Source organism: Argiope bruennichi, chromosome 5 (genome assembly GCF_947563725.1).
Source record: "Argiope bruennichi chromosome 5, qqArgBrue1.1, whole genome shotgun sequence".
NCBI classification, from domain to species: Eukaryota; Metazoa; Arthropoda; class Arachnida; order Araneae; family Araneidae; genus Argiope; species Argiope bruennichi.
In genome coordinates, this window is record NC_079155.1 from 102,828,014 (window position 1) to 102,900,102 (window position 72,089).

The following is a 72,089-nucleotide window of genomic DNA, read 5'->3' on the forward strand; positions in this document are numbered from 1 at the left end:
AATCCATTGGCATACATTTCATCGGTAGTTACCGAGTGTGTAGTTACTTAAGTCAAATTGTAAGGAAGATGAATTAAATTTTTAACAAATTATTTGATTTTTCATAGAAATAACTAGGAATGATTGATATATCGTAAGCTGATTCGATTCTTAGATCAATTTTTAAACCTAAATGTTTTAACTCCAAAGGAAATTCAAATAATACCCAAGTTTTGGAATTCGAATTCTGTAAATCAACCGGATAAATTAAGTACACTGATAGATCGCGAATTTGTTTTATGACTTGGAAAATATTCTCAAAGTTAAAATAAGCGGTATACATTCTCAGGTTCACCTTATTACTTTTTTGTTGTATATAGTGTAGAGAACATGAAATAAATTGCAAGGATATGCGATTTAGTATAGGTCATGGTGGGATGCGACTTATGAAAGGAAGCAATTCCAGAATAGCTTTATAGGTTAATTTGATTCTTTCATACATCAAATAAGTTTAATTTTCAACGACTTAAAACTAATTTTTATTTTGTCTTTTGCAATTCTTGCTCTATCGAAAGAATTAAAAAAATTATAAAATGGTTTGTTCGTTGAGCAATCTACACTTAATTTTAAGCTTATTGCTTCTTTAAAATATACACTTGGAAATAATCGGAAATCCAAAGTGTTCTATTTAAAAGCGTGATATTGATAGAGTAATCCGAGGCTTTGATAATTTTTCTTGATCAACCTTGTAGTCTTGCAAGAATATATTTAAAGTAAATTCAGTGAATATAGATCTATATAATTTTTAAATAAACTCGTATTATTCAGGGGTTTAAAGGACTCAGTTTTGAATTGATAATTTTTCTGTGTGATGTGAAAGTAAAAATATTGCCTCGCATTTAAAAGCATTTTTCTATCAATTGTTTTATTTAAAGCACTCGAGGGATTCGTTAAATTGTTCAGTGGTAAGAATCTACGCTATATATAAACATCGGTTGATTGAAATGTCGGAAGTTACAGTAGTCGCAACTTGAAGTTTTTAAGGGAATGTTATGTGATTCTAGAATTTTCGACACAATAGTATGAGTGTCGATTATAAATGTGTCGTTTTATCCGGGTTTTACGGAACTATAACAGGCAAATTTAGGGAAAAACTATCCCAATAGATGATTTATTAATTTTACCTGCTGTTGATAATCGTAAAACTGAGATGCAAGCAAAGTTAAATGGTCATAAAAATGGAAAGCCGTGGAACAGAAATGGGTATTTTTGAAAAGGGTCTTTCAAGAACTGCGAGATTCAGACATGAGAAATTTTGAAGGATCTGATAGTTAACAAATGAAGAAAACTAAACTATATAGATTATTATTAGGACTCATAATGTGGGTAATGAATATATTAAACAGTTGTAGCAAATCAGATTCGGGAAATGAGTGAATTAAGAATCTCGGGTACATTTGGAAAACGGATGGTGAAAGGAGGGAAATGAGTTGATAGGATTGAAGGAATATGGGTTGTGATACATAATAGAACCTGTTTTGAAAATGACTGAAGAATTCGTATCGATTTATAAAGGAATAGATGGGCAGTGAATAGCGAAATGGTGAGTTTTGTGCATGAGAGAAGATATGCCCTGTATGGGAAAAGAAAGTTGGTAATGAGGGAGCAAAGTGCGTTACGTAGTCTCATGTGCGGGGGAAATAAAGGACAATCGTATTCATATGGATGAGTATGGAGGATGAGTCTTGTGTATGGTTTAAGTTTTAGAGAATAGGGCTGAACAACGTAGTTCTCTAAGTGAAATGTGAGAACTAGATGAACATTGTGGGTTAGTCGTGTGGGTGTAATGAGGATGGATAGATGAATGCAAATCGTGTGCTTTTAGAGATATGAGATGCGCGGGGATAGAACCTGGAACCTTGTGGTTCGCAGTCCAGTAACATAACCATTATGCAAAAGCAATTGCTCGTGCACCATAGTTTTTAACTGGCTTATATGCTATTCACCACATGTTAAATGGTTGAATCTTGTGACATATAGGAAGAAATGCGCATGAGAAATAGAAGTTTAGCTATATTAAGAAGGGACTGAATACAAGGTGAATGTTGGATGTTGAGGAGTTATCTGAAAAATGGTGTAGAATGCAAGTCATATTGAGAGATGGTATACATGTCTGAAAAATAAGAAATATGAATTTTCAGGGAGTGTTGTGTATGGATTTTGAAAAGTTGTGCTTTTTGTAGGAGTAAGATGTAAATTTTGGATGATTGCGTGTGGGAATGAGTGAGGGGTGCGGAACATTTTTGAAGGGTTGAGTATGGGAAATGAGTGTAGAAGTGTGGAATCGTCATTGAAAGGTTGTTTGTGTGTGGGAAATGAGTGAGGAAAGGGTGCGGATATTTTCGAAAGGTTGTTTGTGTGTGGGAAATGAGTGAGGAAAGGGTGCGGATATTTTCGGAAGATTGTTTGTGTGTGGGAAATGAGTGAGGAAAGGGTGCGGATATTTTCGGAAGATTGTTTGTGTGTGGGAAATGAGTGAGGAAAGGGTGCGGATATTTTCGGAAGATTGTTTGTGTAGGAAATGAGTGAGGAAAGGGTGCGGATATTTTCGGAAGATTGTTTGTGTAGGAAATGAGTGAGGAAAGGGTGCGGATATTTTCGAAAGGTTGTTTGTGTGTGGGAAATGAGTGAGGAAAGGGTGCGGATATTTTCGAAAGGTTGTTTGTGTGTGGGAAATGAGTGAGGAAAGGGTGCGGATATTTTCGAAAGGTTGTTTGTGTGTGGGAAATGAGTGAGGAAAGGGTGCGGATATTTTCGAAAGGTTGTTTGTGTGTGGGAAATGAGTGAGGAAAGGGTGCGGATATTTTCGAAAGGTTGTTTGTGTGTGGGAAATGAGTGAGGAAAGGGTGCGGATATTTTCGAAAGGTTGTTTGTGTGTGGGAAATGAGTGAGGAAAGGGTGCGGATATTTTCGGAAGATTGTTTGTGTGAGAAATGAGTGAGGAAAGGGTGCGGATATTTTCGGAAGATTGTTTGTGTGGGAAATGAGTGAGGAAAGGGTGCGGATATTTTCGGAAGATTGTTTGTGTGGGAAATGAGTGAGGAAAGGGTGCGGATATTTTCGGAAGGTTGTTTGTGTGTGGGAAATGAGTGAGGAAAGGGTGCGGATATTTTCGGAAGGTTGTTTGTGTGTGGGAAATGAGTGAGGAAAGGGTGCGGATATTTTCGGAAGATTGTTTGTGTGTGGGAAATGAGTGAGGAAAGGGTGCGGATATTTTCGGAAGATTGTTTGTGTGTGGGAAATGAGTGAGGAAAGGGTGCGGATATTTTCGGAAGATTGTTTGTGTGTGGGAAATGAGTGAGGAAAGGGTGCGGATATTTTCGGAAGATTGTTTGTGTGTGGGAAATGAGTGAGGAAAGGGTGCGGATATTTTCGGAAGATTGTTTGTGTGTGGGAAATGAGTGAGGAAAGGGTGCGGATATTTTCGGAAGATTGTTTGTGTGTGGGAAATGAGTGAGGAAAGGGTGCGGATCGGTTTTTGAAGGAGTGTGTGTGTGTGTGGGTAATGAGTGAAGGGTGCGGATCGGGTTTTGAAGGATTGTGTGTGTGTGTGTGTGTGTGTGCGTGGGTAATGAGTGAAGGGTGCGGATCGGGTTTTGAAGGATTGTGTGTGTGTGTGTGTGTGTGTGTGTGTGTGGGTAATGAGTGAAGGGTGCGGATCGGGTTTTGAAGGATTGTGTGTGTGTGTGTGGATAATGAGTGAAGGGTGCGGATCGGGTTTTGAAGGATTGTGTGTGTGTGGGTAATGAGTGAAGGGTGCTGATCGGTTTTTGAAGGATTGTGTGTGTGTGTGTGTGTGTGAGAGAGAGGAGTTATCAGTCTTTTTGGTAGGTACTTTATGCGAAATTGCCTTGAGCAAATGTATGAAATGAGAATACGTCATAGTTGAAAGTGCTGCTTGAAGAATGAATAAGGATTGTGTATTGCAATAGAATGTGGTATATGGGAAGAGTGAATATCTTACTGGAGAATGAGATAAATAATATAAATCATTATGAAAAGTGTAACAATGAGAAATCTGAGATGTCGCTGTGAGTAATTTGTGAGAGATGGTTGGGAAGATTGTAGGTCAATAATAATGTGGGTCGTTGTGGAAAATGTGTGGGAAAAGAGGAACCAGTTTGTCAATTTGAAAGGTAATAACACAACATTTTGTAAAGGAGTTATAAATTTTTAATTTTCTTGTGTTAGCAATGTTATTTTCGCTTCATTATTAAAGGAAGAATGCTGGTGTTACGGGCCATTTAGTAAAATAACTGAATTAACTTACTCGAGCCGTGAATGAAAATCGGGGAATTTTGCATGAATTAAAAGATTATCTGTCTTGTATTGTATACTGGAATGGTTTTCATGTGGGGTTTTCATTCCAAGTCGTGGATCCGCAATTTATAAATTTATCAATAGCTTATTCCAGATAATAAAATGACTTCTTTGTAATATATGAAAGGCATTTAATTTCTTCATGGTAATGCCGGCCTTTTTTTTCGTAATTAAACACTTAAAAACAGTGTATAGAAAATATTTGGGTGATATCTGATTGTGTGAAAGAAAATAGATCAAGATACTATTCATAAACGAATCTATTTTGAATAATCTTTTGTTCGTATTAATTTTGTTTATGCTCTTTACTATGTTTGAGAACATTTAAGTATTTAGTAAGAAAATGTTTGCCTGCAGGCAACAAGTATATTTAAAATAAAATGGAATTGCATGAAAGTTAACAATTAATAAATCTCTTAGTGTCCGTTTCATATTTTTTAATTTTGCAATAGATTAGATTTTCAACAGAATAAGATAGCTTGTCTTGTTATGGAACTGTGCGAGATCATTTCTCAATTATCGAGCTTAAATATTCCAGTATCGCATAGAAAGGTCAATTTTTAACATTGAGTTGAGCATTACTAAAAAAGACATTAGAATTATCGTTATTATACAGATAAATTTTAATTTTCCAGGCTGGAGTGCATCAGATCCCAGAAGATGGTAAATTTACAAAACATCAAACAATCGCACTTTTGTTACTGTTCTAAAATTCTCAATGATAACGGTGTTGTGAGAAATTGTCGATGTCTAACCAAATGAAATAAATTTTAATCGGTCTTTTAACGAAGTCGCTTCGAACCTTGTAGATACCATTAGAAGTTCTCTAACAATGCTTTGTCATTTTAAGATTCAACGTAAGCTTCTCGTGGATTTAAACATCAAAGCGAAGCGATTAGACATTCATATTGCTTGTAATTCAGTGTTTTAAAACCCTTGATCATGCAATTTTTTTAATTTTCATAAATCTTGTCAAACAGAATAAAGGATAATCAGTGTTCACAATTTAATGTATAGCTTTGATAATTTTAGCCTTCGGTGCTTTCCAAACTGTTCTTAATCATGCGTGTGCGAACTTCATATCGTACTTTTAATCTTAAATCTCATCTAATTATCAAACTTTAATAGTATATCAAACTTCTGTGAAAGAAAAAAACTTTTAACTCGAGTTTAAAAAACTTTCTTAGATTATGATTGGTGTCATATTTGCATTGAAATTACCTTTTATTTAAATGTCATGCAGTTTTCAAAGTAAATGCTATGTCTTTTTAGTAGAAGTATATTTTTAGGGCAGTAAAAAATTATTTAATGTTAATATTACAATACTGCAGTCTGTAAACAATGGGTCATTTATTTTCCTTCTTAAACTTTAGAGAAATCAGAAACTTGGAGAATATTAGGTATTGGCACTGAAAACTCCTAGTAAGTAAAAGAAATTAGAAAGTAAAGTCAACATATTTCTAGATTTTTAACATGTTACATTTCTAAAGAGAAACTGCTTAAGTATTTATTGCGTCGTAAATAAAATTAATAAATTATATACTTTAACGAGTATTTACTTTACCCATCCGCATTCTGATACACATAGTCTAAGATTTTAAAACATGAGAAATGAAATTCGGATGCTTTCAGAGTTTTAATAAGTTTTCGGTATCTTTGAAATTTTTCTTAAATTAATTGTATTGCTAAAACAATTTATGTGACGATATATCGGCAGTAACCCTGAAACGTTACATAACATGGGAGTGACTTCAATGAATAATTCAACATTCGGAGTTGAATCAGTTTGAAGAGTAGCGAATTCATTGAAATGAAGTTTGAATTAAATTATGGGTTGATATTAAAATTCCACACCAAAAGCCTTACTAGATAGAAATGAGTCTTGCGCTGGATGTCAAACGAGAAAGCAATTTTTCTGATGAATAGCATAAAAGTAAATTGAAAGGATGAATCTGAAGAAAAATATAAATTGAATAACTTATTAGTTTTTGCGTGTTAGAATGACAGCCTTTTGATACTTTCTAGGATTCAATTAAAATTATTGTTAGTTAAAATAATTAATGTAAGCCCTGAATGCTTTTGAATTTGTAACGTTAATATTTTTTACCCGAGTAAAAGATTGACATGTGATTTATTTGTATCTTTAACGGATATATTTGTTCATCTATAAGATCTTATATTCTACTATAATTCTAAAGTTTTGATTAATTTTCAATTTGTTACAATATTTCTTAATTTTGAATATTCGAAAAAATATCAATTTTTTTTTAATTAGACGTATATTTAAATTCCTTAAATAAACCTTTTAAAATAACCCTTTTAAATGGTTATTTATCTAAATACTATGACTCTCGTTTTTAGCCATAATTCCAGTCACTGTATCGAATTTGTAATTCTTTGGCCATCCTATAGTCTTCCTTTGTGGGCTGAGTTACGTTAAATCCGCTAACACTACTTTTAAATATATTCCAAACACCTACCATAAGGTAATAAAAGTAGGAAGTATATCTTCGACAATACGAAATAATTCTGTTTTTAATATATCTCCTGGAAGGCAGGCAGATCATGGTAACATCTAATTAGTTTTTTAAAGTGTTTTTGTCTATACCTTAACTATAGTGATTTGCATTCATTAAGATTAACTAATTTTTGATAGGATTACCTGAATTAAAATTTTTTTCAAAAATCGGTGCTTAAATCCTCTAAGTCAACTGACAAAAGGCTAGATTTTCAGAAACTTATTTAATAAATTATAATTTATAAAATTACTTTCTATTTACCTTTGTTTTAATATGCTGAAACTGATCTTTATACCCTTAAATTTCATAAAGCATCCCATGCAAAAATACTAGACACTCATGGATATTTCTTTTGGTTCAGTTTTAATAATATTCATAAACAGCGTGTAAATATAAGTAAACATTTTATTTTTAAAAACTTTAGATTTTCAGACGATTCAGTAATCAATAGGATAGAAATCTTCAAGTTTTAATAAATTATTTCTCCAAATGATCCGTACAACGGTTTTTGAGCAGTGAATTCTACGTCCATATACTTTTGTTCATTAAAATCGAAGAACTGGCATGCGATGTGTTTGTACTGTTGATGCTGACAAGTGAGCAAAATGCTGCAGACTGGATTCTGGTACTCTGACTTCATTTTCTTGGCTAACTAGTGTGCGGCTTCATATGTTAGATGGGACTGCTATATTACCACAATATCTTCTGAGATTTCTGCGACTGGAGCGGGCCTCGGTACGAAAGATGGCATAATTCTCAGAAATGGAATCAAACCGTACACAGTAAGTAGCAAATTCATTAAAATAGCAAAAATAAATTTTAGTTTGAAAATGTAACTTCGTATTACATACTCGAGTTCAATCTAAATTTTTTTAGGCTTTCCCGAGAGCTCTATGCATGTCCACTAAGAGGGAGGAAACATTCATGAATGAAAATTGAGAATCTAGCAGCACTTTGTTTCAAAGTTCATGGAATTCGTATTTGTATCTTTGGGCTCTATCTATCTGATTCGAGACTGAAGATCTGTGCGATTCTCCACATAATGCATGTTTACACTATGATTTATGAATAGAAACTATTTATCGATTATTTCAAAATAAGAAACGGGTTCTATATTCTACCATTAAATAAAATAAAATAAATTAAATCCATACATCACTGAACATATTACCTCACTTATTCGACTGATATAGCAGATGAAATTTTTTTCTACTTGTATGAGAGATGCAAACTATTGGTCATTTTGCATTGATAATAGCACTCAAAGCTACAACCAATTTGTTCAAAATTTGATCATGTGATGGCTATCAGCGTTGGTCCGAGTTGCTTCAAAGCGGTACTTCTGTTATCGAACTTTTATCACTTTTGGATGACATGGTACTAAATACCCAATAGCATCAAGTGCTTTGGAAATTCTTGATTTTATATCGCGACGCATGCAGAATTGGATATTTTAGAGTCTAAATTCCAGTAACTCTTTCATAAGTTCTAGTTGATATTTTTGCAAAAAGATTCATCTAATAATTAAAGATCTTTTTATCTAATTTTAAACTTAACATTTCACTTAAATTAGACTATAAATGTGACGTGCACAGACAATCTGTTCTTGGTAGCCTTGAATGAATTATTTAACATATCTTTAGTATTTTATCACTGTCATGATTCTAGGCAAGAAACTTCTGTTCAACAAAAGTTGCTTTGTTTCATTATGTTTAAATATTAGACAATTTATAGACACGCTGCGTTGTCAACAGGAGCTCAAAATGCTCTGCTCAAATGCCTTCTACTTGTGGCGTTGGCAACATCAGCAAAAATATAATTATTTAAAATAACTGGCTGATGGAACATTGTAAATGTCGTCATTTTCTATTCGATTTTGCCGAAGTTCAAACGTTGAATTTAGTTGATCATAGATATGTATGGCATATTATTTCACCAAGTATTTAAAGTGCTTTAAGAATTATTTTAAATTTGATTTATTCATAGATGAAGTTATGTGTTCATTCTCCACTTCAAAGGCAGTCTATAAATTATTTCTGTTAAGTCATATGCAAAGATTTAAACGAGAAAAACAAACTGGATTTGTTTTTCGCAGTCCACTTGAGCTCGAAATAACGTTTTCCCCTATAAGACAGATTTATTTCAAAAATGTAGTGCAAGAAAAAGCGTATCGGTAATGTCTATTTTCACCTTCACAGGTAACATCTTACCACGTGTAACAGTGAAGCGTATTTCATAAACTTGACAATTGTTTCAAAGTAGGATTTCGGAAGAAAAGCGGCACTTTTGGATTGAGAACTTATTTCCGTTTAGACAACCGAGAAGCATTTTGCCAAGCAAATTCAAACAAGAAATTAGCCTCACTTGCATATTGTCAAGCATTATCAAAACTTAGATGGTAAATATTGAATATTAAAAATTTGTTCCAGTTTGAATTCAAATTAAATTGATAAAATGCAATCACACCTTGATTTGCTTATTAGTATGTACCAACATTATAATATCAATCGCATTTTTTTAATTTATTATATTCCGATAAATTTGTTTTGAATTTAGTTCCCAAACTAATTTGATTTTAGAAATTTATTAGTTGAACTAATAGAACTTCAAATTTATATATATGAAGTATTAGTTAACTTAAAATCGAAATATTATTGTTTTTACTATAAATTATTAGACAATAGATTAATATAGCATTTGGATAAATAACCATTTAGTTTTAAGTAAATAACAAATACAATCATGCATTTTTAACGAGATAGTTTTCTGTATAAAATGTGAGATAATTAAATGCTGTAACCGCTGCTCTGATTGCATCTATTTATCCTACATGTATGCGAGAAAAAGTGGAATACGTATATCGTAGTCTTTATATAAAATATTCGTAATTTGTGTAAGTTATATTAACCTGAATCCTCATCAATTATTTCTGTAAGGAATCTAGATTAAAATCTTTCAGTGTCAGCTTTTGGCACTTATATGTAAAATTTAGAGTACCATCTCTAGAATCTGGCTGCAGGAGAAATGTGGCGTTTCTAAGTTTATTTCGGCCTTTTTAAGAGATTAAGTTTTAATTTAAAAGATTAACAACTTCAGGATAAGATAATTTAAAGATCTTTTTCCTCAGATAAGTTTCTTCTTTAAAGGAGTACTGATAAGATCTTTAAAAAAATGCTATGCTAAAGACAAGAAAATCAATATAAGCCGGAACTCAATAATTGACAAGTGCTTTGTTAAAAACTATTTTTTTGCAGGGAAATTTCGACAAACTATTTTAATTTGTGATTAAATTCATGCTTGTTCCTCAGGTTGTCTCAGAGTTGAATATTTCACAGTTCGAGAAAATGTGACGAACGTGCCTTTTTTTTTTTTTTTTTTTTTTTTTGTTGCAGGAATGTCAGTCAAGGTTGTCATCTAGTTCAAATTTAATAAAGGCGGAGTAATAACCATCTAGGTAATTATACTTGTTATTACGTCCTTTTATTCAATCAGATTAAAGGATAAATGAAATAAACATCTTAGTTTTTTGGTACTTGCTATTTGATTTTGGTACTTATTTTAAAGCCAAACTTTATGTCGATATGTGATATCTTCCTCTGCAATTTTTTTTGGAATACTGGTTCGATTCTGACCATTTATTGGAGGAATCTACGATTTCAAAGAAATATTAAATACCCTGGAGTTTAAATCGATACGAATGTTTTTACTTAGTTTTGCTCTCATTATTAGATATTCTATGAATAACTCTAAGTGATATGAAAATTAATCTTTCCAAAGTTTAACCCTTTGCCCTTGAAAAGTGACTCGCACTCAACACATGATTTAAAGCCTCAACTCGAGAGGTGACTAGCTCACCACTTTGTTTGGCGCGAAAGTTTGATACGTGGCAAATAACTATTGCTTCTTTAAAAAAAAAAAAAAAAAAAAAAAAAAACTCGCGATACATTTGAAATATCGCGTGTAGGTTTAAAGATTATTAAGTGTGTGAATATAAGTTTTATACGCAAAATTGTGTATGTAACCATTTTAAGTTCGAGGTAAGAAATTAAAAAGCTACAAAACGTCTCGCGTTGCTAGATCGTCTGCGCGAAAACGGCCACGAGGCAAAGGGTTAAGACAAACTATGATCAATAGTAATTTTTTCTGCAACTGAAAGATCATCAGTGACTTGAATCTTGTGGTCTGTCATGTTTGAAGATACATTTATTGGAAAGAATTCGATAACTGATTGACACTGTTTAATTGCAATGAATTTAATACCACTATTAAGCCCTTTAGGAGAGAATCCATATGTAAATTTTTAATAGTAAGATGCAATGCGATCTTTGGGAATATCAATACACGTATATATGTATTTTTAAAATATATATAATTATAAACATTCTGCTTAATAAACTACAATATATATAATTATAAATAATTCTGCTCAATAAACTACAATTCAAATTCAGTAAAACATTCATGGTATGATAACTGGAGTATTAAAATTTTAAGGTTACTAAAGAGACATCAGTTAATGAAATAGGACAAGTAAAGCAATTAAAGAATTTGCAACTTTTAAAGGCAAGTTTTGAACTACGAATAAAAAAATACTTTAACAAATTCCCTTTTTTAACTAAAGACTGCTAACAAAAGTAAAAATGTCGAAAGAAAATAACTTCATTGTCCAAAACGCGCCAAAGACAGATGCAGCTAAACGATGAAATAGGCTTAATATTTCAACGGGAGAAACTCATTTTATAACAAATTTATTAAAAATAGTCATTGAGAAGTTATATTCATGGCTCTAAAATGTTAGTTGGGAAATTCAAGATGTGAAAATAGTTTTTAAGTAAAGATTTGTTCAGAAGTTATGGCGGGAAAAGTATGGAACCTTTCTATTTTCATTTCATCCTTTAGATGGCAATAGAAACTCTTGAATGCTGCAGCAAATTTTTTAAATATTAAGCAACACGTAAACTAAATTGCTTTTGAATCCGTCTTGTAATGTGGAATTGTACGAGGTTCAAACACAATTTTCAGCCCTGTATATTAATTTAAAATGTCTAAAATATCATTTCCTGCTATTTGAAATTCCCTTGGATTACTTCAAAACGCCAACTCGCATGAAACATCGTTTTCGAAAGAGCTCAGTATTGAAGTCTTCAGAAAAATGTTTCTATATAAAATCGACATATCTTATCCAATGAATTTTTGAATTGAAAACATTTAAATAGGCAGTATTAGATAAAAACTGAATTTTGCTGCTCATTTCATTTTTGTATTCTCATTTTATCTGGAATAATTAATTACTGACTTGTTTTTTTTTCCAGATTTGTGTACCAATCTGATATTATCGCTTGGATTACAGATGCTTTGAAACTGCACAGCATGTATCTTGGAGTTCTTCAGGATTTACCGTTACAATAATGCTAAACGCAGAAGTTCCTCTATTTGTCTACACTTTTTGCTGATGCCTTTCGACTATTGCGTCAAAAGTTGAGTATAATGCTCATAATTCATTGCTGACAAACAATAATCCAACCTATGAAATGGGATCGAATATGCTGGATGAGACCCATTATTTTCTATAGAAACTAATATGGTGATATTTTCGTCTTTGAAACGTACTTCCAATTGCCACCACAACAAACAGATGTTGATTTCTTTATTTTGCGTTCAAAATTGAAGACACAATTTTGAAAATAAGTTTTTAAATTAATGTTTTTATGTATTGAATTCAAGTTCCAGGTGTCGCATGATTTAGTTGGATTGTAAAGAACTTGTTGCATTATCTTTCAAAATATTTCTGAAATTTGAGTCTCTTTTAAGAAACTTGTTAAAGACTGAATTGTTATAAATATCACTTATATCTGCGCTCTTAAAACTGGTTTTAGAAAAGCGCCAATTTCAAATGTTTTCATCAAGCAATGAAGGATACATCTTATTCATTTACATCATATATTTAGTATAGATTCATTGTAAGTTTACAGTTGATATTATCGGCTTATTTAGCTAGTAAGTTAATCTCTTTATTAAAGACAATTTTGTTTTTCTTATCCATGGAGATAAAATAAAAGTTGTCCACTGTAGAACTATAATCGTGGTTGTTGAAACCTCTAAAGTTAGAAGTTTGAAATTAAGAGGTAATCCATCGGCATATCAAACTTTCACTTGTACATGTTTATGGTAATGGGCTATCGATTCAAGAAGGAATAGTGCAGAAGTCTTCATCTGAATACATGAAGTATACCCATTTGGCAACTTGCTGCTGTAATAATGTTCAAAGGAGTTCGTTTCTTTTTGATAAAGAGCAATACTCGGAGACGATGAAATTGGTCAATCTAACTGCACTAAAAGAAAATATTTTCAAACTAATTTAAATTCAAATTTATTTTCAATTTCTTTAATTTATTCAAACTATCTTTCAGACATAACTTTATATAGATCAAGATGACTAAATATGGCTCTTTCACTATAAAAATCGCCAATCAAGATAGTACACGCGTACTATGCTTTGCATATTCCAATTATAAGACTGCACTCATTTTTAAAACTTTCTTAAGCGCAATTTTTATATAATTTATGCTTAATAAAAAAGAATAGAAAGCAAATGAATAAAATACGTTGAAACAATTTAATTGTATCCTTCGCTCAGCTATGTAAGCAAAAAATTAGAGAATATTTGAATAGCAAATGATCTGCCTTGCAGTAGGAAAGTTGGAGTACAAATAAGACTCTGCCTGGTTAAAATTTAGTTTTTTGAACCCAGCACTATAACAACTCAAACTAGTTGCAAAATCCTGAAGTTCGAGCGTTCTATTTTCTCTAGTATTTCGGGTAGCTGTGAATGATGAATATGAAATGACATTCTAGTTCAAGCGGAAGCATGGGAGTCCTCTATCAACAGTACGATATATTTTTGTGTGCGATTATTTACAAAATATTCAAACCGTGAACCAATCCCTTCTGTAAGATGCGAGTTCTTTTAATGAAATATATTTAGCATAACCATGCTACCATAATTATTTATCTTCCAGGTAAATATAAGATCCAAAGCTCGCTGAAAAATGGTGTGAAATAGGCCGCCACGTAACATTTCATCCGATTTGGAAACACCAAAGAAAACATCGTAGACCATTAAAAGGCAAAACTAAGGACTAGTAGCCAATTAATTTACATTAAGTAGCTTTGGAATGCCAAACAATAATTTATAACGAATATAACACTAATTGTATTGTAAAATAATAAAAATGAAAAAACAGTAAATAAGGAAAAAAATTGGAAACTAGCAAAAATTGTAAAATATACAATCATGAAGAAAATAAAATGTCCATAATTATTGTCCAGCTCTTTGGTCAGCAGCTTCTGATGTATCTGGAGGGCAGAATCTCCGACAAATTTGAATTTCAATCAGCATTTCCAGCAAACAAGACCGTTATTCCAAAGCTCACACTTCTTCAGTGCAATCATATTCACTGCTTCAAACATTAGCTCAGAATGTTCGTACAAAAATCTGACCTAATGTACCCTCCAAGGAAGCGAGAACCACCTTACTCATCTTTTAAGACTTCTTATACTTCAGATCTTTTAATTGGATTGGATTGCTTATAGCGTTCACAGCACATTACATATTTTGACTGGTATAATAGATATTTGTAAGTCTCAATGCCAATATGGAAATTCGACAAATTTCATGGGAAAAATTAAAAATTTTGTAGGGTCTGATAGAAAAATGGAAATTTAGATATTTGACTGCAATATTCTGCCAGAGTTAGTGTTCTGAAATGCTGACACTAATAAATTCTCAAGTTTTTGTAAACTGCGCCATGAATGAATTTAATCAGAACTGATAATTTTAATTTTTCCTACTATGTATTTTTGGTATTGTTATTTCGCTCAGTTTTAATTCTAAGAATATTTTACCTTTTACTGTATTTTGACTTTTGCATCTTTGAGTCTCAATCTTGAATGCACTTAATTAGTGTTTAAAAAATCTTCATTTATTATGTTCTAAAATCAGGCTCTTTAAAAATTCTAATGGCTATAAAAATGAATGCTTTAAATTTTTAACTTAATTTAAAAGTAAGCTTTAAATTCTATTTAATATAAAAACTAAAATTACTATAGTTAAGATGAATTTTAAAATTTATTAAATTCTAATTTATTCTATAGTTTATGTAAATACTTAGAGTATTTACAATTTATTACATCCATTTATAGATCTTTTTATATTTTTAGTCTAACTTTTAATTTATAAAGATTTAATTAAAATAGTTTTGAAATTTTAAACTTTTTGCGTAAAGAAATTCATTTAATTTTTTTCTATGATAGGATGTCTGATTGGCTTAGCCGGCAAGCCAATCAGAATCTTAGAATATGCTTTTTGATCGCCATGTCTGATCACCATGGTAATCAAAAAGTTTAAAGAACTGTTTTCGCGAAATGAATAAATAGTATTAAATGGAATTGAGATTTAAATTGAATTTATTTATATTGAATGGATGTAATAAATGGTTAACAGGATTTTTAATGTAAAAATTAATTGGGATTTAATTAAACTTCAAATTTTAAATGGTCGAGCCTTTCGAAGGCCCATTAATTTTTAATTTATACAAAATTCAACTTTTCAGTCATTTTGGTAACTTTTTTTATTAAATTCCTTAAATTTTAACAAGTATTTTGAGACTCCCTGCTTATTCATATTACGATATACATAACATAATTTCAATATGCTTCATTCATATTATAGCATATAAATTGTATTCCTGTTCTGTGTTGTATCTTGCTTTTCATATCATTCAAATTAAAATATAGACTTCAAATTCAGTATTTCTTGATTTTTGTTTATTTAAAAAACGTCGTGACCAAGAAAATTCGTTTTGATATGAATACAATTGTGAGTTTAAAATTCTATTTATATGTATATATGTTTATTTTATAACATGTTTATTTTATAACTGAAAATTAGATACCATGTTTAAATTTAAAACCTGTAATTATTTGCCTGTTTCTTTTAAAAATATTTGACATGTAAATAGTGAGGTTATACAATATAAATTATATTGTAGCTAATCAATATTATGACTAAAAATTGAAGATGTAAAAATAATTCTTTCAGAAAGTTATCAAAATTGTTTAATGAGATATTAAATTAGGATTTGCATTGTTTGTGTTTACCAGATTTTTGTATAAAATTTGCTCTTAAGGGAGGAAAAAAGCTGTCATTTCTTTTATTCATTGTATAAATTCTATGTCACTTTTGCTGTTTGTAATTTATTCCATACCTAATTTGTTTCAAATCTGTGCTTGTGTTTCTTTATCAATGTTATGCATGTATTAATGTTATAAAACTTGTTTTATTTTCACGTTTGAATGTTTCTAAATAAAATGTTATCTTATTCAATTTCTTTGTATAGTAAAATTATTTGTTTCCTCAAATTTTTAGCAAAATAAATGATAAATCTTAATGTTTCATTTAGTTTTCGACATAACTACATCTTAATTCAAATTTTAACTAAAAAAAAATATCTTCTAATCTACAAAATATTTTGAAAGTAGATAAATATACTATGCAAAAGGCAAAAAAATTAAAACATTGATGTAGCAAGTCATTTTTAATATTTAAGGAGTGTAAGTGAAGAAAACTAAAGGATTCTATTAAAATTAGGGCAATGAATAGCATATTGATTAGAATCTTTTAATTTAGTAAAACGGACAGATAGTTGGTTGATATTTTCCCCCTTTTGGGAAATTTCATTTGTTATAAAAGCAATTAGTATCGGGGTGTATGGAAGCTGATTGTTCATAGTAATTTAAATATGGATTTACAAAAAGCAAGTCTAGTGCATTTTTAAACTTCTAAGAATGATTTCCAAACAAATCTTTTCACTTTTGTAACTAAGGTTTTTAAATTCGACAATAAACCATACAAGGGCTCATCTCGCAATTCTCTCCTAAAATTTTTATAATGTTCAAATATTTAATTATAGGTTAATATTTTATATGCCAATTGAATAAAATAATAGCTTGAGAACGTGTCCTTTTTAAATTTAAAAAAAGGCATTTGGAGGATTGAAGTGCTTAAATCTCCTTAAAAGTAGGTTGAAAATAATTGGTTTATCAGCTTTCATTATTCATTTCAGGAATTAAAATAATTCAAATTTTAAATGTATGATGACAAGACTACTTGCTTTCTAAAAATTGCAGTAGGAGAAAGATCATTGCTCTTTTGATTAACTGTATTTTTAACCGCTGGCAACTGGTGGCAAAATTTGGGTATTCATGCTTGTTTAGTACAAAGATCATCCAACAAGTTTAGTTTGTTGCTTTTGAAAGATTCTGAGTGCTGGATAAAAGCATTTATTGCATTTCAACACTGAAAAGTAAGTTTTGCAAACATTGCTCTTTGGCTTGCAAGTTTTGACACTACTAAGTGATGTCTGTGTGTTCATATTAGAGTAATAGCCTTATTTTGTGATAGTCAAAAACGAGTTATAAAAGTCTAGATGTGAAATTTCACTGTGTAGCGACTTCAACCATCATGCTGTGACAAAATCAGGTGTACAATCCTTATTGAGAAATTAAGGATGCCTGATCCAAAATAATTTTTTCTCAATTTATTACTTGGTAATTTGTGTTGATCATATGATTTATTTAGCAAAAGATTTCTATACCAACCTGTAAATCCATTTTAATGGTGGATAGGTAAATGCGTTTCGAAAGTAAGGTTGTGAAGAAAAATTTACTCTTTTATTACTTTTGTAGACTTGATGAATTGAAATATTTATAAGTTTTAAGCATATTTTAATCGGTAACTTGATAGATGTAATGTTCAATGTCTTATTACTAATTGGTTTAATTATATTAAGGTAGAGGACTACGTTAATAAAATCGATTTTGAGAAAATGATTTTTTTCCCCTTTTAATATTCTTGGTATTTGAACAGATTTCTTTATAAAAATAATTTGAACTTTGAAACAAAATTCATTTTGTGGGAAGTTAGACTGGCCTTTATATTGGCATTTACTTGCGTTTTTAATGCTACTTTGAATCTTTAAATGCTATTTTCTCAGATTCTAATCTTTGGTAGAATTTTCTTATAAAAGTCTTTGTAAATTAAAATCTAACGTATAGTTTGATTCAGATTTGATATAATTTCTCAACATGTTTTGTTGTCCCTGAACTAGAGAATAAGTAATCTATTCATTTTGAAATATCTCATTGTTTTAATGCTTTGCAATGCAAAAAAAAATTAGAAATTTCTTGTTATTTATCAGTTGAACCCCAATATTTTAAAAGTGGATATTAACAACTCATTTTTTTTTAGTTCAGGAGCTCGATAATGCTTTTTAAGCCATCAGCGGGATTTTAAAAAAAATCGTTTCATAAACCTCTAAACTAAAAAAAAAAAAAAAAACTTCTTTTTTGCCAAAAGAAGTGCTTATCCCTTTTTTAAAATTATATTTTGATTTCATGTTTTATTTTCTTTTTTAGCAAAAATTTCGATCCGAGTGTAGTCACATACGTTAGTTAATTTGTTGAAGTTAGGAAACGTGACCTTACAAGAAAAAACGCGGCACAAAACAAGAATTTATGTAGGAATGTATTCACATTTATTGCTACTTTCAGCAATGTGCTTGGTCTTTGAATTTGCCGACAAAATAAAAATCAGCGAGAGGTCTCCTCGAAAACATCTCGTATATTCTCTAATACAGGTGGTATCCCCTCTCTTCCGCAGAAAAGAAATTATGCATCGTTCATCGTGACTGTGATTGTATGGATTGGTATCACAGAACCGATTTAACTCTTCGCACTCGGATGGTTCCTCTCGCTCACCATTCAAGATGGTACATCATTTTGACGTTCTTTATTTTTCAATTTTGATTGTTAAAAATCCCTACAGAATAGTAAAGTGAAGATTAATTTTTCAAAGAAATTTGACTTAATTATGAATATTTTTCAGTGCAATAAACAAATCTTTGTGTTAGGTGAATAATTATGCATAGAATTATTTTTCAGAGTGCAAAAGATTAATCCAAAACCAGAGCTAACATACGTAGTCTATTTGAATCCAGTCTGAAGAGTCTTATAATCTACAAAGAAGTTCGAATAAAGTGATTGAAAAATTTTAACCTCTTAAGTGCGTTCGATGTGAATACACGTCAATCCAAACCTTCTTTTTGGCATAGTCGATGTAATTTTTTAAATAAAAATGAAATCTTATTCACTTTATTATGAATTTTTGCAAAATTTACTATACAACCATTTGTATTGCGTTCAATCTATATATGCTTCATCGCTTGACTTTTAAAATAAATTCCGCTGTTAACTGATTAAAATATTTTTTCGCATTTAGCAATCTGAAGTGACAGGTGAAAAGGGATGAAAGGTCTCTGATGCATATTAACAGTTTAGTGAAAAGGAAAGGATATTGTTCATTTAATATGCTTATTTGAATTAGTTCTAAATTCGTTAGATTTAACGATCGTCGAGTATAAAAATATAGTAAATTAATGTGAAAACAGAACTTGAAAATGCCTGCATGCAAACCGCAGATAAAAGTGAACTGGGAAACTGGTGATTAAACTGAACTGGGTATTCTTCAGATTATTAAATAAAAAGCGTATAGATTCCAACAGCAAAACATCGGGAAATGCGCCTGGGAAGCAAAACAGAATTTACAGTTTACACCTGTGAGGTTACCTTTACACCTGTGAGGCGAGAAGTTATATTCTACCAAAACATTCTTAGATTCTGTAATTTGTACTTTTTAACAGAAATTTGTGCTGAAGCCCTGAAACTGAAATAAAAAGTGAAAAATATACGTTGTTTCGAAATGGCATGATTCCTTATTTATGATTCGAGCAAGGGATTCTGTATCTTTTAGCAGTAGGCATAAATAGATACACTAAAAATTAAATCCAATACTATCTTATTTATTCCATATACAAGAAAGATAAAGACTTTAGAATACAAACTATTCTTTTTGCTTTCACTAAAGCATTTTGTGTTTATAATGTAAAATTTTTCATGAATGAGTTTGTTTTATTCTAATTCTTTTGGAATAAATATTTTAATGCCGAAAAATTAATCACAGTAAACTAAAAATTGCACTAATTTTTATATTTATAAAAAATTTATTACAAATTATGAATGTAGGTGAATGTTCTGTTCTGAAACCCGATTGTAAATAAAATATTTCGGTACACAATTTCAAGAGACCAAGCCGTAAAAAATGTTTTGTGGCGCCATCTTTCGATGTTCCCGCCAATGAAATCTACATGTATTGTTTATTACGTTGAACTTCGCTGTAATGAATTAGTTGATCAAATAACCCAAAACATTAATATGCATATAATTTTAAGCTTATATTACTTATCATTTCCCATAACTAGACAAAGAGAACAGCTTTTGGATTTTCTGTGCATTTAAAATGTTAATCATTTTAAAATCCTTTATATATATTTATAAATTCCAACTTCCTCTAAATTTTTAAAAAAATTTCTTTGATATGAAATTCTCACGACTGCCAAAGATAACTGAACTTGACAGGATCTGAGAAGCTTCAAAGGCTATTATTATTAGGCTGCTTTAGATTAGAATGATATAAATTTAGTTCTCTTAACTCAAATAAAACAAAGTGTGTGTGTTGGCGCTCTATAGATCAGACTATTTAATACAGAGCTAGCAAATTTGTCCAAGCTATACTTTGGAGCATGAAAATATGCATCTTTGATCGAAATTTTTGAAATTAAAGCTTTATTTAAAAATGAAGCGAAAAAAACATTAAAATCTAGCTTAACTTCAAATATTCCCCTACAAAAATGATCTTTACGCTATTTTAAAGTCCAAAAGATACATATTTAATTATGTCAATTTAATTTCTATAGAATTTTTTCTTTTAATCAGCGATATAACAATACAATTATAACTTAGATAAAAAAAAACATTTCTTAAAACCACATTTTTAATAATTTCTTGTGCATGAATACAATAGGTGCATTTTGAATAAGGAATTTAATGTCATTTATTACTTTAGATACTGTGAATTATTATCACTTGAATTTTACTGAAAGAGCATTATGTTAAAATGTGATAAAATGAATAAGTATAGAAACTGATATAATATTTTTTAAATGTCAGTTATTGAGGCATTTCTTTAATAGAAATTATTTAATAACGATTTAAGTATTTGCTCGGACAGTGATGAAAAATACTTGTGATAAAAAATGTAAGTTTTGATAAATCTTTCTTTGTGTAATTTAAATTCTCTCCAAGTATTTTCGATATATAGATATCCAAAGAATACCATTATTTATATCCTAATTAAATATCCTTACTGATGTGAATATTTCGAAATTTTAGGAATAAATATCATTATTTATTCCTAAAATTTCGAAAGAGACCATCTTATAACTCCAGTAAGAGAAATTATATCTGAGGTACTTTCGCAACAATGTTGAAACAAATATTGAAATGCTTAAAGAAGAATTAAGAGTTTTACTATACTCCAAGGCAGAAATATCTTCGATTTTAATCATCTTCATATTATTAATTCTTTGTCGGAATACTTCCTAAAGCAGTCAGTCTAAATCTCTTAAGACAATTTTCATATAATAAAAGAAATTGTAGGATAAATAATTAAGCTATTATCACTAATCAAACTGGTACGCAGACATTAACATCAATACATAAGAGCATTAAAGCCATTCATTCTGTGTATATTTATTGCAAATGAAGTGTATTGAAAGAAAACACGCATAATTCCGATGCTTAAAAACATTTTCTGTGCACAATCTTTGGCCCATAGTCCTCGTACTCTGACTTGGTAATGCAGATCTCTTTGAAGGTGGACAACGAACCCAAGATGGAACCTCCCAGCCAAACAGCATACCTCCTCTCCGCTGGAGCCCAGACTCGAACCCGACTGGAACACATGTCCTGCAGTTCATTCTGGAGTCGGCCAGCTATTCCAGGAAACAGGGTGTTCCCTCCTGAGAGGAGAACATTCTCCAGAATGTCTCGACGAATATCCACGTCGCACTTCATGACTGAATCGTACAGTGCTCCCTGGGTGAATGGAATTGATATTTTAAAGTTGAGCATTAAATCAGATTCGGCAACGGTATTTAAGCAATAGTTTCTCAAACTATGGCTAGCGAAGTAAAGTATCCAAGTTGGTCACTTAGACCAACTTTGACAATCAGTCATGGAATTGATTGTCGAAAGTTGAGTATTAAATCACACTCAACAATAGTTTTTAAGCAATGGTTTCACAGGATGTCTTAAACTATGGTTCGCGATTCTAAATATCTAAGTTGGTCATTAAGACTAACTTTGACAATCAATCAAAGAACTGATTATCAAAAGTTAAACATTAAATCAGATTCGCCAACAGTATTTAAGCAATGATTTCTCAAAATGTCTTAAACTATGGCACGCGACATTAAATATCTAAATTGGTAATTTGCATCAACTTTGACAATCAATCATAGAATTGATTGTCAAAAGTTGAGGTTTAAATTAAATTCTTCGTTAGCTTTTAAGCAGTGGTTTCACATATTGTCTTAAACTATGGCTTGCGACGTTAAAAGTTGGCCATTTAGACACTTTGAATTTGGTAGTCCCTCATTTTTCAATTTAAAACCTATAATTAAATACCATAATGTGCAGCATTTAGTTCTTCCCGCGTGTGGCCTGTAACGTTATGAAACATGAATCTAAGAAAATGTTTGTGGGGTCTATTCGCAGACTTTGAAATTAGCCACAGTTATTCAAAAATTGGTGGTCAATAAGCGATTTAGCAACATATTGCTCGTTTAGTTTGGCTTCTTCAGATTTTCCTGGTTTTATCTCAGCGAAAAATGTGGAGTTTGACTTATCTTCTATGTTAGGTTCTCAAGTCTATTTTGATATGTCCGAATTTCACCTTAATTATGATATTAACCATTGTATTTGGTTTGATATGACGCATTAAGCAGGATTTGAAATAAAATCGCATTTGAACTCTTTCTGAAATTTATTTCTTTTCTTATGCATCGATAATTAATGATATTTACTCTATTTCAACTCACTCTTGTGCTATAAATTATCTTCATGCAAACGGAATAAATCAGAAAATTTTGTGTTACAATCGGATGAACTTTAAAAATTCATACTGGGGTAAGACAGTGGGAAGATATGAAGAGAAATATGTAAATGAAATAATATTAAGATTTTTACTGAATTCAACTCGGTCAATGATAAAATAACTGCTCATTATTCTTAGTTCTATATGTAAAATTTTTTTAAATATTATAACTTTCTTTTATAGGATGTTTGAAACTATTAAAGATGGTTAAAAAGGAATCTTTTCCATTTATGAGTTCTATATTCTATGCACTAATAATTTAGAATTTTTTATAAAAATTTAGCAAACAATTTCTGATTTTTTTATCTGTATAAACCTAAATAAAAAAGTTTATAATTATAAAAATATATAATTGAAATTATTAAAATAAATACTTCGATATTTTATGAGCTGTACAATCATCATTTTTCTGTGCAACACCTTAAAGTTAATAAACAATATTCTTCAGAGGAAAGAGCAATATTGTGTTTTAATTGTGATTCTCAAATATCCAGAATATAAAAAAAAATCAATGCACCAATTGACAGAATTTAACGAAAATATATGACTCAACAAAATCTTCTCAGGTCTTTTTATATTTAACATTAAACCAGGCAAATTAAGAGAATCGTTAGGTATCTAATAATGAAAATTTCCAGTTTAAAGAAATGATATCATTATTGATGTACAACGGGCATCTTGTACAAAGCGGGGATTATATTTTACCTATCTCTAATTTATAACTTCAAATATTGCTGATCAGATATTAATTCTTAAACCGCCATACTGAATTAATTTAATTAGACTAAACAGTCTCTTGGATTCACAACAACAAAAACATTTCGTTTAATTTCTTTATTTTTTAGCGATTTTTTTCCATCTTCATGTGATTCAAATAATATTAATTCCCAAAGACGAATAATTGTTAGACAAATTAATCTGAGTTTTCTTTTAAACAGAAGTATGCAAGTTTTCTTTTCGTTTGTTCTGGTCATACGAGATTCTATGACAATGAACGGATTTGCAGCCTAAGAAGTAACAAAATTAATTGATTTGATTTATATAATCATACTGAAATCATATTTTAAATAATTTCCTTAAGGATAAAATTATATTTGAGTGGAATACCTTATTTCAAATATTAAATAATGCGCCATTCACTAATTGATTTATTCCTTGCATTTAGAGACATTTAAGGCTAACCACTTTGAATCTAATTTTAAGCTTCCCAGTTTCTGACTGGACATGGAAACTTTACAGTCGATTTGAATAGGCGTTCTTGCTATAGTGTCCAGGATGTCAAAGACGATACTTGAATGTACTAAATTCAAATTATTTCAAATATTAAATAATGCGCCATTCACTAATTGATTTATTCCTTGCATTTAGAGACATTTAAGGCTAACCACTTTGAATCTAATTTTAAGCTTCCCAGTTTCTGACTGGACATGGAAACTTTACAGTCGATTTGAATAGGCGTTCTTGCTATAGTGTCCAGGATGTCAAAGACGATACTTGAATGTACTAAATTCAAATTATTTCAAATATTAAATAATGCGCCATTCACTAATTGATTTATTCCTTGCATTTAGAGACATTTAAGGCTAACCACTTTGAATCTAATTTTAAGCTTCCCAGTTTCTGACTGGACATGGAAACTTTACAGTCGATTTGAATAGGCGTTCTTGCTATAGTGTCCAGGATGTCAAAGACGATACTTGAATGTACTAAATTCAAATTATTTCAAATATTAAATAATGCGCCATTCACTAATTGATTTATTCCTTGCATTTAGAGACATTTAAGGCTAACCACTTTGAATCTAATTTTAAGCTTCCCAGTTTCTGACTGGACATGGAAACTTTACAGTCGATTTGAATAGGCGTTCTTGCTATAGTGTCCAGGATGTCAAAGACGATACTTGAATGTACTAAATTCAAATTATTTCAAATATTAAATAATGCGCCATTCACTAATTGATTTATTCCTTGCATTTAGAGACATTTAAGGCTAACCACTTTGAATCTAATTTTAAGCTTCCCAGTTTCTGACTGGACATGGAAACTTTACAGTCGATTTGAATAGGCGTTCTTGCTATAGTGTCCAGGATGTCAAAGACGATACTTGAATGTACTAAATTCAAATTATTTCAAATATTAAATAATGCGCCATTCACTAATTGATTTATTCCTTGCATTTAGAGACATTTAAGGCTAACCACTTTGAATCTAATTTTAAGCTTCCCAGTTTCTGACTGGACATGGAAACTTTACAGTCGATTTGAATAGGCGTTCTTGCTATAGTGTCCAGGATGTCAAAGACGATACTTGAATGTACTAAATTCAAATTATTTCAAATATTAAATAATGCGCCATTCACTAATTGATTTATTCCTTGCATTTAGAGACATTTAAGGCTAACCACTTTGAATCTAATTTTAAGCTTCCCAGTTTCTGACTGGACATGGAAACTTTACAGTCGATTTGAATAGGCGTTCTTGCTATAGTGTCCAGGATGTCAAAGACGATACTTGAATGTACTAAATTCAAATTATTTCAAATATTAAATAATGCGCCATTCACTAATTGATTTATTCCTTGCATTTAGAGACATTTAAGGCTAACCACTTTGAATCTAATTTTAAGCTTCCCAGTTTCTGACTGGACATGGAAACTTTACAGTCGATTTGAATAGGCGTTCTTGCTATAGTGTCCAGGATGTCAAAGACGATACTTGAATGTACTAAATTCAAATTATTTCAAATATTAAATAATGCGCCATTCACTAATTGATTTATTCCTTGCATTTAGAGACATTTAAGGCTAACCACTTTGAATCTAATTTTAAGCTTCCCAGTTTCTGACTGGACATGGAAACTTTACAGTCGATTTGAATAGGCGTTCTTGCTATAGTGTCCAGGATGTCAAAGACGATACTTGAATGTACTAAATTCAAATTATTTCAAATATTAAATAATGCGCCATTCACTAATTGATTTATTCCTTGCATTTAGAGACATTTAAGGCTAACCACTTTGAATCTAATTTTAAGCTTCCCAGTTTCTGACTGGACATGGAAACTTTACAGTCGATTTGAATAGGCGTTCTTGCTATAGTGTCCAGGATGTCAAAGACGATACTTGAATGTACTAAATTCAAATTATTTCAAATATTAAATAATGCGCCATTCACTAATTGATTTATTCCTTGCATTTAGAGACATTTAAGGCTAACCACTTTGAATCTAATTTTAAGCTTCCCAGTTTCTGACTGGACATGGAAACTTTACAGTCGATTTGAATAGGCGTTCTTGCTATAGTGTCCAGGATGTCAAAGACGATACTTGAATGTACTAAATTCAAATTATTTCAAATATTAAATAATGCGCCATTCACTAATTGATTTATTCCTTGCATTTAGAGACATTTAAGGCTAACCACTTTGAATCTAATTTTAAGCTTCCCAGTTTCTGACTGGACATGGAAACTTTACAGTCGATTTGAATAGGCGTTCTTGCTATAGTGTCCAGGATGTCAAAGACGATACTTGAATGTACTAAATTCAAATTATTTCAAATATTAAATAATGCGCCATTCACTAATTGATTTATTCCTTGCATTTAGAGACATTTAAGGCTAACCACTTTGAATCTAATTTTAAGCTTCCCAGTTTCTGACTGGACATGGAAACTTTACAGTCGATTTGAATAGGCGTTCTTGCTATAGTGTCCAGGATGTCAAAGACGATACTTGAATGTACTAAATTCAAATTATTTCAAATATTAAATAATGCGCCATTCACTAATTGATTTATTCCTTGCATTTAGAGACATTTAAGGCTAACCACTTTGAATCTAATTTTAAGCTTCCCAGTTTCTGACTGGACATGGAAACTTTACAGTCGATTTGAATAGGCGTTCTTGCTATAGTGTCCAGGATGTCAAAGACGATACTTGAATGTACTAAATTCAAATTATTTCAAATATTAAATAATGCGCCATTCACTAATTGATTTATTCCTTGCATTTAGAGACATTTAAGGCTAACCACTTTGAATCTAATTTTAAGCTTCCCAGTTTCTGACTGGACATGGAAACTTTACAGTCGATTTGAATAGGCGTTCTTGCTATAGTGTCCAGGATGTCAAAGACGATACTTGAATGTACTAAATTCAAATTATTTCAAATATTAAATAATGCGCCATTCACTAATTGATTTATTCCTTGCATTTAGAGACATTTAAGGCTAACCACTTTGAATCTAATTTTAAGCTTCCCAGTTTCTGACTGGACATGGAAACTTTACAGTCGATTTGAATAGGCGTTCTTGCTATAGTGTCCAGGATGTCAAAGACGATACTTGAATGTACTAAATTCAAATTATTTCAAATATTAAATAATGCGCCATTCACTAATTGATTTATTCCTTGCATTTAGAGACATTTAAGGCTAACCACTTTGAATTTAATTTTAAGCTTCCCAGTTTCTGACTGGACATGGAAACTTTACAGTCGATTTGAATAGGCGTTCTTGCTATAGTGTCCAGGATGTCAAAGACGATACTTGAATGTACTAAATTCAAATTATTTCAAATATTAAATAATGCGCCATTCACTAATTGATTTATTCCTTGCATTTAGAGACATTTAAGGCTAACCACTTTGAATCTAATTTTAAGCTTCCCAGTTTCTGACTGGACATGGAAACTTTACAGTCGATTTGAATAGGCGTTCTTGCTATAGTGTCCAGGATGTCAAAGACGATACTTGAATGTACTAAATTCACTTCCGAAAGATGTCCACTTGTGAATTGTCTTCTAAAGAACAGTATAGCATAGCCTCTTCCTTTCTATACTTTTATTTAGGACAAATCATCCTTTACGTCCTTTGGCCTCTTATATTAACATTTTTCCCATATTATTTAGATTTTATTTCTGCGTGTTTGCTTAAATATATTTTAGATATATATTTTTGATTTATGTAATTGTATTTTGAATATTTTATTTTGATCCTGCTTTCGAATCTTTCCCCTTAAATAATCTTAATTACTGTATGTTTTCTTTAATATGAGAGCAGTTTTGTTTTATGTTTGTATACGTGTACATTCTTCTTTTTTTTTTCTTTTTTATTTGCATTTTTACCTGTATATATTTCATTTGAAATTTCCTTCCACTATACTTATACTTATTGAATATTGATTTACATTTGGAAGCCTTGTGTTATACTTATTGGCACACAAGGAGTTCATACTAGAACCTTAAAAAATCTACTGTTTATATATCAATAGCAAGAAAAGGCATGCATTAGCGTTTTGAAGCAGAAACAATGAAAACCTTAAATTGTCTTTTTTACGCAGAATATGAAATAGTTCTAATTTTCCATCGCTTTATACGAATTCACATTACACCTTAACATAGTTACCTGAAACCCAGGGCCATCGAGATTAAGGAATGAGGGTCTGAAGAGCACCTCAGGGCACCGGAACCTCTCAGATCCTACTGTGAGTACCTGTCCGTCTGGCAACTCGTAAGTCCTGTCGTATGAAGTAGGGGTCTTGGCGCACGCTCTCATATCCGCCACGAAATCTTTGCTAATGAAACAGAGCTTCTCTTTTATGTCTCGAACTATTTCAATTTCAGCTGAAAAAAACGAGAACAGTTGCATTTCTGAAACAAAATTTCTTTGTTCAGATACGTAAACAAATTTTGAGTGACGATTGGTTTGCTATAGGAAGATCATCTATGGCCTTTCGATTGCACTACAAGTTATTGGCCCTCCAGATTTTCTCTTGGTTCGAAAAAAAAAAAACATTTTTGGAATTGCATCTGTCTGTCCGTGAACACGATGCATTGAGCTAGAGCGAAGAAATTTGTGATCCTGTCTTCGTGTATGGTATATAGTCAAATTTGTAGATTTCTATCAATATTTGGACACTATTTGTTGAAGAAAAATCTGGATTTCTGTCCGCAAGCATGTGAACACAGTAATTCAAGAGCTATTTGGATAAAATTTGGTGTTCGAATTTATTATTATTGAATGCGTGTTAAATTTGGACCAAATGTTTCGGAAGGATGAACACTTGTTGATCTGTACATTCTCATGCATGTAATCTCCAGAATTTAAAAACTCAATGACATGGAGAATTGAAATTCTGTAATAATCTTTTATTCAAATCTATGTCTATGGAAACTGTTGTATCGAATCGCATTTTAAAAGAAATTATCCGAAATGCGTACTTTTTTTTTCTCATTATATTACAATTATACTCCATACTGCATCACTATACGCAGAAAATAGAGAAATAAGGCATTTTCAGGCTTGCAAACTGTCTTGACATTAGAGGATATGCCGCCTACCTATCAATACTATTCCACCCTTGCTATATATTCAGAGAATGAAGAGCACTATAAGCGAGAACAGAATAGAAAGTACTAGAGTGTCTAAATAATTCGAAGGGAGAATTCTCCACTAGTATATTTAATTTTTTAACTATTACTTTCAACCATTTTAATAAGTTTTTAATCCTCTTTTGTAGCATTGATTTAACTTAAGATTATAATACTATCGTGTAATCAAACTTGTCAAATTACATTAAACGCCATCTTGGATAGTTAAAGATAAAAAAAAGTCGCTTCAGAAACACGAAGATTTTGCTTCATAAATTTTCAATTGAAATTTTTATGGATTACCACATTTGGCGAGCAATCACTAGAATAAAAATTATAATTGTCTACTCATCATATCACAGATATTGAGAATAACAAAGAACCGATAATGTCTATCGTTAATCACAATATTTACAATAATCTTTAGCAGAATGTTACCTGTTGATGTAAAATAATATCCTCTTTCTGTAAGTAATGCCAGAAGGTAATCGGTAAGTGCTCGTCCGGCATATTCCAGTCGAGAAATGGCATGGTGAATGGCATAACCTTCATACACGGGAACGGCGTGGCTGACTCCGTCTCCAGAATCTAGAACAATGCCTGTTGTCCGGCCTCCAGTATAGAGAGCCAGGACAGCCTGGATGGCGACGAATGCTCCCTGGCAACCGAATTTATCGAACAAAATCTGCAAAAAAGATTGTTCTTTGAAAAAATTAGGATATTAAAAATATTATTGATATGAAATAATGCGAAATACCAAATTACAAAATGGCACCCTGATGCATTTACTCCATTTACTTAGAAACTTCATCAATTGTTAAATAATGGATTACATTAAAAATCTTACGGCTGGTAAAATTTTGTTCGTCATCATCAGAGAGTTTTATATTTATGGCATTTTATTAATTTGGAGCAATGAAATAGAAAAAATACCTTATTCTAATGGGAAAATGTTTATAAATTTTGAAAATTGACTTATATGTTCCTTTAAATTTATCCACCAGTTTCGGGAAAGGAAGAAATATTTTTAACTGTACCAGTGAAATCGAAAGATTTGGGATATGAATAGAAACCGTAATCATTCGTTAGGGTTAAAAAATATTTTGATTTTTCAGGAAGAGTTGCATTTAATTAAAAGTGTAAATAAAGAGAGTTATTTTTTGCGAAAAAAAAAGAAGAAAAAGTGTGAAATTTTCCATCATTAAATAGTTAATTAATAGTATAGTTAAACGTATAGTCTTTGTTTTAAGTCAGAAATGAATGAATATATAACGTCGTATATAATAATATCCATCTAGATGGAATTAATAAAGTAGGAATCAAGATTTGTACTTTATTAGTCATCTATATACACTGATTAGAAATCTTCTCTTAAAACTTGGTTATGTACTTTTCCGTTAGCCGGGCGCAAGCGAAAAATCGCCAAATAATGTAGAATTCCGCCAAATTTCTTACGCCAAATTCGCGTTTGGTTTACAATTGGCGACACTTGCGTCCGGCTAACGGAAAAGTACTCTTCGTTATAACTAATTGATAAATATAACTAATTACAATATCATTATAATAGAATGCGCTTTCAGTTCCTGATATCTTCGTTGAAAATAGAATTATTGAAAGCATTAAAAGGAAGATAAGAAAATGATTTTTAACATAGATAAATTTTGAACATATTTATTTAATTGTTTTAGATAATAAATTTATAAATTTTGAACATGTTTATTTAATTGCTTTAGATAATATATTTGTATCTTTTATAAATATGTGATGGTGTTCCAGCTTTAAATTTGAAAAGACCTATACACACTTCCAAATGAACGGCTCCAATGAACAGTTTTATAGAATTAAATAAATAAATTTTAGAAAACGTGGAACTGGATCAGGTAATAAGGGAACATTTTAGAATGAAATTAACATGGGCTAGTTTAAAATAAAAAACAGTATATTAATTGAGATTTAAATTATATTTTAAAATATATATATAATGCTACTTGACGAAATCCAAAAGTCCACGATTTGCGACTTTTTGGATTTTGAGTGTAACATATCCCGCAAATCATAGAGAACAAACCGGTAAATCAAAGAAAGGAATAGATGTCCAATCCCGATCTCTTTTTTTTTTAATTCTTACCTCCAACATGAGTTCTCTATTCCGTAGGGGATTCTTTGGAGCTTCGGACACGATGACTGCATGTTCGCTTGGGTTGACTTCTAACAGGTGGTGGAAAGTATGGTCCCAGATGGTTTCCAGGTCCTTCCAATCATAAACTATTCCCTGGCGGATAGGATATGATAGGGACAGGATACCCCTCCTGGCCTGAGCAGAGCCACCGACGTACAAACTGCGATATTTCAACCCGGCTACCACCGGCTAGAAAGAAATAATCAAGAATTAAAGCTTCTAATCAGATCTTGATCATAACTGTTAGTATAGCAAAGATTTTGAAAAAGTCCTCTCATTTTAAGGAAATGATGGATTCTATTAAGATTGTATACAAATTACGAAATTTTGTATTCAAGTAATAATTTCAATTTGTCAGCATTCCAAAAATATTTAATTTTAAAACATACAAATTCAGGCATCATTTCAACTTTCGAGTTGTATGGTTCTTATTTTCTCATGCTGAATCTGCGCGCTCTGAGATCAAAATGCTGTCTAAACTAGATTCTCTTTTGAAACTATATAAGTTTGAAATATTTTTCCACGATCTATTTTTGATGCTTTCTGCTTTACTATTCGGATTACGTTTCTGGTTTCTCCATAAAAACAACTTAATAGTTGCTTTCCATGAGGGAAAAATATATATAATTATAAAGAATTCCGAGTTTGTTTTCTTTTCCCCAGATATTATATTTGATTCATATATATTAAAGCATAAACGTGTCAAATATCTTTAATTTTTTAAAAATAAATTACACTAATTTTTAAAAAGTAATACATATATATATATTAGACACCTAATTTTTTCATATAGTTTTATATTATTATCATAAAAAAATGTACGTTTTGAATAAAATTAGATATTATTTATAATTCAATATTCTTAAAATATTTTTACGTATATTTACTGAATACTTATTAAAATATCTAACTAAAATTAACTTTATGTATCTCAAAGAATCTGAAACTTAAAATGCAATTTCCGATTTATTTTAATTTGTATCATGAATTCTTATTACAATAATTAGATGGTTTCCTCAATAATTAAGAAAAATCGAGTATTCATAATTCGTCTGAATCTGAAAAAAATGCCGTATAGAAACAAAGATGTAAAAATATATATTTAGATATTTAAATTCATTGATTATTCCCTTTATTTAATAGCATATTTTCAATGTTGTTTTATATGTACTTAATAAAGTGGTAAAAGGAAATTTCATACTTCGGCTAATTTTCGGTAATTTCTAATTCGTCTATCCTTTCTTTAATATTAGTTGTCTCATTTCTTTTCTATCAATTCTCTATAAGTTATTTATGGTGCATGTATTCGAAATTTCATCAAAATTTGATAAGTATTTTCAGCACAAATTAAAATTTAATCATGTTACTTTTATCATTAAATCTTAATAATTTTTTCACTGGATTTAAGGAAAGGTATTTTAATTCAGTTAATTAATTCTAGTTTAAAACTTTTTATGAATTCACATAATGTTTTCAATATGTTTTACAACAATTAATGAGTATTACTACTGTGAATTTTAAACGATAGAAAAGTTAAAGAGTTGAGTAAGAATTCTGTGTTTTTCAAACCAAATTTCATGTACATAATGTGAACATTTTAACACTTTTCTATACGTAAACTTGCAACCGAATAATTGTATATGATCTTTTAAATATTCATGTCTGATAATAAATATACATTATTAAAAATATGCACGTGTTTCTGTTAAAATTCCAATGCATCTATTTTCATTAAATGCAAATCAAAGTTTGGAAAATTTTAATTCTGAGAATCATTCCTTTATTTAAAAAAAACTATTTTGACCTCAAAGTTTGGGTCGGATAGAGTGGTTCACCCTTTCATTTTTACTTCCTTATTGAAGTTTTATTCGCTCTTTTCTTGACATAAAAATTGTAATTTAAACAAGGCCACGAGTGCTCAAATTTTTTATTTTCCATCCTACATACGTATGAGTGTTTTAAGTATCGTGGTATAGTGAAAAATAAACCTAGGATGCAACCTTTTTTCCCCGACTAATTCAAATCAACATTTCACACAAAACCTCAATTTAAGTAATAAGATCAAATATGAAATTTCATTTGTAAATTGATGCATTTACACAAATGAAATTTCATATGTGAAAAATATCGCTTTTACATTAATTTAAATAAACAGACAATCAGTGGCTCTCCTGAACTTGTCGCAGAATTCAATAATTTGCACTTTAGATGATAAAACTGTATAATGAATTGTGTGCATGCACTTTCTGCGTATTATGGTTTTCGACATCACTTACTTTTAGTTTGATATATTTCCTGTGAATAGACACCCTCCAAAATTCGATTGAAATTTTCAAATTTATTAACTATATATGGTGGTTGGTTCTCGCCAAACTGATGGTTAGAAAAAAAAGTAGGGGGTTGGTTATCTCTTATTGATGACGGGACGTACTTCTCCCGGGATGGGTTGTACCTTGGCCGGTCATGGCCCTTGGACTCAATCACAGTACCCCCCCCCAGTGTTACTACCACAGCGGCCTGGTCATTCAGTTTTATTTGTGTGCCTTTGGGTGCGTCGGAGTAGTTAATTTATGATTGTGATTAATGAGAAAAAGAGAAAGAGCCTATGGACAACAACTCTCTATTTCTTCAAAGATTGCAACTCTCATCTTTCACTGACTTAAAAAAAAAGAAAAATAAACAAATAAATAAGACAGAAAAGTTATTTTTCAGTTTCATGAGAAGATTTTAATGCCAATAAGAAATATTTCCTTAGATTTAATTTAAGAAAAACTAAAACTAACATTTATTACAGCTAATAATGATATAAAGGATCGTGTTTTTCTTAAAAGGAATACTGTCAGAAATTATTTTTTTAGTGTTTAATTATTTCTAGAAAATATAGAAAATGATATTTGGCCGATATTTGATAAGTGTGTTATTTAGAAAAATAAAAGGCACTTTGATTCATCTACTCATGCATGTTTTATGAGTAAATGAATTCTTTGACATTCATAAAAGATACAAAAATGTCTTGTTCGCTCTACAAATATTTAATATATGCTTAATAAATTTCATTCACAGACCTCCGTTGAAAGGAGGTCATTTTATACATTTAAACTATATTTCAATGCAACTTGGTTAAAAAAAAAAGAAAGAAAACTTTTATAAGTTACGTTTCTCATATATGTTATGCTTGTTCGAATGTCCTTTTCATGTACGTATGTCTTTCGAATCCGTTTATCCATTATGTAATATATATTTATTCTCTCTCATACCGAGTTTTATTAAATCCGCCCGCCTTTGACCCTCAGTTTATTTGCCCGGAATATTGACTTTCAACGTTGTAAAACCATTTATATGGTCTTGATCCAACCCAGACGACCCACCTAGGATATAAAAACTTGAATAACGCGGGAGGAGAGCGGCTGCTGATATGAAATGCAAATGTTTCAAGTTTAATCTTGGGATTTGTTATGATTGAAATGTATGAGTTTAGTGAAATCAGCTTTATACAAATTACAACAGATGAGTTATTTCACTAAATAGAATTCTATGAAGTAATTGAATTTAGCATTTGGCATTAATACAGAAAATGATTTTTTTTTCCTCGTATAAAGGTTTCTAAATAAAATGGAAAGTGAAAATCCTGCTTTTGAAGTGATGTCCAAAAAAAGCAAATAATTTTCTTAACTTTAATCGTGGTAAAAACTCGCAATCTGATGGAAGATTTTAAGAAACTAATTAAAATTTCCTTATAACAATTAAAATAGTAACAAATTTCGCATCAAAAAATTTTTTAAAAAAAATTATTAAAATTAGAGAGAAAATGTAAGGCAGGGTTGAAAAGGTAATTTTTATAATTATAAGACAATTTAAAAATAATTTTTATGAAATATAGTTGGGAAAACACCAAAAACATGTTTAAATGGTAATTGAATTTATATTTAAGTAAAATTTGAACTTTTCAAAATTTATATTGACATTCTTTTTCTTTTTGAAGAAGAAGAAGAAATCATGCACCAAATTTCATCAAAATCAGTGTAGAAGTGTATGTTTGAATAAAAGAAATATAAACATGAATTTATGAATGTAGATAAAGCTATAGTATTTAACATTCATCAACTGAGAAATAAATAATCGAACATTCTATCAACACTTGTGGCGAGTACTAATTGATAACTTTAAGTTAAATTGCATACTATCGGCGAGCTTTAAGCTTAAACGCACGTCATTGGCGAAAATAGTCAATAAACTGAATGATATCTTTGGCACTTTTTTTGGCGAACAACCGCTAATTGCCAAAAAACCTGGTATCTTTCGTAGGGTTTTTTTACGATTACTCAATGGCATACAGTTAACTCACAAATACCATTCCATCTAATTAACTCATTGAAACAGTTATGAAGTTTAAAAATCGAACTTCATAACTGTTCCAAAAAAAGATAAGTTGCGGTTACTTGTAAATTTCTGTAAACTTTTGAACGTAATCTATTCGCAGAAAGTCTGTCTGTCTGAATATGAGCGATCTCGATAATTACAAATCTCAGGATAGATAAAATAGCAAGATAGAAAGAATATTCAGAGCTAATTTACAGAAATAATAATTACTTTATTTCATTTCTTTTAAACACTCGATCAATATCCCCACTTTTCTATTACATTCCATACATTGTTATGTTTGTGTCGAAGCTATTGACACACAATCGACTACAATACGCGTATTTTGCCCATGACTATCTAAATCTTATTAAATCATTTATTGGGTCTTCATTTTATTTCAATGAGTTGTAGACTCTGTTTTCACGCTTTTTATCTTCCCTTATACGACGTATACAAAGTGGAAGTATTGTAATTGTCAAACAAATTCGAATTCGGCTCCTTCACAAATCCTCGCTTTTCAGATCTCTTTTAATTCAAACACTTCATTTTTTGATATTGTCTGTCTGCTAACATGATAACAAAAAATGCTTTGAGGTAGATAGATAATGGTGTCATCAAACTTAAAAAATTTTGAACGGAATCTGTTCGCGGGAAGTCTATCTATCTGGCTGTTTGAATACAAATAATCTTGATAATTACAAAAACGCATGATAGATAAAATTTCGTATACAGTTTGGGTCTCTAAATTTTAGATCTCTGTCTAATTTTGGTTTAATTGTATAAAACAGTTGGTTAACTGCCAGCATGCATGTAAACACAGTCACTCAAAAATATAACGACTTAAGTAAATAAAATTTTGGATATGATTTTGTTATCAAAATTTTCATATTACATAAAATTTTGATTTCAATTTATCAACAAAAAAAATCATCCAAAATGCATACGCTGGTTTCTGTACTTTACTAATAATCACAAAAATTTTCTTGTGATTCTATTAAAATAAAAATTTGAACAGCCTTTAAGCTTATGGTTTCGCTCTGAGCCGACAATTTCTGGAAGAGAATTACAATTTTATTACGGAAAATTTCGGAAAAACCAATAATCATTTCTTCTAATGTGTGCATGTAACAGTGATAGAAATGAAAGCATAGATAGAAAAGGTTTTACATAGCTTTAAAATGCACTTGTGCATGGATGTTTTTGGCAAAGCAAAATCGCAGAATAATTATACGCCAAAATAAAACTTTAATCCAACTTCTGTACTAAGACTCATATTATTTTCTCCCCATCGTTATTGATAAGAAAGTTATGGTTACTTTTTATTAGTATAATTGTTTTAAATAAAGTTGTATTTTAACAAAGCGTAAAATGACATTTAAAGTTATTTCGTTAAAACAGTTTTCTTACCCTTTTTAACTGTAACTACATTTCCACATATTACAAATGTAGGTGTTTTTATCCGAGTGAACTACCTCACCAAATGCTATATTTCATATCTAGTCTCCGTGTACTTTTCAAAAGCGCATCAATGAGTTTTTTCGAAAACTCACCACCTTCCCCCCTCGTTCCATTTTTATCTAGATTCGATATTGGAGAGGTCTTCATCGAGGGATAAAACGTTCCATTTCCGATCCTTTTATGATTCTGCTGACGGTGCGAGGATATTCTGGTGTGGAGGGGGGGGGGGTGCTCCCGAGAAATGAATGGAAATGCTTGTCAGGCATAATCCCCCTCACGGCTCAGCAAATCGAAATGAGAACTTTTTTTCCCAATCTAGCATCCGCTGTGATTTCATCGGCCCAAGAGGGGCTTACGTGGAATTTATGATTATAAGCCAAAGTAATGCACGCTTCATTGGCATTGAAAGTTTCGAAAAAGATATTGCTTGTTTACAAAAATATAGATTGAGAAAAATATCTTTCACGGAGGAATGGGTTTAAAGTAGAAAATATTTTCTGAAGACTTATTTCTGCTTTTCTCTCTCTCTTTCTGAAGAAGATACAGAGTAATTGTTGTTTTTTTCATTCCAAAAGGTATTTTTATAGAAGTGTATCTTAATGAAGCATACATTTCATTTCGAATTTTACACCAAATTGCTTATTTTGTGAAATTAATAATCAGTTAAGTCTTTACGAAACATACTTATTTAGGGGAAGAAGATTCATTCTGATTTCATTCTTAAGGATACAGTGATCGTCCCCAGAGGATTTTATTTTTAATGAAACAATTCAGTGAAGGAATTGGCCAATTGTATCTCCGAACTTTAACCCATAAAGCAGGTCTGGGAAGCTTTACAAGAGTGATTGCAGTTCATTTTCCAGACCCATATAAGATCTGAAAGAACCCATCTTCGAGAAGTCTCTTAAGAGAGACTCGTAAACTGCCTGATTTGGAGAATGAACTCAAATTTTAAATCTCTACTAATAATAAGAAGTATGTATTTGTATTGGCATTCTTCGAGACAGACTTTTTAATCTAGGGCTATAAAATTTGGCACAGATACTTTTGAGAAAATGTGCACTTCGGAGCGTTTTCTTTTGTGAAATTTTAATTAATTAAAAGTTGGTCCTGATTTTAACATTTTTTCGTGATAATTCCTAAAAATAGTTCTGGACAAAAATGAGTTTTACAGCTTTTAAATTTAATATATATATATATATATATATTAATAATGGTGAAAAAAAATTTCGAATTTTGATAATCTTTACACATTTTTTTGCTTCGTTTTCAATAATTCATGACATTTTTGCCCTGAAATTCAAATTGTTTCCTTTTTTTCACCTAAAATTAAATTGAATTTTTAAAAAACGTGTTTGTTACACTATTGTACAAAATCCAAATTCTACAAAGTACTAATCTTCTGAAATATGTTTAATTTTTAAGTTTCAGATAAAGATTTTCTCCACCTTCCTACTAGACTATGTCAACGGTACGAAACGAAATTTAATTAAATTAATGATTATCAGAGATTTATGTCCAAAAAATATTAAAATAGTGAATCATCATCGAGAATGCACAAATATACAAAATTTCTAAATTCTAACCAATCAGGAACTAAGGGAAAAATAGATTTCAAAATTTCATCTTAACAAAGACACCAAGACATGCTGAATAAAAGTATAAAATAAATGTATTTAAAGACAGGTTTTAAAAACACTCATTTCTTATACTTTTACACACAAACACTATAATTACTATTAAACATAAAATTACTTAAATGATGGGTTTTTTTTCGACCTTCAGATATTGTTTTTTTTTTCTATCTCATTACTACGCTATGCTAATGATACGAAACAAAATTATTTTAATTAATCATTATCTGGTATTTAAAGTAACAAATATTAAAACAGTGAATTGTCACCAAGAGCACGTACGATATAAAATTTCTAATTTCTGTATAGTCAGCAAGTGAGTGAAAATAGTTTACAAAATTCTATCTTTACGAGAAAAAAACAAGGTAATTGAAAGCTTAAAATTTAAGAAATGACAGAGAATTAATTACTCACGATGTATCTTGGTCGCCCCACAACGGATGGAAATTCTACTTTTGGAGAGGAATCTCCCGCAAAGCCAGCTTTGCAGAATCCTGTGCCATTATCGATGACAATCACACTGAGAAAGATATAAAATGTATTAACATTTTTTATGTAAACTCTGTAAATAAAAGAAATAAATACTTCCTCTAGAAAAATAATATAAAAGAGCAGAATCTTTTAGCTGAAAATCTATAAAAAATAAAATTTAAATAAATAAAAAATATTTGCTTTTTGGAATAATATATAAAATAAGGGAAACTTTGGCTAAAATAATAAAACTTCTTGGAGTATAATGTAAAAGTACAAAATTAATAACCTTTTTGTAGAAAACACTAGAAATGAAACAAATAGACATTTCATCTTGGAAAACATATGTAAAAGAGTAAAATAAACGGACCTTTTTCCAGAAAAATCTAGAAATAATACAAATGAAAATTTTCCTTTCTGGATTAAAATGTAAAAAAAATAAAATAAGAAAATCTTGCGTTGAAGATTCTAGAAATAAAGTAGATAAAAACTTTCTCTTGGACTATAATGTAAAGGTATAATAAACAAACCTTTTAGCTTTAAACTTTGGAAATAAAATAAAAAATACTTCCTCTTGAAACGGAAATCTAAAAAAGCTAAATAAGCAGACTTTTTGGCTAAAAATGTATAAATAATATAAATGTACATATAGAAATAATATAAATCTAGAAATATTATAAACGAAGGAGTTAATCTTTTAGCAGAAAACAATAGAAATAAAATAAATAGAACTTTTTATGTCGAAGGTAAATAATCAATAAAACAATTGTTTATTAATCAGAGATTTTTCTGATAGTTGAATGGTCTAAAAATATTTTGAAAGCGAATGTATTTGATTTAATTGATAACCCTTAATATTAAAAAAATTAATTCGCAGCTTGTAATTTTATTTTTACAATATGCTTAAGCAAAAATGACAGTACTAAATGTTTTCATATAAAATGACTAATAATCATAATAGCGTAATAAGCTTGTATAATATAATATTCTTGAAATTCAACAGTTATTCTTCTTACTTCATCGGTCCAGCATTCAATCCTCCAATATATTTTCAAGATTTCAGAAAAATTTGGAACCGGAATCTAATGGTATTGCTTTTAGGTAGGAAATATTTTGCATAACATATCTGAGCAATTAATTTTATGTGTGTAAATGGAATCAATCAGAAAAGATACTGAATTTAACAGTCTATTGTTGCTTACTTTATTTCGACTTCCACTTTCAGATAATTATTATTTAACAACCATTGTCTTATCAAACTTCTTTTTAACCAAACATTGTTGCGTTAACAAATGAAGCAACGATATGAGGAAATAAATTAAATTAATTATTTTAACCCTGAAATTCATTTGAATCAAAGCATGAAAATAATTTTGAATTTTATTAAAAAAACTAGCCATCTCTGATGGACCAGCTGCCGCGCTGGAGATATGGGCAATACTTCCTTTTTCATTGGTAATAATACTTAATTTATTTTCGAATTCTTTCTAGAAAAATATATGCTAACATTTTGCAAGCATGAATAAGTATAGAAGATCAGAAAAGACTTTAAAAATGCCAGTTATTGATGCATATCGTTGTTAATGATTCAATAGCAATCAATTTAAGAATTCTCCTAAGAAAATAATAAAATGAAATTTTTTTTAAATATGTCATTTTACGATTTAAATTATTCTCTCCATTAGAATATATTTGACTATCATCGAACTGGTTCGTCAGAGATATTAGATATATTTGAATCCAGTTAAATTGTTTCGATATATTTTCGTATCCGGATTTCACCTAATTATCAGGCATTAAAACTGTGATATTTTAATTGTCTAATATATATTCAGTCTATTGCGTACATAAATCTTTCTAACAGAAGCCAGTCTCATATCATCATAGAGCTGTAATGTAATTGTTACAAACTCCACCCATCTTGGACTTTGGAATCCGACAGCAGCGTCGCTGTATTCCAGTCGGTTGATACCGAGACCTACTAAAAGCAACAACACATAGTCTTCGAGTTAGATTGTAAACTGAAATTTAAGATGCTTTCATTCTAAGTGTTATTTGTGTTTATTTATGTGCGTGAAGTGTGAATAAATGTTTCGTCTCAAAGAATGTGGATTATTTGTGCAAAAGTGATATTATTACTGATCTATAGTGGCGGTCCTGGAATATAAGGTAGGCTTAATTACCTTATTTGAAATGGATTTTTTTTCTTCATTTTTTGCTGATAAAATGATAGTAATTGTGCGGTTCATGTATTTTCTAAATTCCGCTTTAATTTAACTATGCCTTTTCAATCTTCATACTAATTGCCTTTGGCAGAAGATTGAATGTACAGGATACTTGGATGCTAATCGAGCCACTAAAAAGATCGTTTTGGTTAAACTATTTGATACCTGAAAAAAAGGGAGACCAAAACTTAAGGGGATTGACTACCTGGTGTAAAAAAAAACCTTAAAAACTATTAAGGTGACAAAGTGAGAAACCTTGCTAAAAACGGGATAACATAAAATGAAATTTTGAAAGATGTCAGGATTCATTTGTGGCTGCTGCAACAATGAAGAAGTCGCCTTTGGATACCAACTTCTTAACTGGTGATATCGTATATATTTAATGCTATTTCAATAATTGAGATAGAACTACATATTCATGATTCTGCCCAACCGAGGAGCATTAAAAGTCGTGTTATTTTGATTGCCTTACTTAACTTCTATTTATTGTGTACATGGATATATTTAATGGAAACAAGTTTCATAATATTATAGCGATATTGAAAGTGTGAATGTCCTCTTCTAAATTTCGCGATATTATAACTTCACTTTTTTATTCATCTTGTAAATTACTCAAATATTTAACCGAATCTTTCTTCTTTAACTTTCAACAATGGAAGGAAATCACGTGATTAAATATTTGATAAAATAATGAAAGCAGTTTCCATTTCACTACAACAATATAATCTATTGTTGGAAATTTAACAAAAATAAATAAAAAGTCAAAATTCGCAAAACATTTGCAGGATTATTAAAGTGGTATTATTAAAGATACATTTTTATTTTTAACTTTGAAACAATCTGGAATGCATGTTTGCTCTGCAATGATTTCGGAAGTTATCTCGGAAAAACGCCAAACTTCAGTTTAATTTTTAATTAGTTAGAATTTCAAAAATATGGCCTGCAGAGTGCAGATACACATACATACATCTTTATTATTAGTAGAGATAAACTACACAGATATTAAACAGAATCCTTCATCTTTAGCTTTCAGCAATAGAAGAAAATCTTGCTATTAAATATTTAATGAAATAATGAAAACGGTTTAAATTTCAAAGCAATAAAGCCATCTGTTTTAGAAATTAGACAAAAAATATTTTGAAAAAGCTGTTAAAATTAAAAAATAATGTGTGCAATTATTTATTTGATATCATTGAAAAGTATTTTTTTTTTTTCTTTTTAAGATTACAAAAAAAACATTTTTGTACTATAGTAATTTCTGAAATTTTCTCAGTACAAAAAATCAAACTTCAGATTAATTTTTATTAATTTAAATTTAAAATAAAATTTCCAAAAAAATTTTGCTTTAAAGTGCGCATTTCCTATTTTATAGGTAATTTATGTTAATTTTGGTAAAAATATGTGAAACGCTCTAGATATAGAGCGCCAACACATTCACATTTATATTTATTAGTAGTAAAGATATTGATTAACTGTCTATGGGGATCAGCTGAGTCACCTCGAATACTGACTGTAATTAATTCCAATAAAATTTCTTTGCAGAATTTGATGTTCATATGGTACTTTTCCGTTTGCCGGGCGCAAGCAAAAAATCTCCAAATAATGTAGAATTTCGCCAAATTTCTTACGCCAAATTCGTGTTTGGTTCACAATCCGTAAGCTGGGCGCAAGTGAAAAATCGCCAAATAATATAGAATTCCGCCAAATTCGCGTTTGGATCACAATTGGCGACATTTGCACCAAGCTGACGGAAAAGTACCGTTCATAATTCCATTAACAAAGTGTATAAATGAGATAAATTGTGAGAGTCATTAAAATAATGTTATTTTAAAAGATTTACTTTTTATATATTGATATCTATTCTTCTGTTTATTTATGTGTATGTAGTCTGCCTAATGGAAGATTACATTCAATAGAATGGCATAATGATGCCATAAAAATTTAAGTGCATAGGTAATCTTTTTTAAAGTTATTAGTTGTACTTGCTTTTTGCGGTCATGAGAAAAATTGTGCAGCAAATAAATTGGTATCATTAAAAAAACAATATTTTTAAAAAATTTTAAAGTAATGTGAAATTTTGTTTTCCCAATTGATATTTTTGGGACGTATCTAGGAAAAGCATCATGGTATCGCTTAATTTGTAATTAATTAAAGATCTAATTAAAATTATAAATCTTACCTATATAATATATATCTAACAAATTTGATCATTCTTTGTTACATTGTTTTTGTTTTGTATAGCTCTACTATACGCACGTATACACTCCTGCAATATTAGTAACATTTATTATTCATAATTTTTACTTTCTCACAAAGGTTAAGCAAAAAGTAAATAATCGTTATAAGCTCAAATATTCAATAACTTTCGAGCAATGTTGCTGAAAAAAGCCACAATCTATTCGTATGAAATTCGGCCAATGATTTTATTACTGGAATCCTAGATTATCATATTTTGTTCCAAATTCTTCAATGGCCCATTGTCTCTAGGCCTTTTACTTCAGTAATAAGTGAATAGACTTGATAGGTTAAACTAAACTATAGATCAATATCAAATTTAGGATCAATGAAATACGAAAGAAAAGAAATTTGACAAAAGAGTATGACGTAAGAATACTAAAAAGTAAAAGAACATTTCCACTGCTTAATTAATATATTTACCCATGGTTATAGCAATATTCTTTCTTTTAGAAGCTAAGTAGTTCATATAAGTGAAGACTTCCCGTTTCTTATTAATTCCTTTTATTTATGTATTAAATGAAGCTCCAAAAATTAATTCGTAAATAATAAATTCCTATTGTTTCCATGTTCGCTCTAGTATCACTTCGACAAAAGAATTTTCACTGAATGCCAATCTTCCATTATTGACTGTTGTCTACCAATCAAAACAGCCTATTTATCCTCACGTGACCAAAGTACTTCATCAATAAATGTGGCATAGGAAGGTGTTCGAAAAACAGAAAGCCTCTCTTCAGAAATGATATTCTTTTGTAAAAAGACAGCTGGTTTTGTTAATTGATTTTTTTTTTCAATGCCACTTGTGTTCTAAAGTAGGAAGTTTACTTTTTTTCCCCTGAAAGTTCTCCACTCCATGTTTGGTTTCGTTTGCCTCGGAAGCAGAAGATAAACTTTCTTCCGCTTCATTAACATTTTAATGAGTGTCTCGGAAATGCTCGTGCTGTTAATTATGCAACAGAAGTGGAGGAGTGTTATTTTAGTGGACGCCGACCCGGAAGGTAAAAATTGCTCTTTTCTTTTCCTTTCATTTTGTTTTACCTAATGTTTGTTTCTTTAATGAGAATAGATTTAATAATGGAAATTTGGTAGCTAGAGGGAAAACACAACCATTTAAAAGAAATAAGATGAAAATAATAATTTCAAATGCTTTGGAAAAAATATATATTTTTAATGTAAGTTAAAAATCGCCAAGTCCCGCCAAAACGTTTTTACATGCTTTTTACTGTCTCGTATACTTAGTACAGAGAAAGTATCGTAACTGTAAAACATTCAAATTTGAGATTTTGACGAATTTCTGAGTTCGAAAAACACATTTTTGAAAAATTCTCGTCTGTGTGTCTATAACAAAGATAACTCAAAAACATTTTGAGCTAAACAGTTGAAATTTGGTGTACTGTCTTTAGAAAAAAATTCCAGATTTCTGTCAAATTGTGAGCAAATTCCGTTCAATAGAAGTATGTCTATCTGGCTATTCGAATATAAGTTAGCAAGATAACTATAAAACGAAAAGAGCTAGATAACTGAAATTTCGTACACAATTTTAACATCTTTAGAATAGACGCCAATGAAGCGAGAATAGCGCCTTTCAGCGAAATCCAACAACGAGTTGACCGTCTGTCGGTCTTTACTTTCAGAAACATGTAAATGCGATGACTCAAAAATGCAATGACTTATATATATTAAATTTGGTACGAGATTTTGCGACTCTAAGTGTAGTTTTATGCCAAATTTTTGTTTCAATTAGTTGGGAAAAAGATGTCTGAAACCTAAATTCTACTTTTGGATACCTTTGACTGTGTGCCAGAGATTAATAATCTAATCATTCGAATCATTCAATAGATTCAGTAAAAATGGTACATTCGCACCAAAGGTAATATTTCTTAAAAATTGTAAACCAATCACTGGGAAAACATTTTTATTAGAGAGTAAGCTAGAAAGTTTAGTGAAGACTACTTCAGCTGTTTTTTATGAAGGTGTTATATCCCTTCCCCCCCAAAAAATGGGGGGGGGAGAATATAATTGCCACATGTATTCACATGCTTATTTCAACACAGGAAAATTGTCTATATTTTAGTATACTACTGGTACTTGTGTACCAGTTATGGGCCAGAAATGCTCGAACTATTCAATGTTTATCGCGAATACAGTGATTTTCTTCAATGAGGCTTATGATTTCTGGCGATTAATCGCTGAGATACAAGTACTAGAAAATAGAATATTTATTTTGGAAGCCTTTTTTTTGAGTGACTGAAATCAAAATGTGACATAAAATTGTAATGACCTTATTCTTACCTAATTTCATTTATTAAAATCATTACGTGTTTTTAATTACCATGTTTAGAAGCATGCAAAAGTACAGACGGACAGATACTCAATATTTTGAGCGGATTGGGTTCCAAATGTGATACGAATCTTCAATAAAGATACTAAACCAAATTTCATTTACCTAGCTCTTTACGTTTTGTAATTAACGCATTCACTTGTATACGGATAGCTGGGGAGACATACTTCGCTCGAAATTTGATAGAAATTTATAAATTTAGTGTACAGACCATATACTAAATTTCAGCCATCTAGATCAAAGTGTTTCTGATTAATTATGTTCATAGAGAGACAGACAGACGTAATTCTAAAAATTTGTTTTTCGAGCTTAGGTATTCTGGGATGTAAATGTTTATCAAACCTTAAGTTCGAATATTATTCTTGAAATTAATATAATGCCAGCTCTTTATTTAAGCGGTATTCTTATAACCGGATTCCTATATGACATGTACTGAAGAAGTAAAAATTAAAAATGCATCACTGTATTCTGATTACACAGTTTTTATGTCGCATGAAATAAAAATATCGGAAAGTTTAAATATAACAAGGCATTCTAAAAGCACAGCTTCCATAAAATGTAGAGCAAAAATATGAATCGAAAAGCTACACTGAGGTCTCTTAATATAGTTACTAGCTTAGTCAGCATAAAATGGCAATAACTGACCTATAACATATATTCTGATATCCTTCTTACTGAAGATTTCTCTCCAAAATTGAAACAATTAAGTCGTAGAAGGAATAAATGAATGTTAAGAAACGTAATGCAGTTTCCTTTTCTTTCATAAATGGGTTAAATAAAGTGCCAGAGGATTAACATACCTACTTGTATTTCTAAATATACTTGTAATAATTGTATTAAAATTTAAAAATAGAAAAAAATTGTTTCGTCGAAGTTTACAGATGCGCCCAGTTAAAAGCAATGTAAGATAGAATCACATTATTCTGGAGTAGACAAAATATAGAAAAATCGTGATTTTGACTTATTTCCATATTTCAGACAGCCTTCATCCCAGAAAATACATTTTTGAACAAGATAACTCAAAAACATTTTAAGCTAGACCAATGTAATTTGGTACATGATGTTTATGACAAATTTATAGATTTATATTAATTTTTGAACGAAATCTATTCAGAGAAACTCTGTATGTGTATTCAAGTATAAATTAGCAAATAACTATAAAAATAAGCGAACTAGATGGATAAAATTTGGTACGCAGATTTTAAACCTAAAGATTCAAAAACCAAATCCAACAAGGAGTTGTCCATCTGTCAATCTGTACTTTCTGAAGAATATAAATATAATAACTCAAAAACGCCATTATTTTAATATGTGAAATTTGATGTAGTATTTTGTGACTACAGTTGTAATTCTATGTCAAATTTTGGTCTCAATTTGTCGGAAAATACATATTTAGAATACACAGTTTGTTTTCTGGTATAGGTGTATTAACAGCTTCCCAATTATTAATTGCTAAAGATGACTATAATAGGCTATTTACTATTTTTCATCAATGCCATGCATTTAATAGCATAATAGTATTTAATAGTATATTAGTAATTATTAGTGAATATGCAAGAAACTTTCGAGGACACTATACTTTCTGGTTTTACTGAATATTAGCTACTTTAGCTTATTCACAAATTTTGATATTCATATTATTTTCAAGCATTTTTAAAAATGAAATTGTGATAGACTTTCCAGTCGTGTTTTTGCATTAGTCTTAAAACTGTTATTCCGTTTATTTTATGTATTTACATTTTTACCTAATGAAACTGTTTTTTGAAATGGCATACAAAATAACTTCTAGTATCATCTAGTATCTTTTTAATGTAGAGGAGATCAGGAAAATTCTATAATTAGAAGGGAGTTTCGTAATAGTAAGTTTAATAATGATTTTATATGGTAATGAAAAAAAAAGGCGATATAATGATGCTGTCAAAAATTATAAGTAGGAGCATGTTGATGGAAAAGCAAGAAATAAATAGTTTTCCGCATATTTCTAAAGATGAAAGTATTGTGTTAAAGCAAAAGAAAATAATTTGAATTTGTTATAAATTTCCTAAATTGTATTAAAAAAAAGGGATAATTTTTTTTTAAAAAAAAAGGAATAAAATTTATTCAAGACAAATATAAACACAATATAAGCAAAATATAATATCAAAGGCTTTTAAGAGTTGGTAATTCTAATCGAATTAAAAGTCCTTTCTATCCTCTTTTTACTTTCCTTAAAAGCTGAAGACAAAAACAGCGCGTTGATTAAAAAAAGAAGCTTTTATTACGAGATAATGGAAAAAGATTCAAAGATTAAATAATACAATAGAAACATAAATGCAGACTGATTATATTCATGCATAAAAAAAAATCTATAGATGGGAAAAGCGCAAAATGATAGTAAAATAAAAATCGGTCTCTTGAAAATCTCCATCTACTCACAGTGATGTAAAAATTCATTTATAATCCATCCTATAATAAAATGGATAATAATGATTTATTAAAATTTTAAAAAATGAAAAAAAAATACAATGACTAAGTTCATTTTTACACTTTCATAAATTAATTATAGTCTTGTAATTGATTAAAAAAATTAAATCTCGAAATTTTGATGAATTTCGAAGTGTTAGACTTCATTATGGAGGATAAAAAATTTTTTGAAATTATGCCTGCGTGTTTGCATCTTTGTTTGACAGTATCAACAGCAGATTATATGATTTTTATTGCAAATATTTTAGTGTCATTATACGCTAAATATTTTTAAAACAGTATACGTAATATTGTAATTGTAATAGCATGATTTTTAGTGTCGCTGTAAGCTTAAAGCTATAAAACGGGGAAATTTCAAGCATTACACTTTTCACGAATAATGCCTTACTTTTTTAAACTTTGCCAAGTAACACTGGAAGTTTGGAATTTTTTAACAGCAATTCCGTCGAAAACTCATAATTTTGCATTATGTTAATATACATAAAAACGAATTTAAAAAATGAAAAATTAAAACAATAACAAACTTTAAAAGCATACGTAATTTTGTTTTTAAAACATTTATTACCTAGAAACTTTCAAAATTCACGCGAAATTAATATTGATTATAATAAATCACTTCTGCCATAAAAAATATCTTGATATATTGTTTATTTCGCATTTAATTACCGAAAAGCATCTTATTTCTTCTTTTACAACTTCTAAATTTTCTACCTGCTTCATTTATCTTAATGAAAACTAACTATTTTGCAAAATAAAAGAAAAGGAAAATGCTTCCCTTCTTTCAGTAAACGGCCAAACAAATTTTTTAAAATTATTTCATTAACAAAAGCAATTATTTATGCTTAAAGCAAACGATTTACATATGTCAGTTTATACCATAAAAAATAATCCATTATTTTTAATTTCCAAAAGTTTTCCAAACTTGAATGGCAACCAGTTTTTGACAAAAAAAAAAAAAAAAAAAAAAAAAATGTCAGTAGCATGGTTTTCGCTGAGATAAGCAGACAATTCATGGACTCGAAAGAACAAAAGAAATCGATTTAAACGAAAGAATTAAGAGTAACGAATGTTCTAAAGTCGTCTTTTGTGTCATGGGAAAGAGCAGATGTTTCTGCAGATGAATTTTAGACTGATAAAAAAAATGACAAAATACGGATGTGTAGTTATTCTGATCAAGCGTTTGACGAGCTTGATTGTCACCTTGATATAAAAGAGTGAAAATGTGATGACAACTAAAAGTTCATGGATTTAAAAATGCTTGAGTGATGGGAACTTTCGATGTTTTTGATAAACCTTACTGATAAATTACCAATTTTCTCTTTATAAAGCGAAGTCTGGGTAAAAGACAACAAAAGAACAAGGAAAGTTTCTGTCATTTTTAGCACTTCTTACACTTCGAAATGATATCCTGACTTCTTTTGATACTTTAATACATCTCTTTTAACGTGTCAAAAAAATATTCTGCCGTCAAATACATAGTTTGGATGGCAGTTTCTGATGAAGTCGTTACTTTATTTCACACAGAATAGATGAAAATTCTTGACAACTGTCAGCCGTTACGAAACTGCCATTAATGGTGAATACTGATGATTTTTTCATAAAGAATCATTCAAACTTATTTGTAAAGTGTATTACGATTTTTTCCAATTAAATACCTAAGCAAATTTCAAGCATGAAAGAAGCATTTTTAATATATTTTTCTATTAAAAATTATTTTTATGGCTGCTTTAATTTGAAATGAATCTACAGTTTGAAATTGAAATTTAGATAATCTAACAAACAATACTCAGAAATATTTTCTTTACTTTCTGTGTTTTAGAATTTACTTGAATATATCACAATTATTTTCTTTTCGTAATTTAAGAAATCTACAAATGTAGAAAACAATCAAAAATTAATTTTAATTTGTATCATATATACTTATAAGCGTATTATACTTTAAATTTTAACTTCTTGTTTTCTTCCCACCAACAATATATTGAATGGATTGCAATTGGATCACGTGAGAATGAACTGACATCATTAAAATTAAACTTTCAATTAAAATGAAATGAATTAAAATTGAATCATTGAAATTAAATTCCAATTATTTTCACTATTAATTTAAAATATTTTTCTCCTTTTGTAACACGAAATTGCATTCCAAAAATCAACTGTTAAAAATGGTTTCAGAAATCAAAGTTAACACAATGTTGATTAAAGAGTAATTCGTTTCTTTTCAGAAAATCTATGCATCGAATAAGCTGAAAATTACTAGATGTTCAATTAAACATATAAATTTGTATCATGCAGAAATGATTGGCATAAACACGAAGAGAAATTAATGCTTTATTTACAAAATCTAAATATTACATTAATTAGATAACGCCCATGCAAGTTCATGCACTTCTATCATTTCCCTGGGGACGAGATGTCCCTGACAAAACCGTCCATCTGTATGTCAGTGTACCATCTGCGAACAATTAGCCTACAATTTTTTGACATATCGCAGCAAATCTTGCTTCGTTTTACAGTGCATGGGATAGTATGCGACTGCTCGCAATAGTCAAATTATACACGGCGTTCAAGCTTGCTGCTTAAAACAAAGGTCAAATTCATATCTCTATCTCAAATACAAGGTCAAATACATATCTCAAATACAAGGTCAAATACATATCTCAAATACAAGGTCTATACATATCTCTATTGCTGTACTTGTCAAAACTAATGGAACACAGTTTTTCCCCTCTAATGGTTCTTGGAAAACCGCACTGGTTTGATGGTAAAATCTCGGCATCGGGACCGGAGGCTCCAAGTTCCGAACCCGATTTCACCGAAAAAATTTCGACACCCACTAAACTTCGGGGGATGACTAAATGTCCACACTGGAAGTTTGAATAGGGAGTTGCCAACTCAAGTGCCGTCCTCGTAATGTGACCAAGTTCAAAATTACAATGTCCGTTCCAAAAGAGCTCTAGCGATGCTTTAAAATGGGACATTAATATAGCTAATTAACTGATGGTGTTTGGTCACACATCGACACGATGTAACAATGGACATCACTTCCCAACGCATTTTCTTTCACACACTTTTTATTATCGCCAGTATAATAAAATTCCATTTTTTTCTGTTTAAATTGCAACGACATCTTTGAGAACAATAACTGTATCTGAATTTAAAATGAATCATTAATATATTAATTAAATTAAGAACGCGGCTTATTGTAAAACTAAATTAGTCATTTATTAAAAGAGGGATCTCATAATAATACACACTGCTTATGAAACAAAAATGTCTAAATCCACCATTGCCTTTGATGGTTATTTTTCAATGTTTGGATGCTCTATGGAATTTGTCAATTATTTATGTATGTAAAATAGTCGCTCCTTAGTAAATAGTCATTCATACTCATTATTTTTGTATTTACCTCTTGTATTTTATTTCATATTTACCTGCTTCTTTATATTCCCAGAGAGTGCATCCTTATTGAATTCCTTGAATGAAGGCGGAGTGCTCATTGCCAGCGTTTCCGTGAATGCGATAGGCAGATATCGTTGGCCCGAGAAATACAGTCTACAGCCATCGTTCGACGGATATATAATGACTATTCGTATACGGAACACAGATGAAATCTTTGGAGAGCTTATTCATGCGCTAAAAGTAAAACATTTTCTGAATTTTAGTGGACTTTGAAATTTTTAGCTAATATTCCAGCTTTTTTCTATTTTAAAGAATTATAGCGGGCAATATAGACACAACCTCAAAAGTAACATAACTTGATATTGTTACAAAATTTTTTCTATACAGCAAAATATCGCAAATTAATCGTAATGACGCAGCACATTTAATTGCTGTAGTTCAGCAGCTTTCTTGCTGTCTAATCCTCCAGTTTCTCTACGTGTCGGCGACTCCGACTCCTCTCACACCACTTGTGACGATACACACGACGACTTCACAGATTCAGATTGCTTGTCTTTTATAGTTCCGGGAGGCGGGGCTGGAATCTTCAGACTAATCAGGGCACACCTGGCTGTATCTCGGGTCTTAGTGGATGGATCGTGAAAGTTCTCAAACTTTCCGGTAGTATCCATTTAGTCGCCAAACTCTCCAAATTCGTCGCCAAGTCGCCAAATGGTCGCCAAGCTCTCAGGTCATTTACGCGGCAGCTGCTTAGCACAGATCTTACAACGGTCTTTCTCAGGATGACACTATTCATGCCGGTTAGCAATATTACAGATTTGTAGCAATATTAATAATATTTGAATTGTTTTAAATATAAAGATAGAAAATAATTTCATATTCGGAGCATATTTTTCAGCCAAAACTGAGTATTTATTGCGTTTATATTTAACTAAAAAAAACTATTCAAATAGTTAATCTTTAGCTTAAAATTGTAATAATTATAGACGAATGTTGTAAATTCACGTGTACTTCAGCATAATTTGAAATAAATTGAATTGAAAAACTGAAGAATAACATCTAATAATGATAGTCTAAAATTTTGGAATAATGATAATAATATTTTTATAAGGTTATATAAAATGAATAAGTATGCAGTTCTTGCAAGGAAATAATTAATTTATTTTACATAATGGAATAATTATTATTAGAAAATGAATTAATCTTTCATAGCCTCTAATATTAGTAATTTTAATAAATAAGTAATTATTGGTAATCGGTTCCACCATCAAATCTTAAAGGGAAAAAAAAGACAATGATATAAACTATGATCCAAAACATATTTTTGAGCTCAATTTATACGATTCTTTTTATTACAGCATGAAATAAAATTTCGAAGTTGCAGTTCCTTGCTGTCCTTGAAATTTTATCATAAATTAAAACTGAACAAGGCTTGTTTCAAACCAACTTTAAATTGTCTAAAAATAGATTCCATGCTTTTTCAACCTCTTAATTTTTTTTATCAAATTTGATATAGTATGCGGTAAAGGTTAACTATAAGGTTATATACTTAAAATTCAAAATTCTAAACGTAATTAGATTCAAATATTTGTCTATATAAACCTATACAACAATAAAAGTTTTCTTCAAAGTCCATTATGTATTTTTTTCCCTTCAATTCATGGATATAATTCATTTATTAGAATTTGCTATAAAAATATTACTGAAGTCAAAAACAATTTCTCTTCTCAATCTTAAATTTCATATATATTTATGTATATATTTATCATATATATTTATGTATATATTAATATACGCATATATTTATCATAAAACGATAAATATATACGTATTTCAGAAGCGAAATTTTTCAATTCTTTAAAATTGAGAATGAATGCATTTATTTCAGAAAAATTTCCTTTTCGGGCCCCATCAGCGCTGGATCATTGGTGTAAAGGGCTGTTTGAAGCTGGACAAAGCTCTTCACTTTTTTGACGAAGGAGACAAAATAGTAATCATTGCTTCTGAAACAGTGGAGACCTCTGCGTGTCAGTCTGATTTCCATTCAAAAGTAAATTTACAAATATAACGTTTCTTAAAAATGGAAATCAGTCCATAAATATTTTCAGTTAGTTAGGATATTGTTTCTTCAGAATTAAAATTATTTCTGCAACTGAAAAATAAAATAACATTGTTTCATATCAAAGAATCGATCATTGATATGAGCTTCGACTAAATGTATTTAATTAGCTTAGTATAATCTGGCTTAAACAATTTTAAGTGCAACTTAAATTACATGAGAAGGGGGAAATTGTATTTATTGCTATATCCTTTTCCTTTTATATTTATCTGGATATTAAATCCAAAGACTTATAGAAGAAAAGGTCAATATAAAAAAGTATTAAAATAAGATAGGCAATTGCTTCCTTATTTCGAAACAATATGTCACTTAATTGCATACATATGTCATACAATTAGTTATGATATTTCAATACATCTTATATAAACAAAAGTTTTCGGTTTATTTATACCGAATCTGATTTATTAGACCTCTTTTTTTTTACTTGAATCGCCCAAGAAAAAGCAATGAAAAGAATTATATGAGAGGAATTGTTATATGAATATACGAATTATATGAAAGTTATATGAGAGGAAGAATTTAGATGTTACTGTGTTCATGCGTATTACGAAATGATTGAAATTTCGTACTCTTATATTCGTACAAACATTTATCACATGCATAAAAATTACAATACTTTTCGATAGTAAAAGAAAATATTTTGAAAATTATCATGAAAATAAACAGAATTTAAAAGTGGAACCATCTGATTCACTGTTATATTATTTTTCTTTCATTTAACTTCCACGATTTGAAGCTTTGCAAACACATTGAGATCATATTTTTTTAAAGTAAAGAGATTTCAGTCAACTACAATTATAAGAAAATGTCGTCATGGACAAAAAAATTATTACGAATTTAAATAATTAATATGGACATTTCAATAAATCTCTTGAAACTAAACAGGAAAAAAATCACACATTTTTTTTCTCAAATTGACGTTCTTTTATTTCTCATTCGATGATATTATTTAAACTATTATATTTTTTTCATTTTGTGAGATAATCCAGTTAAATTTTTGGTGTCAATATGCTAATATTTCTTTCTATGTTTTTTAAGCAATACAGACAGAATAAAAGCACTGCTATTTTATACACAATAAAAAGAAAGAAATACAAAGACTCATAAAAAAGATGAAGTAAAACTGCCTTCAGGCAAAAGAATCACTTTTTATTGTACAGACTTCTGAATGCAGTATATATAAAATAATAAAAGATGTGAACTATCATTTTAGAGCCTTTGCTCATGAATTTTACAGAACAGAAGAGAAATATTTACTGACTGATGAAAAAATAGTATATAATGCTGTTCGAAATAGTAAATATCTGACTGCTAACGAATTCTTAAAAAAACATTAATGTACCTTGGGTATAGTTTATTATAAGATTTCATAATATGATTTCATTTTTTAGTCAATAAATAGCACGTCGAAGCATAAAATTACATCTTTTTCCCATTTCGAAACAATTATTATTTATCAGATACTTAGAAACATTAGCCCAAAATTCTTTTAGAAACATTAGTAAAAACTTAAAAATAGTTTTTTGTTTAGAAAATTATTAAAGAATCTTTGGAGGTTTTCAACGGCGAAATTCGTCAAACTTTGAGTGAACATTTTATTTGACGTAATTTATAATACTTAGAGAACAGATGTGTCATTTTCTTTAGAAAATGACATAAAAATATTTATTTATTTTTCCTCATAATTTTATTTTTTTAATATTATTAAGTATTAGTTTTTAATTGCTAATTGAAAATGACTTGTGATGCAAAAATTTGTGAATTAATAATCACAAATAAATGCACTCAGCAAAAGCAATTCAGCATGAAATCATCCTAAAACTAGCATAACATGTGATAAAATTTTTGATAATTGTAAAAGTCTTTTATTTTATTATACTTAAAATTTTAAAAAAATATTAAATATCTTGTAGCTTGAAGAGCTAATAAAGAATATTTTTCACTATAAATATCATCTCGGAATAGATTATTACCAAGAAATAAATAAAATAAAAACTTATGCATAATGCTCATAAATTTTATAGTATTAAGCTCCTTATCTCTGCATGAATTTTATATATACATAGTTAAATTTAAAGAAAGAATATTTTGAGAAAAAATCATAAAACTTGCATACTTTTAAAATATGGGTTCTGATTGTTTAAATGTTTACTTCTTATAACTCACGATTTTTCTGCATATCAGGCTTATGCAGATTACATATTTCCATAAATGATGAAATATCCTCTATTTTTATAAGGCTAAAACTTAAAATTCATATTTTGTTTATACGAAACATTCCATTTTTCATGACAATGTTTCAGTCTTTGAAAAAAAATTCCTTTAAACTAAGAAACCAAAATAATCGCCATTTTTAATTTCGATGGATAAAAATAATTGAAAAAACAAACAAACAAGCAAATTATATGAATGTGTTATTCTTCCACTCATTGTTGGCATGGCAACCGACAATTATTTCATTATACTTCTATTTAACTAGAGGGAAAATAAATATCCCCTCTCAATTACGATCTTATACCGTCTTTATTAAGATCAAATGTATCCACTTTCTGTTATGGGTATAAAAAGCCATTATGTTACGATAATACAGAAGAAAACGGATGCCAAACAACATAATTTAATGCACATTGATTGCATATTATAAAACATAAAATGATATTTCTGATCGCCACGCAAATTTGTTTAATCGTTATTAAGTTCTTGGATATAAATATTAAAAAAAATTAATAGGGAAGAAAGCAACTTAAAACTTCTTAATTTAATTTATAAGATGAATGACCTTTTATGCATGCGATTGTATGTCCATCGTAATAGAAATCCACAAAATCTTCTTTGTGATTTATGTTACTTTTGGATATTTGCTACTTTTAATTAACACTATATTTAGAAATGCCTTAATTTTTTTTAATGAAAATAAATGATAAAGATTTTAAAATTTTATTACAAAACAAGTTTTAGTATAGATATTTGTCGATAAATTTCTATGATGAATTTGGAATGATTTTAATCAGTTAAGTTTCAAATATTGCAAAGTCATAATAAAGGACAAAGAATTAAAATATAATAATTTGTATGGCAAACTATAGATGTACAGTACATTCTCGAATATCCGGTTTGCGACTATCCGGCCTAGTTTTCTTTTATCATTATTAAATGAGGAAGGCAAGGCGTTGCATTGGCAACATTGCTAAGCCATTGGAAACGGATGTCTGCTACAACCCTCCTATATGTCGCGTACAAAATACAAGTTGTCACAGGAAAAGAGCAGCGTTCTGCTCATTGTTCGTCAGTGGATAACGGACCTCAATCGTTGCCGCTCCTCCTGATTATAACTGTATAATACATACAGTATTTGTAAATTGTTCTTGGTGCCCGTTTAATGCTTTTTCAAGTGTACCATAGTGAAGATCACAAAATGTATGTTAAAATGTGAACGGTTTATATCCTCTAATTTACTTTTTCTTTAATAAATTCTTGAAACGTGCAGCGTAGTATATAAATATATATATAAACTACCTGTACAAAGCGTTCTATTTTAAACCAATACGTTACCGGCAATTGCTTCTATGATTCATCGAGCAGCGGTCGTGTTCACATTCTATTTGGCTTAACATAAATTGAGGGCTTAGAACTCAATAAGAAGTAAAAAAATAAGTATTATAACAGTGAGTTTTAGTATAAAAACTGTCTTCTAGGTGGGCAAAGAAATGAGTTCATAAAACTTCTGCCTACTCGGCAATTTTGTTACCCGGCCTGCCCTTACTCTACATTTGGCCGGATAATCGGGAGTGTACTGTAATTTAATCGCAAGCACTCATTTCATAATTGGAAAAATAACTTTTTTAATTGTGCATATCTTTAAGAGTCTAAAAGTGAAAAGGATCAACAATTTTCGAAGAAATTAGATTTCAAGCAATATTTTTTAAGAGTAACAGATTAAATGTAAAAAATATATATGTGCTTATTGAAATTTATTGATGAAGAAGCTACACATTTTAATAAAATTTTATGGTTAAATTAGAACCAAGCAGCTCGAGGTAGTATGAAAATATTTATAGTAGTTTCCACCTGTGGTTTAAGTGAAATAATGTGGAAGTTGAATTTGTAAAAGATTAGGCATAATAGCTTATTAAAGATATCAAAATAAATAAGTATAAGATATTCAACATGTTAAGTTAAAACTTTTCTTAAATGTTGGATTCATTTATAATCTATTGTTTTTGTTTCTTTACAGAATTTCAAAATATGGTCCTTACATTCTGTCGGAAATGGGAGCACGTATTTCCAGCAAAAGAATCTCTCGAATATTCTGATAGATACAGGACAACCGGAAGAACAACTTTTTGACACGCTCTTTACAAATTTTGGTGGCCGCATACTCAGGATATCGTCCTTAGGGGTTTGAAATAATTTCAGTTTTTTTGCAATTAAATAAATGCTTATACTGCATGTTAACATTAGCATAAAAGTTGACAAACACAAAGTAATTAGCACTATTATTTGCATATTTTTAGTCGCAGATGATTAATTTAGAAATTGGAAAAAATTGTTTTTAGAATTACAAATTTTTAAATTTATTCCACTGTTTCAATTCCAAATTAATTTAAGTTGAACAAAAAAAAATTCTCATAATTAATGTAATCCCCATAATCAATTAATTATACAGATTTTAATTTTATATTGCACAGTAATGTATAACGAATGTTATACAATATAGAACCTTGTTATTGCATTATTACAATATTAGGATTATGAAGATGTTACAAATCAAATGTCATTTGGAAAAACTAAATCATAAATGTTGTTTAGCACATTTGTTTTATTTATATAATGTTCCTTAGCTTGATATTGTCCTTTATATAACAGATTTCGTTAGTACAGTATTGTTTGCGTTTAAATGATTCTAAAAATACTTTTTTGAAAGAATTTGATGGAAACTTTAAATAATTATTGTGTGGTATGTGTTTTAAATATAAACAAAAAAAAATTTCCACATTAAAATTTTCGTGCTTTATGCAAAAAAATATGATGAACAATTTATAGCATTTTATATTTTCATATTTCATTCTAAAGAAAATTCAGCTTTTTATAGAATATTGTTTTCTATTTTAAATTTACGTTAACCGTGATAGTGAATACAACTTTCAAAATTCGTTTTAGATTTTCAAAATAACATCTCTAGCGCCGATGTTCTGGCATAGTGGTAGCGCGTTTTCCCCGCGATCTGGGCCTCCCGGGTTCGAGTACCGGTTCAGCGTGGTTGTTCCTCTGTGTTCTATCTGTGAGGTGTGTGAATGTGCGCCCCTACAAAAAAGGGGTTGTGTAAACGAATGTGACGCATGAAGTAGCTAAGTCGTACTCTTGGCCCTAGTTGGCGCTACTCAAAAAACTAGAGATGATCACTCGGCTTAAATCGCTGACAGATAACTGTTAGTGGGCTTATAAAGTGACATAAGTCACATCAACAATTCTCGCGAGAGTATATAGGTACAATTCAAGAATCTCAAATTTGAAGCCCAATTGTATGAAGATCTTTACTAAATGTTAATTGGAATTAAAATAATATGCCATAAATATCCTGAATTGTGCCGAAGTACGCCATAAAGTTATGTTGTGACATAAAAACACTTTCTCATTATATAACCAACAATTAATTATTGAGGCATTTCGATGGTATATGTTTTCGTACAATCTATATTCACCAAATATTGCTGCTTCGGTTATCATTTGTCTCGATTTATACCATGCAACCTTTCTGGAATAACCGTTCTGCTTCCGATTCTTATAATATTACTAAAAATTGATTTTATAAAGGACTTTATTTCACAAAAAAAAAAAAAAAAAAACTCCCCATTTGCGGAATCCATTTGCTGTTTATTAGATGATTGAATGCTGGCATTTCTAATTTAAATATAAATAAATCTTTCAATTTAAAGACAGTCAAATGTCGATTATTTATTTACATAAAATCATGAATTAATATTCATATCCTGAATATTTAATGCAAAAATAAGTCTAAGAATAAGTTCTTGTTTCATTATTCTTTTAAAAAGGAATCTTATTTTATATTATTAAAACTCATTTTTACTTTGCTTCGGTCATTATCACAATTCTATGTCTAGTCTTTTAAAATAGATTTAAAATGAAGTTTCATTGAATTCCAATTTTTGAACATTTTTATCCAGTAATTAGAAAAGATTATTGTACTACAGCTTTTTCAGTTCTGTTAGAGGAAGTTACGCTTAATTAATTTAATGTTACACTTGTTTTGCGTTTTGACGTTATTTCCGGTCAGCAGGAAGCGCAATGCGTTCTCAACTTAAATTGGAGCAAAATGTTATTACCTGCCTATGAATGTTCTTCGTTACGCATTATATTAGCGAACAATTTGGCTACATCAATGAATCATGGCTCAATCCTTTTTTCTGGATCTTTCTTTATATTTGTTTAATTCAATTACATTGTAAAATTTTCGGAGCAACATGAGGGCTTTTTTTAGGTAAGATTCATAATTTTGAACCTTAGTCATCTTGATCTTTGATGTAAAAATAAGGAATGTCTTTCATTTATAACATGAATCATCTTACTTTCTGATACGCAGTATAGAGGAAGTATAGCAATCGTCAAAAAATTCGAACTCCAGATTTTTGCGAATCTCCACGTTTTTGATGTTCCTGAGTACGAAAAAGACATTTTATGTAAAATGTCTGTCTGTCTGTGACGAAGATAACTCAAAAACGCTTCGAGCCAGAAGGTTGACAGTTGATATACGGTCTTCACACCAAATTTGCATTCTAACAAATTTTGAGAAAAATCTGCTCAGAGGAAATCCGTCTGTCCTATTATTTGAATATAATTTAATACGATAATTACAAAAAGAGGAGAGCTAGATAGATAAAATTCAGTAAACAGATTTAAAATCTATAGCGTACGCACTTGTCAAATTTTGAGCTACATTTAATTATGTGTTGGCTGTCTGTCGGTCTGTAATTTCAGAAACTTGTAAACGAAATAATTCAAAAATGCAAAGGCTTAAACATATCAAATTTGGCATGGGATTTTCTAACTACAAGTGCAGTTTTGTGTCAAATTTTTGTATCAATCGGTTAATAAAAACGTGTCGATTCGATTTTTGGATACTATTAACTGCATGCCAGGGATTTATCGCCAAATTACTAGCCAAGGAACGCACGATAGATTCAGTAAAAATACAAACTTCATACCAAAGCTTAAAATTTAGTAACTATTGTAAGCTAATGCCATGTAAGGCATTTTCTGGCATGGTAAGTTTATTAGAGAGTAAGTGAGAAAGATTTGGGAGGACAACTCCTGCTAGTTTTTCTTGAGAAAGTGCAATTTAAAGAATGTTCTAGGAAATCATTCACGATCAATAACCTTTGACTCTAATCTTATGACTGTGAAAAACTTATTTTTTGTTTTCAGAGCCCACCCATTCAGCAAGTACCTTTACCTGGGAATCCGAAATGGCGAGGATATATCTTTCGAATCGTCAATACATTATCCGACATCTACAATTTCACGTAGGTTTGTTTCAGTATTTTTATATAAATTAGCCATTTCAGAAAGAAGTACGACAAAATATAATATAAATTTATATAAAAAAATTAATACCTATATAAATAATTTTTATTCATTTTATTGTATATGCTATACTTCCCTAATTTTTGTTTGTGCTTTTGCTTCAGTCATTCTTGTTTGTGCTGACATAATTTGTGATTCTATTACATTCTTGTTCTTTATATTGAATATTTTTCTTCTATATACTTATTCTGAAAAAATGATGGAATAGCTTGTTAATATTTATGAATGCAGATACATAGTTAAAGAAGCCAACGATCGCCTGTATGGGATGCTTGAAGAAACTGGAACATGGAATGGTATGATAGGCGAATTAGTGAATAAGGTATGCAAAGCATTCCTCGTTCTTTGACTATTCTCCAGTTGCTGTTTAAAAGCAGCATTTTTTTCTCTTGCCCAATTATATAACTACATAATTGGTGACTAAATTTATAATCAATTAAACGCGTTTCTTGACCTGTTGGTTCGACGAGTTTATTAGTAGTGTTGCTGCTGGCGATAGGCGAGGATCGAACTCGCAACCTTTGGGTTCGTAGCCGAGTAACAAGACCACTAGACAAAAGAAATTTCTCATGTCTCGTAGCTGTTATCTGGCTTATAAAGCGTCACCACATTACTCCCCCTTCATTGCGTCGGGGGTGAGACGAACGATTTTTTTGTCCTGTTTTTGCTGTTGTTAGTGGTGATATATTGGCTGTAGCGTCTTATCCATTTTTGGCTGATTATTTATCAGCTTTATTTATTTACTGGCTGATTATTTTTCGGCTGCATTTTTTTTTCTCTTATTGGCTGATTATTTATCAGCTTCATTTTATTTATTGGCCGATTGTTTATCAGCTTCAATTTTTTTTCCATTTTTTATTGGCTGATTATTTATCAGCTTTCATTTTTTTTTATTTCTGGTAGAGGGCGCTACAACAGTTGTATGAAGGTTTTTTTTGCGTATGACGTCATCGGATCACCAATGTTGCTGCTGGCGATAGACGAGGATCGAACTCGCAACCTTTGGGTTCGTAGCCGAGTAACATGACCACTAGACAAAAGAAATTTTTCATGTCTCGTAGCTGTTATCTGGCTTATAAAGCGTCACCACAGTAGAATTAAATATCAATTAAATCTCATATACAAAATTTAATTTTATGATTTCTACATCAAAATATTTTTAATTCTTCCCAGCGCAGCAACCAAAAAGGCACGAATCTTAAAATTTTTTAAAAATCTTTCCACATGGAAAACCACAAAAATTGCAGTAAAAAACCGCATCTCATTTTATTTTAGAAATATAAATGGCGACAAGATGGATTATGGATTTCTTTATGGAATTAGTTTTATATTTAAAACTCTCTCATTTTCTGACTTTAATATAGGAATTTTTAAATCTTTTAAAGGTTAGAATTCTTGCAAAGTCAGTCGATCATATTCTTCCAATATACTTGAATTATTAATTTTTTTATGAGATGCAAATCCATTTCTGAACGTATCAAGTTGGACGTCCCAAAGATATCCTCAAATGGACCACCAGCTTCTCAACATATGTCATTTCTAACATATGGAAAATTCCCCATTTCCTTTATATTCTACATATGAAAAATATGCAGAAAATTGCTCAATGGGCAACACATGCAACATCCATTTACTTGTAAAGCAAATGGACATCACCACTTACTTTTTTAATTTTATTCAAAATTTAAAATCCGATAAAAATTTTAAATTTTAATAACTGAAATAAAATAAACATTTGCTTTTTCTATCAGTTTGCTAATGTTGATTTTCAACTTGTATTTACATTGAATTGAAATGATTTTTGAATCACAGAATTTCAAATGTCCATAAAAAGACATGCATCTTCAGTAATAATAGATAATTTTTTAAACCTGGGTAGTTAAATTAATTCCAGAGATGAGTTAAACTGAACCCCAAAATCTTGAGAAATCTTGGTGCTGTTGTTCAGAAAGTACAGCGTCTTCAACAGAATTTGAACAGTAAAGATAAAATGAAACAAGAATAGCATGTCTTATTATTGATTCATGAGCGCTCTTTTAATGTTGGCGATAATTTAAAGAAAGGTTAGAGTTTCTTTGAAATATCATCAAGATATGGAGTCTAAATTCAAAACTTTTGCATGAAAATGTAAGTTAAAGAGAACTTATCCATGCTTTAAAAAAATATGGGAAAATATGCACCTACAAGTTCTAAATAAGGTAGTTTTAGATAAAAAGTGGAACATATGCTGACATTCAAGGATCACATTATTGTTTCCTTTCCCAAATTATGAACGAAATCTTGATTCATTGTGCCTTTTCACTGTATAAATAATGTAGTTATTTATAGATTTTCTACTTACTTCCAGAGTGTGGACATGGGGGTGGGAGACTTATCGTGGACTATGGACAGAAGTATAGCAGTCGATCTGACCGAGACTATCTTTTCCGAAACAGTCACTTTTATCTACAGAACTCCAGGCTTTTACAGCAGGACGTGGATCCTCTTCCAAGACGTCGATTTGAGGGTATTTTCCACTCTTTGATTTATTCACTTTCATAAATTGTATGAATTCTAGAATCTATAAGATCATATTTCAAAATGAATAAAATATGAAATAAATTTCTAATTATTATTTGATTTTTGATCAAGAAAGAAAAAATGTGGCAAATCGTGCTACAGACATAAGCACAAGTTGCCATAAATGTGTAAAAATGCTCAGCATTTTCGCGCACTAATGTATTTACTAATAAAATCATTTCGCTAATATAGCCTAACTCTGAAGAGTTAATGGGTGTGACGTCAGGATTGTATGATATTGAATTAGTCTATTTTGATACATTAGACTCGGATGAAATTACTCATTTAATCTAACACAATCATATTTATAATTATTTAATTTTATTTCCACATCTTCTATTTAATCTAATTTTCTCTCTCTTAGAAAATGCAATCATCTTTCTAAAGTCAGCCACCAACTCGTTAGAGCTTATTTATGCTAAAAGTTTAGTATCTTCAATCTCCTCCTAACTATCGAATCAATTCTCCCTCATTTTGATGAACTTTTTAAAATTTAATATCTTCTTAAACTGCGATTTGTATAAATTAATAGAGAAATACAAAGGATTGCACAGCGATGTATTCAACACGAGTAACAAATTATTGATTAATTTAGATAAATAATATTCAAATTAAAGGTAAGTATTACTTCGCTTTGAGATATACGTCAAAATCATTCATATTTTTAATTAATTAATACCTTATAATTAAAGCTAATTAATTTGTAATCTTAATTTTACAGAATTGACACCAGATAGTTATTATTGAGTATATTGTCAATCAAAATAGTGTTTTTAGATTTTAAATGTTCACAAATGTGTTTGAACCATAACAGTTAAAGGTTTAAAATCTTTTTGTGTGACTGTATGTGATTTTTATCAGTGTTATATAATGTATTTTAATATACAATTTACACATTTTTTTCAGTTACTTTTTTAACTGCTAATCTTTAATTGCTTCCTTTCTTCTTTCTTATAAACGTGTTTTTTTTTATAAAAAAAAATCTAGAACTTGTGAACTTTACAGATCTAACTTGTAATAAGTGAACTATTATATTCGAATTCTACTGAAAAAAAAGATTCTATAGAAGGATCGAGTTTTTAGCTTGGTATTGTCCAAAAACTGATATCCTATCAAATAAAGAGTCATTTTTACGATGGCACCATATTTCCAGTCAGTGTCTATTCAAGGCTGCATTAGCACACAAACTATGTCAAAACTACGTCAGGCTAAAAACTTGCAAACTACGTCCTGTTAAAAGATTTAAATATTAATCCTAACATATTTAAAAGTAACTAGCGTAGTTTTGCAGAATTCAGTTTATTTATCAATTTTCTACATAATTGAAATAAGTATTAAAAATGGAAATCTCATGGAGCTCTTTTGATGGACCTGGGACACGAATAAATATATAGTATGCTATGTGTCGGCAATTCAGTATGTTATAGATTTCTACATATTGTCAAACCGAATTGCTTCGAAAGACAGACACTTCATACTTTCAATATTGTATTAACTGTAAGAGTTATACTTTTCAAAGCTAATTTCAAGCTTGTGAATATGTATGGAAATGTATTGGACAAAAGCGATTGATCGAAATGTATTAAACAAAAGTAATTTATGGAAATGTATTGGACAAAAGCGATTGATCGAAATGTATTAAACAAAAGTAATTTATGGAAATGTATTGGACAAAAGCGATTGATCGAAATGTATTAAACAAAAGTAATTTATGGAAATGTATTGGACAAAAGCGATTGATCGAAATGTATTAAACAAAAGTAATTTATGGAAATGTATTGGACAAAAGCGATTTATGGAAATGTATTAGACAAAAGAGATTGATCAAATGTATTAAACAATAGTAATTTACGGAAATGTATTGGACAAAAGGGAGAATGGAGGTTTATACTTTCTAATGCGAACTTTGAATAGTTTGGTTAGTGGGCTGAATCAATCAAACTACATAAACGACTAAAAAAAAGTTTCATTTGATTTAATAATATTTTTTTCTTCCTCGCTGTTTGTGCTATTGCGATAAACATTTTTAAATTTTTGATAACCCAACATTTTCCAAAATTATGCACAATTATCTGAATAAACTGTTTAGCTTACCTTTTTTTTTATCATATTTTTGCTCAATTCAGGTGTGGATTAGTTTAACATTTGCCATAATTCTGGGAAGCACCGTATACTGCCTCACTCTTTATGTAACGGACGCTTGCGGAAACGAAGAAGATATAGTGAAAATAAATGAAGAATTGTTCGTCAAATCTGCCGTCAGAAGCACTGGATCGATTTACAGAGCTCTCTTAGGGCAAAGTAAGACAGTTTTTAATGGCTTTAAAATTTTATATATAAATTTTTGATATTACCCATGTTCTTCAATAAATTAAGAAAATCTTGATTATAATTTCAAAATAAAAATTCAAAACCTTTCCTGATGGGAAACTTAGAGACGTGCATTGCTTGAAATATCAGAAAATTTAAAGAGGAATTTTAATCATGTTTATAATTTAATGGCTACTACCCTTCTTTGTATATTTTTAAAACATAAGTAGTTTTAAACAAAACTTTCTTTTATTCATTTTTTTTCTTTATAATATCATACATTATTAAGGGTCATTAAATTGTTTTAATAGGCATTGTGCGCCATCCAAAGGCGACTTCCTGTCGGACATTGTTGGGAACTTGGTTCATGGGGGCTTTGATTCTGAGTGCCCTGTATGGCGGTAGCTTAACGTCCACTCTGAGTTTGCATCGAAGCCCCAGACCAGCTGACACACTCAAGGAACTCGTCAAGAGATATCCAAATGCAATTCTAGCCCTGAGGAACAACTCACAAATTCATTCTTACATTAAGGTAAGTTCACGGAGCTTGGAGTACACAATAAAAAAAAAGAAAGAATAAAAGTCATTGTCTTTTTTTTTCAAGTTATTGAGACTATGACCAAGGGAGATACAAACACTGTGTGTGTGTGTGTGTGTGTGTGTGTGTGTGTGTGTGTGTGTGTGTGTGTGTGTGTGTGTGTGTGTGTGTGTGTGTGTGTGTGTGTGTGCGTGTGCGTGTGTGTGTGTGTGTGTGTGAGTGTGTGTGTGCGTGCGTGCGCGTGTACGTGCTTGTGTGTGTGCAAATGGTAAAAATCTAGCATTAAAGTAATCTATATTTTTTGACAATGAATGAGAGGGAAACGGCTCAAAACACGGACATGGAAAGTGATACTGACTTATGCAAATGATTATTTAATACTTTATCTTTGTTTATGAGAGAACAAAAGTCATATATTTTTTTTTCAGTGTTATTCAGGATTTCCAGAATCAGATTAAATAGAGCTCTAAATGAATAACATATTTTGCTTAATATATATATATATATATATATATAAATTACGTGTCACGTTGTTTGTCCGCGATGGACTCCTAAACTACTTAACCGATTTTAATCAAATTTGCACACCGTGTGAAGTTTGATCTAACTTAAAAGATAGGATAGTCCTTTTTTTGAATTTTTAATTAGAATTTTAATTATTAATTAAAAACTAACTTTCCCGCCAAAAAAATCTTTTTATTTTCCCCACCGCCAAATGAGTACTGCTTCAGATTTTTTTCCAACAGTCATGAGGCTAGGCTTAAGATTTTTCGGCTGATTATTTGAAACGATTCTATCTATTTTCTTAATGTTTGATGCATTTAAAATTAAACATTGTTAATGAATCGATCTTTCAGATTCATTTTTAAGTACTTTTGAATTAAAATAAAACAGAATAAAGGAAATTAAAAATTTCTAATCTGCATAGCGTTACCCCAACTGGCGTAGAAAAACTCACGCATTTGCGTTACCGTAACTGGCGTTGAAAATTCGCGCATGCGCATTGTGTTCTGATTGTTGACATGACAACCATTATCAACGGATGATTTAAATTATTTTTAGGTTAGTTGCATGTTTTAGTAATTAAATTGTATTTATGTTAATTATAAATTTTTTTGTATACGCTTATAATTTTAAGTAAATCGTTTTTTAAGTAGTTTTTTTTAACCTGTTTTCAACCGATTATTTTAAAAGATTCGTTTTATTTTCTTAGTGTTTGATGCATTTAAAATTAAACATTGTTAATTAATCGTTCTGGTCATGATGAATCTGAGAATATTTTATTGACAAATTCTTGAAATATTACATAAATTAGGAAATATATTCTTTAGTGCCCATAAAGTTTAAACGCTCAGTGACTGTTTTCAGTAATCATATTACAAAAAAATACTTTGTTTCAGTAAAAAATATTATTATATTAATTGCAGATTAATCCTTTCCACTTTAATTTATAGTATAAATTCTACGGGAACTAACAGAAAATGAGAGAGATACATATTACGTTATGACTGAAGGCGTTTATAATATTATGAGTAAATTATATGACTATCAAAATTTGAAGTTTTAAAATATTTTGATGAAGAAACTATTAAAGTAGGAATTGAATAAAATATTTAATTATTAAAATTTTAACGAACATTAAGATTGGCGAACCGGCTGGTCGCCAAAGGCGGCTAGTATATATATATATATATATATATAAGCATAATTTTGCAGATGCGTGGCAGAAAAGAAAAAGGTTTGTGATTTTAACTTTGATTTATTTCACCACGAGAGTCGTATTATGTACAGAGAAAAAGCGATAAGAGATGCGTCAGTCTATATTAAAATTTAAGAGAAATTTTTCTTGTCAGAGATTTTACTATTAGATTCTGATAAGGAATTCTCTGCTACGTGTCGATTTATTCCAGGGAATCTTATGTATCATTTTTATAAAGATGTGCAGGTGTTAAATTTTTCTATCCCTTCATTTCTGGTGTAGGAACCATGGAATCAGCATTATCTAATAATACCGGAGTATACAGTTTTGAATTTTTGAAGGAAACCGTTTTCAAGTCGCGGAAAATACATAAATTTAATTGCAAATATTTTCACCAATTTTATAAATAACTTTATGAATTTTTTTTTCTGTGTTTTTGTTACGTTATGCCGTACATTTCTCTAATTGAACTTTTTGGCTGATATCTTCTATTTTTGAATTGTTTTTGCAACTTCCTTTTTTTACCGCTAGAAGTGCTGTAACCTGTCTCAATAAATTGAGTATAGTCACTTTACTGTGGGTAGCGTAAATTCTCTGGCTATACGAGATTCGTTTTGTATTTAAAGGGCTTAAAAGTATCTTACTTACAAATCACTTTGTATGTCTGTGTATATATATATATATATATAGAGAGAGAGAGAGAGGGAGAATCGAAAATTATATTCTATAATACTTCATTCACTAATTGTAAGATCCATATTTCATATTCTGTGTTCTTTTGAGAATTTAGAATTTAATTGAATTGGTTCTACTGACAATAGTTCATTCCTTAAATTACTATTAAAATTTGGAATTGTTTCATTTTATTACAACAGAAATCTGAAGTATGGCAAAGTATCTGGTTAAAGAACATCCAAAAGAATGTAATACCAGGAAAACTTCACATCGAAGATTTAATGAAGGAAGTCCACAGACGGAGACCAGAAAGAGCACCCATTTATGTATGGATTGCTGAAAGGTAAAAAAAAAAATTGCTGAAACTAATATGATTTTCAGAAAAAGTGATATTTGCAAAAGTGTATACTCCATTAAGTTACAAATAGTGCGAATTCTCCGAAGAAAAGTAGATATGAGAAAAATTCTGTGCATACACATGGCGAAATTATTCCAGTTTCCAACTCGTATATTCAAATATCGCTAAGCGAAAGAGAATATCTGGAATTTAAGGTAGTATCTCTCCACCTATGGAGACAAATTTTTGGAAAATACTTCTAATGAGCTATTTTAATTCATTTTCTGGATCAAAATGATTGCAAATAATGAAAAATATTTATCAAGAAATTCTGTGCCAATTGAGATTCTGTAAAATGTGACAATTTGGGTAAAAAATAGTGGAAATTGCAACAAAAAGCAAAGCACTCTACAAAAAATTCTATTGCACAGATTCCAATTATGCTACTTACAGCTATGGTAAAGGAAATGAACTAGAATCTAAGAAATATGTGCACTTTCAAAAAAGTTATAGCTTATCGAGTATTTCTGTATTGGAAATTTCAAAAAATTCGTTGTTGAAAATTAGATTAGGCAGCTCTAAAACAAAAGTTACTCAGTTCAAAGTTATATCCCTAGCTGATTGCCTTTGGAACACTTAAAGTAACATATATGCAAAATTTCAAGGTAATATATTAATAATATTTTAAGATATTATGCTTTGCTTATGAAAATTTTTACGAAGTCTAAGTTTTAAAAAAATTGGTTTAAAGTTTTCATTTGTTTATGTTGACAAAATGCTTTGTAAACATAAACAATGTTCAAAAGTAGATATAGTTACCAATCCTTTCGGCATAAAAACTACTCAAAATATATTCTCATACCCGTGGCTTGCTGATGGAACATATTATAAAATAAATTATGGTTCAAAGAGGCACATATTTGATAAAATGTTGGAAAAAATTCAACTTCCGGTTGGTACTTTCGTTTTCGTTTTCAGCTACAGTGGTTTATAAAAAATCACATATATGGGTTTTTATTTATTGTCGAATTAAAACAAACACAGATAAGGAAATCCAAATAAATGGGTTTTAAAATAAAATAATAAAGAAATTTGTGAAATTTTACCAAAAACTGCCTTTTAAACGTAAGCAGATAACATAAAGTGAATTGGAATATTTTAATAGATACCTAGTGATTAAATGAAAATAAATTAGACATTTTCTAACTATTTCATTATTACTCAATTTTTCATTTTATAAAGGATTTATATTGTTCCATTTTTTACAATGTGAGATTTTCTTATCAAGTTTTTTAATGAGTGTTTTTTTCAGTCATCTTTAAGTTTTTATTTTTATTTTTGCTGTGAATACTTTTTGAAACAAAAGCAAACAAAATATAAAGTAGTGATAAAAATTGTTGTTTCCGTTACAAACTTTTGCAAGAAATATATGAGTGGAAATTATGCATAGATATTTTTAAAATAGAAACTTATTAATTAAATGACAGAAAAGAGACCTTTTCATTAGTTAGCTAAATTTAATAACAGATAGTGTTCGCACTTGTGAATGTATGTATAATTGCTTACATTTCTACGAATTCTCCTTTTTTTCTTACACAAATAGAGGGGGAACTTTAGTAAAGCATGGTCAATGAGTTTTTAATAATTTTGCTACTAATTCATATAACCAATAAAAATTATATAGATTAATCTGTAGTGAAAGCTTATAAGCCAGTTAACAACTACTCTGAACGGGAAATTGCTTTCGTATTGTGGTCATGTTACTGAGCTGCAAACCGCAAGGTCCCAGGTTCTGTTCTAGCTCAAACAATCCACCACATTGGTAACCTCGGACGATGAACCTTCAACCTTCGTACAGCTCTTGTGCAACAAACAAAACCAAAGTCATCAGAGTCACTTGACTCAGCAACACAAAGCCGACAGATTCACTTGACGCAACAACAACCACACACGCTCGCTATAACGCTTGGTGCTACTCAGATGGGTATAGGCACATTAGACTCAACAGCTAAAAATACATTACTACTCAACAGCCATATCGTTAGACTCACTGGAGGGCGAGTCTGTTGTGAAAGCTTATACGCCAGTTAACAGCTACGCTTCTCGGGTAATTGCTTTTTTATTGTGGTCATG

At 30.0% G+C, this 72,089-nt stretch overlaps 3 protein-coding genes across 3 annotated transcripts in view; 2 read left to right on the forward strand and 1 right to left on the reverse strand.

Annotated features, from left to right (window-relative positions):
- Window positions 1-21,632: 21,632 nt before the first annotated feature.
- Window positions 21,633-40,560, reverse strand: LOC129968765 (actin-6-like). The gene is made up of 6 exons (XM_056082995.1): window positions 40,471-40,560; window positions 39,398-39,503; window positions 31,479-31,718; window positions 29,789-30,035; window positions 28,386-28,603; window positions 21,633-21,929 (listed from the first exon to the last, which is right to left on the reverse strand). The coding sequence occupies exons 1-6, from the start codon at window positions 40,473-40,475 to the stop codon at window positions 21,633-21,635; spliced, it is 1,113 nt and encodes a 370-aa protein (XP_055938970.1). The 5' UTR covers window positions 40,476-40,560.
- A 4,228-nt stretch (window positions 40,561-44,788) lies between these two features.
- On the forward strand, window positions 44,789-54,285 carry LOC129968541 (uncharacterized). The gene is made up of 3 exons (XM_056082533.1): window positions 44,789-44,912; window positions 52,170-52,357; window positions 54,006-54,285. Exons 1-3 carry the CDS (start codon window positions 44,831-44,833, stop codon window positions 54,183-54,185), a joined length of 450 nt encoding a protein of 149 aa, XP_055938508.1. The 5' UTR covers window positions 44,789-44,830; the 3' UTR covers window positions 54,186-54,285.
- Window positions 54,286-57,441: 3,156 nt separating this feature from the next.
- Window positions 57,442-72,089, forward strand: part of LOC129968327 (glutamate receptor ionotropic, kainate 5-like) — a 23,483-nt gene continuing 8,835 nt past the window's right edge. The window contains exons 1-8 of the mRNA XM_056082183.1: window positions 57,442-57,570; window positions 58,471-58,635; window positions 61,680-61,777; window positions 62,070-62,160; window positions 64,186-64,344; window positions 66,524-66,698; window positions 67,019-67,239; window positions 69,820-69,962. Coding sequence (XP_055938158.1) covers window positions 57,442-57,570; window positions 58,471-58,635; window positions 61,680-61,777; window positions 62,070-62,160; window positions 64,186-64,344; window positions 66,524-66,698; window positions 67,019-67,239; window positions 69,820-69,962 — 1,181 coding nt within the window. The remainder of the gene's footprint in view (window positions 57,571-58,470; window positions 58,636-61,679; window positions 61,778-62,069; window positions 62,161-64,185; window positions 64,345-66,523; window positions 66,699-67,018; window positions 67,240-69,819; window positions 69,963-72,089) is intronic.

What these genes read in the sequence shown, in the direction of transcription:
- LOC129968541 (XM_056082533.1), top strand. Translation starts at nt 44,831, where the DNA reads ATGAGTGTCTCGGAAATGCTCGTGCTGTTAATTATGCAACAGAAGTGG. An exon ending in AGTGGACGCCGACCCGGAAG is followed by an intron (nt 44,913 to 52,169) that starts GTAAAAATTGCT and finishes TTATATTCCCAG; the next exon opens with AGAGTGCATCCTTATTGAAT. An exon ending in AGCTTATTCATGCGCTAAAA is followed by an intron (nt 52,358 to 54,005) that starts GTAAAACATTTT and finishes CATTTATTTCAG; the next exon opens with AAAAATTTCCTTTTCGGGCC.
- LOC129968765 (XM_056082995.1), bottom strand. An exon ending in TGGGGCGACCAAGATACATC is followed by an intron (nt 31,719 to 39,397) that starts GTGAGTAATTAA and finishes ATTTCTTTCTAG; the next exon opens with CCGGTGGTAGCCGGGTTGAA. An exon ending in TCGATGGCCCTGGGTTTCAG is followed by an intron (nt 21,930 to 28,385) that starts GTAACTATGTTA and finishes CCATTCACCCAG; the next exon opens with GGAGCACTGTACGATTCAGT.